We start from the raw sequence: 72089 nt of genomic DNA, 5'->3' as shown, positions 1-72089 counted from the left end.
ATAATAAAAAAAAAGCTATAAAAGAACCCCTTTTACATTTTCTCTCTCCCTTGTGATACAATAGAACCATTCTCCTCCTCCTCCTCCACTTCTTCTTCTACTTTTGCTCCTTCAATTCTTTCATTATCTACATCCTCAGCGAAACTCCTCTTCGTCGCCTGATCCTCGCGACGAGCTCTTCGAGCTCTCGCGACGACGGAGGCACCGACGGCGGCGGCGGCGGCGGCGAACACCAAAATCGCGACACCGACGCCGCAACAGCCGGTCATCGGAATACTCAATCCTCCTTTCCTCCTCCTCCCACCACCACTCACCTTTTCCATGCCTTGTTCTTGATCTCTCATGATCAACAAACTCAACTCTTCTGGCCTGGTTTCTCCTTTTATTTCTCTTTTTTTTTTTTTGTTTGCTTATTGGATTTTTGTCTAAAGGTGTTAGTACTTGTTGGTAGTTATGGTGTACACCAATCAAATTAAAAAAAAAAAACAAAAAAAGGCCAAACTATTCCTTTAGTCCTCCAACTATGAGATTATGACACTTTGGTGCTCAAACTTTAATTTGTTTGTTATAAGAATTTTATAAAGTGTTACGATTAAGTCCCACAATTCCATCGTCAATGATTTCGAATTGGCCGATTCGATCAATCCAACCGTGACCCAATCTATAGAGCGCGGTTTGGTTCAACTGACTAGATTTTTTTTTATCGAGTTGAATTAAAATCCAACGGCTTATAATCAATTTAACTGATTTTATTTTCTATTAGCACGGATTTATTTTATAAAAGTGAAGCTAAAAATCTTATATCTATTTAATTTGGTTTGTAAATCCACATTTTATTTTATATATTTAAGTATGGTGCCAGAATAATAATAATGATATATGTATACTTTTGTATATAATAAAATTAGATAATAATAATTAAATATTTATCTGTTATGCTTACGTCAGAATGATTCTCAGCCCAGTAACATTTTTGGATCACTATTTGATACAATTTTAAAAACATTGCTAATTGACTGAATATTGACGTGTCACTGATATAGAAATAATATGGCATCTTAATCATTGTCCTATTATCTACCACAATATTGCAACATCACTTCGACGTTACTAATAAATTAGTAACATATATAGCATTTCGTCGACTAAATTGAGTTATAAGACATAACCGTAATATTCAAACAAAAAATTATAATAAATGAAAGTTTGAAAACCAAAATATCACGCATATCGAGACCGCCACAATATTTTCAACTTATTTTGAAGTAGCTCCCTCAACTATTCTTTTTTTTTTTCCATTATTTTTCTCATTAACACTCTCTTATCAGTTAACTTTTTTTTTTATTCAAGTTATTCTTGTAAGTTAAGTTAAAATTTTGTATAATTTGACATTTTAATTAGCTAACAGCTATTTATTATATATACAAGTTATATTTATAAATACCTCCCTATTTTTAAAAGACTTATCACTTAACTCTGCATTATTAGAATTTCATAATTATTTCAATATATAATTTATATGATAAAGTCAAAAAGGTTACTGAGATATTACTTATATATTTTTTTTAAATGCTGAAAATGTATAAGAATTTTCTTTTTTTTTACCCTCATATTAGGCAACTTTGTCGAAGGGATCCCCAACTATTTACTAATGAACTTTTTTTTGTCGTTTCTAAAGATTCAATGAGTGTATTAGTAATTATCAAATTGTAATACACAATTTATGTACGAAATAATGACAAAATTGTACCCATGCTGAGTTATATAAGTATAGATTTTTGAAAGGCCGTAAATAGAGCAAAAAAGTAATTATTTATAATAAACTTTTCTGTATTTTAGTCTATATATATATATATATATATAATTTGATAATAAAATCACCAATTAAATTGTCCCTGTTTTGAAAATGAACTATAGTTGAGGGGTTCTTTATGTGCAAATTTTGGACCAAATCATAATTCGCGGGTTTTTGAGGGGGTGGGAGGTGAAATTTTGCGGGTAGATGAGAGACCGGTGGCGGGTTGGATCCGCTTACGAAATCGCGCCATTGGGGGGATGGTCGGACGAAGCCCCGTCCGACACGTGGACAACTCTCCAACCAATCAGCGTACAGCTCCGAAAGATGCTTCCAGAAATTTTGTGTAAATATTTTTTGGGTTAATTGCGTACTGGTACCTATAAAATTATAGTGAATTATAAATATATATTCTTAAAAAAATCAACCTTTATATATAATTACAGTAAAAATTCTAATTTTTTCAAATATGTCGCTGCTGTTGGAATCGATTAAAAAAATTTAGTTAACCATGGATTAAATACTTAACCCCAGTTAGTTAATGAGGTAAATTGACTTTTTTACCCTCTCTTATTGTTGGGATTTTTGGTGGGACATTTGTGATGGCAAAAATGTCATTTCACTTATAAAATAAATAGTATTTTAACGGTAATAAACCAGTGGGACATATTTGAAAATAGAGTTATTTGCATACACGTCCTTACAAACATAGCGAATTGCAGAAATATTCCGGCAAAACGAAAATTCCTCCAAAATATTATGACTTTTATAGAGACAACATATGAAAGTTGAACTTTGTAGAGATTTATTTACAATTTACTATATTTGTAGAGACCTGTAGGAAAATTAACCTGTATTTTTTTAATCATTTTTTTTTACTTTCAAAAAATTATATTTTAACTATTCAAAATTTCAAGTTGACGCATTTAGTCTCCATCCGTCAGGATTCCGTCACTATTCCGTCCATTTCTTATAATTTATACTAAAAATATTATTTAAAATGACAAAAATATATTAAAAAATATTTTTTTATACATTTTGTAAGAATAATTTGGTTATTCGTTCTTTTTATTAATGTCGTAATTTTTAAAAAACATATTTTTAAAATTTTAGGAAGGTAAAAATGTAGGATTTTAAAAGTCAGATATAGAAAGTGAAAAAAAGGGATATTTATTCTATATTTTATCCTCTATTTTATTTTATTTTGTTTTTTGCAATAGAGTCCATTATCAAAAATTCAAAATTCTGTGGTTTTTATTTGACATTTTAAGGGATATTGTATTATTGTAATTTGGTTTGTAGTTTTCTTTTTATTTGTTTAAATATATTGGTTTCTAAACTTGAACTTACCAAACAGTTAAAACTGTTTTTAGTTTTTGAACTACAAAATAAATTTTGAAGTTTTATTCAAACTAAATTGAAATAAATGGGTGCAAAAAAGGACTATGGTACAATATCTACAAATTGCACTGTTGTAATAGCAGAGGGACCATCATAAATTTTACCTAGAAATATGAGGACATGTGACATATTATTCACATTAATGCTTCGGTACAATTTCGCGCTCCGTTAGGTCACCGGAGTAACAACAACATTATGATGGCCATTACGGACCGAATGAACGGCAAGGATGCAAGAAATGTACCAAAACATCGCCAATTTATTCGTCATTAGAATCCATCCACACCTCTACGCTGAACTTAGAAGTCGCAGTTAAGATTCAGAAGCTCATTTCAGCTTTACGCCTGATCTAAAAGCTCTAGACCTTTGCACAACCAACGCAGTTTCGAGTTTCGACTACGTTGGATCTTTAAAATCACTAAAGCAGCTATTGATGTTTTAAACAAACAACGCACGGCAAAGAGAGAATAAGATTGTGTAGATTCTTAAATATGCTAAATATTTGAGGGCCTAAATCTACAATGTACACAAACTCGACGGCAAACGAACATTTGAGATCAACCGGTCCCTTAGGATCAGTAAAGCTAAACAATAGAATTAAACACCCTCACACAAATTTACTCCTAAATACTCTATTTTTACACACACAGTCAGAGTTCACGGCGTTCGAGTCGTACCTACGTTGTGGCGGAGGAATGAAGACCCTAGCCCTTGAAGACTAAAGGCTTGTCGACCCACCGGATGCGGCACCCGCGGGACTGCAGCATCTGGAGGAGCTCCGGCGAGAGCACTTCTTGAAGCCCGCTGAGTAGCTTCAGCTTCTTCAGACGGCCGCAAGAGGCGCGCAACGCGAGCTCGAACCCCTCGATTGACACCCACGAGAGGTGCACCAGCTTCACGTCTTGGAGGCACCGAAGAGTCCCGAGCAAATTGCACAGGCCCAGGCCGGTTACTGGGCAGTAAGATATTGTAAGCTACAAGAAAGCAAGCATTATTCAGGATAGGAATCCTCGATGTTCCTGCGACCTGGGCTTCTTAAGTGCTTCTCTACCCCAAAAACCAAGCATCTGGCAAACGAAATGTCAAATGCTTTTGCAATGGCAGAAGACCGGCATTTATTTTTAAAAGGCCAGTTTGGCTTGTAAGGGAGTGCTGCTTGATGAACTGCTATTTGACTAATTCTTTAGGAGTTTCTACTTCTCGATCTCAAGAAATCTCGTGCCAGCTACCCACCTCAGCAGATACTCTAGACTTCTCTATTTGGCCCTTATTCTTCCATCAGCCAAACACAAAATTACGGATTTTTGCTGTCACGGGAAGCTAAAACGAGGTTCTGAGCCTCAAAGCAGAAAACAAGTTGGAGCATCTGCTTATGCAGTAGAGAGAAGTCATTTATGGGATCTTAGAATAGCTTCTTTTCCTAATGATACTACTCAAATAACACTACGCCCCTAAAGCAGGGCCAAACAGGACCAAAGCCCCCAATCCAAAAGTTCTAGCTTAAAATTTCTGCTTCTGTAGCAGTAGGAAACTAGTGAGAATATTTCAACGATAAAACTGTTAGTGCTTCTTCAAACAGCTCTAATCAAACAATAATTCAATGGGCGCTCCAGTAAGATCAAAGAGGCCCTAAAGTTGGAGAGAGAGAGAGAGAGAGAGAGAGAGAGAGAGAGGGAAATGGGACGAGTATCTTACTTGTCTAAGGTTTTCTGAGTACCGTGCGAGGGCCCACAAACCAGCATCGTCAACTGAATAGCATCGCTTCAACTCCAACTTCACAAGGCTCTTGCACCCCATTGCAAGGGAGGTGATACCTGAGCTCGTGACACGAACAAGACCCCTTAGCTCGAGGTCAGTTAGCTCCTCTAAGCAACTAAGATGCTTCATCCCGGTATCACTGATCTGAGTGCAGTAACAAAGGTTTAATCTCTTTAGGCTCTTGCAGCCAGCGGCGATGGCGGCCAATCCATTATCCGTAACCGCAGTGCAGCTATTGACAATAATGAACAAAATTAAGCTACTTTTGTTGTTAATTCTCGTAGTCAATACTTAAAAGGATCATCTTCTCCACTCAAGAAGCAGAAGCCAGGCGTTTACAAACAAATTTATTAGAGCATCCGGCAGTGCAGGGAAGCCAAAATGGGCTTCTAGGTCCTACTTCAAAAGTAGAAGTCGTAGATTGAAGCTCGCATCTCGCTCTAGTCAGGAGCTCTGCTTAAACAACATTTCTCGCAAGAGCCCCAGCCGGGCCGACTAGGCCCTTATTGAGGGTAAAAGATTGAGCATTCCATCAACTTACCGATAGAGATCAAGTTCTTGGAGCTTTTCGCAGTTGGATCCAATATAAGCGAGGCCCTCATCAGAAATGCTTGCACAAAGCCCTAATTTCAGTGCTGTGAGCTCGGAACATCTAGACATGCACTTCAATCCTATAAGAAGAAAAGAAACTCTCAAGCAATTACCAAAACCCAATCGCGAAGAGCAGTAACAATCTACAAGATAACCGGCCTACCTGCATCATTGACATTACAATCAGTGAGGTCCAGTTCTTTCACACTGGAACAACAAATCGTAAGCTGGTCCAGGCCTTTTTCAGTTATTAAAGAGCAGGACTCCAATCCGAGACATTCGACCTTCTTGCAGTTATTGGCGATAGAAAATAGGGCATCGTCCGTGAGCAGATGACAACACACAAGATTAATTGTTCTCAATTCGGCACAGTTTGCTACGAGCTCAGAGATGCCTTCATCGGTCACGCCCTTACATTTACCCAGCCCAATTTCTACGAGGTTTTTGCAACTCATACCGATGATTTTCAGGGCGGAAACTGATAGTTGGAACCCGTCGAGTTTCAGTATATTCAATGTGTTACTAATAACGCTTAGCTTGGAAAGGAAGCATGATGTTAGCTCCTACGGAATGCGAATCAAAAGAACTATCAATAACAATAAAGAACAAACGCAAGGAAAAAAAAAAGAAAAAGGCAGGGTGTGGGAAAATGGGAGAAAATAAAAATGATGACTCACGGAAACACAGTCCCTAGCATTGATGCTTCGGAGAAGATGGTGTCCTTCGAGCAGCGAAGCTAAACCGCCTGAACTCACATTCTCACAACGTGAAACATCGATGCTCTGCAAACGAAGAAAATAAATCGATGAATTGAAAGATTGTTCTCCACAACGTCAACCAAAACTCCGAACGAGACAATCTCAAATTTTAATTTTTTTTCCCCTTCTAAATGAGAAGTAAATTTACTCGTCGTCAACACCACAGACATTTGCAGATTCTCAGATAATAAAATGTTGTTCCTAAACGCAGCAAATCAAGTAAAACTATTGTGATCCATTTGGCTCTTGTATTATAAGTCAAATTATCTTATTATAGAACATAAAGCGAATAAAATTTACCTGGAATGAGTTACAACCCCTGCTGAGAATTCGCATACCGTCGTCGTCGATAAAATAGCATCCGACCATTGCCAAATCCTCCAGCTTCCTGAGAGAGGAGATCGATCGAAGGGATTCGTTGGTTACCTGAAAAAAAAAAAAAAGAAGAGAAGAACAATGCCAACATCTAAGATCCTTCCCAAATTCTCCAAATCCTGTCACTAACCCACTAATCCCAGTTCCATATCAATTTCCACAGAACAAAACAGATCAAAAAGTTACCATAACAAGTGTATAGATTCTTTAACTAGCTCGCCAATCAATTTTTACAGTGTAGATTAGATTCGCAACTAGTAAAACAAAGATGGGGAATTCGAATCGAGGAGAGGGACCTTGATGTAGGAGATGTCGAGGGAGCGGAGATCGGGGCACTTCTTGGCGAGGAGGTCGATGCCGATGTCGGAGATCTCGAGGCACCACTTGACGGAGAGGCGGTCGAGGGCGGGGCAGCCGACGGCGACCTTGGCGAGGCCGACGTCGGTGACGCCGAGGCATTTGTCGAGGAGCAGCTCCCGGAGCCCGGCGGCATCGGCGACGGCGGCGGCCTCCAGCCCCCGCCACCCGACCCCGCTGGCGCGCGCCAGGCACACGGATCGGAGCCGCCTCCCCGCCCCTCCGAGCGCGGCGGCGGCGAGGGAGGCGTCGTCGAGGGCCGGGCACGCGGAGAGGTCGAGGAGCTCGAGCGCGGGGAAGCGGCGGAGGAGGCGGGGGAGCGCGTCGCGGCGGAGCGGCCGGAGCGCGCGCCGGTGGAGCGCCTCGGCGCGGAGGAACCCGCGGCTCACCAGCCGCCACGCCTTCCGGTCGCGCGCCGCCGCCACGCGGTCGAGGATCAGCGCCAGGAGGTCCGCCGACAGCGCCGCCGTCACCGGATCTCCGGCGATCCGCCGCCGCCGCCGCCCCCACTCCTCCTCCTCGTCGCCGCTCATCGGGACGACAACGACGGTTACCTTCTCACCGCTAGGGTTAGGGTTCGGGAGATCGCGATCGCGATCGCTCGCTCGCTCGCTCGCTCGAGAGAGAGAGAGGATTAGGTGGGGATGAAGAGGAAGGAGGGGACGGGGACGGAGGGTTGGAGGAGCGGGGAAACGAGAATCGCTGGTGTGCGGCGGCGGCGACGAAAGCGCGTTTCCCGACGCGAATGCATGCTCGCGTTTCCCCTCGCCACCTCCGCCGCTATTTTCCTCCTCTCTCGGATCTCGTGAAACGCCCCGGGCCAGAGCAGGGGAAACGAGACTTAGAGAGAGAGAGAGAGAGAGAGAGAGAGAGAGAGAGAAAATAGGAGAGAGAGAGAAGATTCCGGTCAGGTTACCGCCTCCACTGGGTGAGTGCTGAGCACGCGAAATTACTAAATTGCCCTTGACATTATTCAAACTTTTCCGTTCGTCCTTTGTCCGTAACTAACTCTCGTTATACGTTGAAAATTAGCTAAAATTTACGTAAAAAAATTAAAATACAAAAAATATATATTATATAAATTTTTATTTTTTTATTTTTTTTAATTTGCAAAAATTTTGAAATTATCTTTAATAAGAGTTACGCGAAAATGACTGAATTGACTTTGCTTATTTTGTAAAAAAAAAAAAATTAAAAATTCTTTTCGGTATAAATTACAAAAAAATAGACGAAATAGTGACGCAACCGTGATATAATTTTTTTTAAAAGTCGGAAAAAAAAAGTATTTATATGTGAATTTTTAGTATTTTGACCTTATGTAAAAGTTAGGGTAAATTACAAATTTGGCTCTCAAACTAAAATTTCCGTCCTTAAATTTTATTTTGTTTTAAATTTTAGTTTAAATTTTTAGAATTATTGCAATCAAGTTCTGCATCCCGTTTTAGTTGACTAAATATCGTTATATCACTAATGTGGAAGTAACGCAGTAATATTTTGATTGATTATACATAAATAATTAAGATGTCATATTACTTTTATATTAACAGTAAGTTAAAATTTATTCAGTTAAATTGGATTGTAGACGAGCCAGAAATCACAACTCTCATGAGGAGCTAGTCTCCTATGCTTTCGAAAGTACGGGGCCCTCCGTACTTCTAAGTTGTTTTCGATGATGGGACGTCTGATTCGGCGATTGGTTCCGTTAGACATGATCTACGCTATTGGAATTATTTAGAAACCAAATTTCATAATTTTTTGACTTCATTTGCCTAGTGAACAAGTAGCCTCAAAATGAACGGCTGAAAATAAAAATCTCATAAAAAATAATGATAAAAAACTCAAACTTCAAATCGGAAGTATTGATCTTGCTATTGACGTTAAGTAGAATTTTCTTTTAAATTTTCATGTAATTTGGATACACTGTTGAACTTAAAAACGTGCCGCATCGGCCGTTAAAATAGTCATTTTTGGGACCTTTTGATCACTTAGTAAATGATGTCCAAAAATTATAAAATTTGGTTTCTAGATAGTTCCAATAGGGTAGATTATACTTAACGGAACTGACCGTCGAATCAGATGTCCTATCATCGAAAATAACTTACAAGCACGTAGGTCCCAGTACTTTCGAAAGTACAGTAGACGGACTCCTCTCATGAGATACCGTAATATAAATTATTGATCCAAATTCTGAATTAGATATAGTAATGAAAATTTAGCATCCTATATTAGCATCCAAATTCTTTTTTTAATTTTTGCACCTTAATTATTATTTTTAATTTGTTCTCATTCTAAATTAGGGGAAAAAAAAATATAAAAGTAGTCCCTGTATTACCCTAATATTGCTATTTAGTGCCTATATATTCATTTTGTTTCAATATTTTTGTCACTGAACTTAAAAAAGCTCAACTTCTGCCACATAGTATAATAAGGGACGATTAGTTATATATATAATTATATATAATTAAAAATATAGCAGTTATAATTATATATATTTTGTTTAGTCACATGCAGTAAAAACTACTGTTGTTATAAATAATTTTTGTAATTATAATAAGTTAATTTTTTTTATTTTTGAATTTTAGGTAAAATTGTATAGAAGTTGTCTAAACTATGTATCGTTTTAAATCTGTTACAGTCAAAAATTGATAGTTATATATATATATGTATACTTTAGAAACTATAGTACTTGAATTAAAAGAGAGTATAGGGACCATCTTGCAAAATACCCTTCATTTTTTCATATATATATTTTCAAAACACATGGAATTTACGAAAAATTTATGTATAAGGTTTTGTCTCAGCGTGTGTTACTTGGGACGTAGGTATTTGAATTCCACGCACGTTTATTTTTGCTAAAAAATTGGGGAGTTTGACCATTTCTTTTCTTTCTTTTTTTTTTTTTCTTTTTTAATGTTTTGATGAGGATACTACTACTAGTAGTTTAACCCTCATGTGAAATTAAATGAATTTATTGGAGAAATTTAACTATATCCAAGATTTGGTTGAATATTTTTTTAATATTAAAATCTCCAAAAAAAAAAAAATTTTAAATCCCAAGAGATAGAGGCAAAGCCGGCAGATACAAGCGAATCGAGAGCTCCTCAACGAGGCTTTGCTGGAGAGCTCCCCACTGAAGTTTTTCTTTCCAAAACTAGGAGTCCGACGAGACTCAAACTAAGAACCTCAGCTTTGTATTACGTTAAATAATGTAAGATATTTTGATCTCTAAGAGTGGTCTTGTGTGACCGAATCGACGATCGGCTCCGTAAGACTTGATTTAACGTATTAGAATTAGCTAAAAAATAAATTTTGTAATTTTTCGATATTATTTACCTAGCGATTGAAAGAGTTCAAAATCAATAGCTGAAAATAAAAATCTCACAAAAAGTGGTGATATAGCATTAAAATTTTCGATCACAGATAATAATCTTGTAGTAGATTGTATAAAAAAATTTATGTCGAAATTTCATCCGATTTGAATATTTCTATACTGTTAAACTTGCAAATTAACAATACATATCAATCATTAAAAATTATTGATTTTGAACCCTTTCTATTGCTAGGTAAATAATATAAAAAAATTACAAGAATTATTTTCTATATACTTCAAATACGCTAGATCAAGTCTAACGGAACTGATCGTCGATTCGAAAACTCCATTATCGTAAAAAATGATTAGAAGCACGGAGATCTCCGTGCTCCTAATATTACGCAAGACCTACTCTCTCTCTAGTACTAACTTAAACTGTCAGAGAAAGTAAGGGGCTGCTTGGTTGTGCGTAATTGCAACTGCATGTAGATTCAAATCTCATGTTTAGTTCGATGTATTTGATTCAACTGCTGCAATTGAAACTGCACAAGGAGACTCAATTGCAGTAGCTAAAACTGCGCCCAAATTAGTTGCAGCTCCAACTACAGCAGTTGGAGAGAGTAATTTTAAATAAAATGTTTGTTTACCTTCTTAATAACTTTTTGTACAGAAATTTATGCAGAGGTCAAAGGACTGTGTGGTGTAAATAAATAGAAGTTGGGGGTTAAAGAGAAAAGGAGGAAACTTCTCAAATCCACACCTCCTAAATTAATAAATAAATGTTAAATATTAATTTAGTTAAATAAATAAATAAATAAATAAATAAATAAAGTGCTGTGTCGTTTTTTTTTTTTTTGTGAGGTCATTCCGTACCGCTTTTTCTCTCTTGTGGTGGTGCGGGCCCCACCCAACGTGGCGTCCGCATGCGCCCGTACCTATCTAAGGACGGGCGTACCTGGAGTGGGCGTAGTTCCCGCATAAATTTCACCCCTGCACCCGGTCCATCCGTACACTTCATGCACCGGACCTCACAATTTATAATAATAATTTAAATAAAAGTGTAATTTCACACATATCCCTGGTGACTCGATTAAATAATTAAAATAGTGTAAACATTCCATGGTTAGGTTCTTTAATTATCTATTAATTAATATTAATAACTTGTTAGGTTTAAACTGCCGACTCGATTAAATAGGCTCCTAGTCTGATTCGATCACACACATTCCAGCGGGACTATTGAGTATCGCAGACTTAATCATATATATAGTACACGATCTCTTTGTTAGGTGATCTGGAACTGATTATATATATAGCATGACATCATTGAGTTATATAAAATATTATTTAATTAATATTTGTTATTATGATACTAGATATAAATAATTCATACCAAATACTAATTTTGAGTCTGTATGGTGTAGAGCTATCAACGAGCCAAACATGAGCGGACTCATTAAAATACTAAGCTGAAAAATTTAGTTCTTGTTCAGCTTATTTATTAACGAGCCGAATATAACCTCGCTTGCGAAAAACAAATTAGATTGTCAATTTTATTACTGAGTGAAAATTTGAAAAAAAAAAAAGAAATTAGAATGTTAATCTAATAATTAAAATTCACAAAAAATAAATTTTTTTTTACATTTAGGTTGGCCTAAAAATTCAAATAGTGTAAACTTGTAATATATATTTATTTTCGAGCCATATAGAGCCCAACATGAGCTAGCGTTAAGATTTTAAGTTGAAAAACTTTATCTCGTATTTGGCTCGTTTAATATATAAACGATCGGTCGATCTCGAACTCATTCAGAGCCAAACACGAGCGGGCTCGCGAATCTGAGGCGCGTTCATGGTACACGCGGTTCAAGAAATAAATTCTTGTGGGCCCCACTGATAGGTGGACCCGCACCCCGAGTTTCCCGCCAGATACGCTCCCGCGGATGCTTTCCCCTCCTCCTCGGCGCGCTCCCCGAGATTCCTCGCACCGCAGAATCGGACCCGAAAATGTGACCAGCACGTGGAGAGTTCAAACAAGAGGTCCACGTGTGCAGGTTTACTTTGGGTGCGCGGTTTTACGTGCGTTTACGTTCGGTAGTGTCCGTACTAAAATTGATCTGTAGCTGTGCTATTCGTACACCGGGTATCGCTGGATCCATCCAACAAAATCGCGCCACGTGTCCCTAGGGTGTGAAAGATAAGTACAACCGCTTTTCTTGTATATAGTATATAGTATATATGAATCCTCAGTTTTGGAACAGATGGCCGCGAGCGCGGAGGCGCGGGCGAGGGCGAGTGCGAGCGCGCGGCGCGGGCAGGCGGGCGGGCGGGGCGCGGCGTGGCGCGCGCGTGCGGGGAGCGGGCATGCGGGGGGTGGAGGGCGAGCCGGAAGTGGGAAGCGGGAAGGAGAGAGGGCGTGGGCCCAGGCAGGTGGGGCCCACCCCTTTTTTTAATATTTTTTAAATTTTATTTTTAATTCTTTTTCTATTAATTTTGAAAAGTAAAATTTTTTAAAAAAATTAATATAATTTTTTTCAATTATTATAAAAATTTAAAATATATGCGTATTTTGAGATATTTAGATTGTATGTAAATCACAGAGTACTAAAGTGGAAAAGTGTGAAACTATAGGGGTGATATTTAAAGTTTTTTCATAAATAAATATAGAATTTTGCCACACTCCTGTAGGGATGCAAATGGATTCGAATTGGTGGAGCTTCCACCAGATCCATTCTGAATAGGGCGATAAGTGGAAATAAAAAATATAGAAAAATATAATTCATTCCGAATCTGTTTTGATCCGTCAAATAAATGAAGCGAGAGACAGGAGACTCTTTTCTTCTTTCAATCTATTCCGATTTGTAAGTGAGGCCAAAAATAAAATAAAAAATAATTCATCCTCAATTTGCTCTGCCCCAAAAAGAAATGGAGCGGGAGGTCGGAGAACCCTCCCGCCTCCGGTTCCCTACGCTTGCATAATAATAATACACGGGATTGTTAACGGGGAAGAATAATTCAAAATTTTATCAGAATCCGAATTCTGAATTTATTTAATATTATACGGATATAATTTCGGATAGTATCATACTAGTATAAAAAATAAAAATACAATGGATTTGAATTTATATGTGGATTTTGTCTTTATTCGACCCGAATCCGAATTCGAATTCGAGTTCGATTTAAGCTGGGATTGATTTTAATATAATATATACAAATATTTGCACTTGTGTTTTAAAATTTTAAATTTTAATATAATATATTTTAAAATATAATAAAGAGAAAAAATTACTTTCGGTTCGGATTTTAGTCCGATTAAATTTGATCTGTCAATAATAATAATAGTTAATGAATCTATTTATTAATATTAAAATTAGCTGTGTTATTGATATCGCATTGGTACTAATAGTAATATATAGAAAAAATTATTAATATGTCCCTACAAACTATTGAAATTATAGATTTATCCTTTCTCTCGCTACAACCGAATTAGGTTAAAGAAACACATTTTTATGATACTTTTATATAAGTGTTCCATTTATGCCAAATTTTTTTTAAAACATCTATTAAGATCTAAATATAAAGCCCAATCTAATAAAAACCAAAAAAATTTACTATGTCTACCAACCACACCCAGCCCACTCGGTCTGATTACAAATAAATAGAAAAAAAATATTGATCATCATCTCCTCTTCTCCTTCTCCGATGCCGTAGTTGACGAGATAGGATTCCGGCGGCTGAAGTTCGGCCATGAGGATCTTGCAGAGATCGTAGAGCGCTACAATCGCCACGTATCCCTCTGCCATAGGTCGCTGAAGGAGTGGGTGCCAAATATCAAAGTGGCCCTACCTATAGCTGCCCCATATATAACAACACTTGTAAAAGTGTCGGTAATTTAATCAGTAACACTTTTTTTTGACCTATACCGATATTTAAAGGTGTTGCTATACACTGCCTTTGTTGTAATGTCATCCCATTAATTGGTCATTGTGTTCTTGTATAAACATTTTTAAGTATTTTTATCATTGTTTTTATATGTGTAATGGTATCTCTTATTTCATTTGGCCTAAATTGCAAATTTTTAAAGTCTTATATATTACTATTATTATTATAAATCTTAAAATATCTTGAAAAATATAAAAGGTTAGTATTTTAAAAAGTGTGAATAAATTTTACATTCTATCCATATAAGGAATAGTATTTTCACAATAATTTATTTTTTTTCTATTAACAACTCAAAAGTGATAAAAGGGATATTTAAATTCTAGGATGAATGGGTGTAAAAATTACACCCTAGTTTTTTCTCTGTAAGTATTTTCACAATAATGTTATCATTTTTGGATGGTTGCAATTCATTTTAATACACTGCAAATTAATTTTATAAAAAATTTAAAATTTAATTGACTGCAACAATTCACATTAAAATAAATAAAATTTTTAAGAAATTATTAACAAAGTAAAGTTCGAATAACCCTTTTATAATATGTTTTACTGTTAAACGTCTTTAGATGCTTTCACACTTTCGAAAAAATGAATGTTTTATGTGCACATAAAATTAAGTTAATGCAAATAATTACAGTAACAAACCTTATACTTGAGCATGAGATAAAAAAGATTATGTAAACTTTCATACTCAGAAACTCAAAAAAAGAAAAATAAAACTATGCAGTAAGAAAGTGGTGTTACATCCAAAGCTAATAAAGTGGTGTCATATCCTATGAAAGAGTGTCTTAAGATAGAAACAAAAAAAGTTGCCATTGTTTTATCTCAATTCTCGAATTGTACTTAGATCTACGGTTCAAGAAGAGTATAATACTATTCAGTATTACACTTATATTATTTGTACTTGATATATATATAAGTATATTATATAACTTATATAATATATATATAGTATGATATATAATATATATATTATATAATCCCGGAGCGCTAATAAACTATTAATAGCCAGCGAACAACTGGTGCTAGCCAGATTTCTCCGTTAGATACCATTAATCCTTTTCACACCGTTAATTATACTATAAACAACCACCCACTCCACCTTAGAAGGTCCCACTCATTCCTTAATTATATATATATCATATAATATATATAATTATATACTATATATATATATACGTCGCGGCTACATAAACGCCTTATGATACGATCGCTCTCGTACTATAAGTTGTTTTCGATAATCTAAGAGCTCGACAACGACGATCCACACCGTTAAAACGTTATCTAGAAACATTTATAAACCTTCTAAGAAACAAATTTCATAATTTTGCAACATCATTTAAACACTTAACATAAAGCTCACATTTGGACAATTTTAACGGCCCGTATGCGGATCACTTCTAGTTTAAATGTGAAATAATCGAATAAAGGTTGAAACTTGAGTAGAAAATTCTATTCACTACCTAGATAAAGATCAAATAACTCCACTTCTTAAATTGAAGATCCGATACATTTCCCATTTTTTAGAATTCGTTCGATTTGACCCATTCATTTATGCCCGCGCTGATTGGATTTTATTACTGCTATTTCGAAAATTACGAAAATTTATTTGTAAAATGTTACAATACTTTATATCAATTAACGAGGGCATCGTTTTCTCGGAAGCTCTATCATCGAAAACAACTTATGAGTACGAGGACGATCGTACTCATAATAGTATAGTAGCCGGACCCTATATATATATATATATCAGTACCATTGAACATAATCTACACCACTTGAAGTATCTAAAAATTAAATTTCAAATCTTTTTGACATCATTAATCTAATGATCAAATGGTTTCAAAATTTATAATTTTAATAGTCGATATGAGGCGTTTTCTCGTTTAACACGGTGTAAAGATATACAAATGATTGAATTTTGGTTTGAAAATTTTTTAAACTATTTAGAATAAGATCTATACTCTTAATCTTGATTATAAGATTCCTATCATCACTTTTTAAAGAATATTTATTTTCAGCCATTCATTTTATGTCCACTTGATGAAGAGAACAATATCGAAAAAAGTATGAAATTTGGTTTCTAGATGTTTCAAGTGGTGTAGATCATGTTCAACAGTATCGATCGTCGATTTGGCGGCTTCATCATCGAAAACAAATAAGTGGAATCCTATCATCTTTCTCTCTCTCTCTCCTCTTTGTCCAGGATGGTGGCAGCGCTTATGGCGGTGAAGACGAGTTAGGTTAGTCACATGATCGACTGCTCAGATAAAAGGAGAGAGGAAGTAGATAGGTTTTTTGCAAGAATAAATTTATAAGGATAAAATAGTTAATTTTCAGAACACTCATTAAAAAAATAATAGTAGATCAAACAACAGAAATAAATATTAACATATCAGAAACTTATGAAAGGATATATTTACAAATCGTAAATTTTTTCAAAAAGTAAATTTTGTTACTTAAATTTTATAAAAAAGTATATACTATTATTCGATATTTTTATAGAGAGCAGTATGAAATTAATCATAGTAGAAGAAACCACCCTCATTTGGGAAGGACACATCTAGCTAATTAATATGTACACATGTCACATCATCAATTTATAAAACATGGTAGTACCAAATTTGTACAAGAGGAGTTGTACATTAATCTATTTATTATCACATTAGAAGAGAAAAAAGACATGTGAGCCCTAATTGAAACCACTCTTCATGGGCCAAAAAAGCCAAGGAGCATACCTAACAAATATTATGGGTGGAAGAAGTTTCTAGAAGAGGTGGGTGTATTTTCTATGTCCTTATCTTTTCTCCTTAATTATATGGACACCTACATCACCCACTTAGCAACTATAGTGTATTTTTTTTTATTATCATTATTTTTCGTATTTAATTAGGAGTACGTAGGCTGCTGTACTTTTGAAAGCATAAAAATTTTTATACTTTTAAGTTATTTTCGTTTATGGAATAGCTGATTCGGCTGTATATAATTTTTTTGATTTCGTCCATCTAGTAAACGAAAAGTCTCAAGATGAACGGTTTAAAAATAAAAATTTTATAAAAAATAATGATAAGAGACTCAAATTTCAGATGAAAAGTATTGATTTTACTCTTGATAGAAAGTGAAATTATTTTCTATTAAAATTTTAACTTACAAAAATTACCACATCAGCCATTAGAATAGTCATTTTTTAGGCACTTTAATCACTTGGTAAAAGATGTAAAAAAATTATAAAAAATTAATTTCTAATTAATAGCGCTAATCATGTTTAACGAAACCGATAGTCGAATCAGATATTTTATTACTGAAAATAATTTAAAAGCACAGGGACCTCCGAGCTTTGAAAAGTACAGAAGACGTACTCGAAACTTGATGCCTCTTTTGTCAAATATAATGCAAAATTGTATTAATTCTGGTCCTCAAACTAAAGGAAAAGTGAAGGATACATGCATGGGCTACTTGATTAAAATGAACACTGAATTACTAATATTTAATTGTATAATAGAAACAGAGTAAAAATGTATAGAACTTATTTGTACTATAGATCATTTTGTGTTGGCTGTCCAACCTTTCAAAATTTTAATTCTATTGCTTAATTTTTCAATTCGTTTGATTTGAATCAGTCGACGATATTTGATTTTAAAATTTGAATACATTTTATTTTTATAGGTTTAATCAGGTGTCACACCCCAATAGTTTCATTCCAATGAGAATAGAATTATAATTGGGAATATAAGAGACCATGAGTATCAATTGTAATAACTAAACTTAAACATATTGGGTCGGTGATTTGAGCCCAACGAGTTATTATTGTTAGCCGGTCGGGTCGTTACGTTCGGTACCAGAGCCAGTTTACCAGCCTGACGTGTGAGATGAGTCTCATATCATCTCGTAATATCGGGTTATCTGTGTCCGCCCCCCGCAGTGTAGATTCGAAACCCTTTAAGAATTTGTTTCCTCCTTTTACCCTAGAGCGATAGATTGATTGTACTCTAAAACCTTGTATTCCCTTTTTCGTTCGATAATGAAGCTCTCCTTTCTCCGCCGTAATTTTTTCCTGTAAAGAATTTTGTACGTAAATCTGTATTTTTCTTTATTTTCTGTTTGTGATTTGTCTATCTTGTGCTCGCTAATTTCGTTTCCGTTTGTGCGTTTGTCATAACATAACAGATAACAAGTCATATAGATTTTCAACTTTTTAGCTCATAATTTATGATTCAAGTGTTCAAAAGTCAAAACTCAAAAGTAGCTGCTTCCAAAAACATTCCAACCATCCCTAATTTTCCATAGATGGGGTGTTTAATAATAATAATATACATTATCACTCCAAGAAAAAGTTAGTTAATTTAAAAAGTGATGTTTAAAAATGAGAACTTTCTAAGGTTTTCATAAAGGAGTTGTTTCTATGTTACTTAATGACTTAAAAAGAGTACTAAATTAGTTGGCTAGCATAAATCCAAGATTAGATTTATTTGGGGTAAATATAAATGGATATGTATCCTTCTAGAAGATTTTAGGTCAAATAAAGAATAAATTCTGTGCTGGGCCATCAGTACTGGGCTGGCCCTTTTCTTTATTTCTTCCCCCTTTTTTTTTTAATACTTTTTTTTTTATGCTTTATTTATTCTTCAAAAATTAATTTAAACTATTTAAACCTTAAATATTTTTTAAAATCTTATTTATTTAATTAAAACACCAAATATATTTTATAAAATCAATTGAAAACATTTAAAAAATTAAAATTAAAATTAAAGTACAAACAAATAAAATATAATAAAATGGGCCTGCCCGTGGGGCCCAGCACGGCCCAGCTCGGTTCGGGCTGTGGGCTGTGTTGGGCCACAGTCTGACTAAAGGTGTAGAAGAGGGCTCGGATTGAAACTATTCTGTGTAGAAGAGGAGTCGGGTGTAACTCCTTTATTCGTTAGTGAATCTTATTTCACCGGTATTTATTTATTTATTTTTTCTTATATCTTTTGTGGTTGTCACAACATTTGCTGAGAAGACGGATTTATGAGAAAATTTTGATTTGACGTTTCCATTGTAAAATCCCAACAAACAGTGCCGGAGGGAGTACTGGTTTAATAGTAGTTGGTGTCAGAGCGAGCTGCGAATTCTCAAAATCTGGTATCAGAGTGAGCATCAGATTTCCAACACTTTTTATAATTTAACCATATCTTATCGTTACCACAATAACTCTCCATTATTTTGATTTGAGTTAAACATTTCAATCAATTAAATTGAAACTTTTGTCATCATTTTATTCACTAGTGCTGTCGTGCATGATCAACATCCATGAAATCAACATTCCAAGCAGCTGAAAAATCTGGTAAAGCTTTTGAACTTAAGAAAATCCATATTAAATTCACTAAAATATATAGTTTGTTTGATATATACTATTAAAGGATACGCCGACATTCTATACATGTTGGAAAAAGATCGAATTAGAAGAATCACAATCGATATTCGTAGGCGCTGCTGCATTTTTATGCTTTTAAGTGGATTGATTTCTCAATACAATAAGAAGAGTCAGAACTAGTCACGAGTTCGACTCCTCAATGCTGCAAGCGCGCGTGCAACTTGTATACGTACTGAAGGAGGATTATTAACAGGTAGCTTAACATAGGGGCGTCAACGAGCTGAATACGAGCTGGCTCGTTAAAGTATTAACTTGAAATATTCAGCTCGCATTCAACTTATTTATTAATCAACTGAACACGAGTTGACTCGCGAACATCAACCTAGCTTGTAACGCCTAATACTGAGTGAAGAGTTGACAGAAAAGTAAAAAAATTTAAAATCTTAATCTAATAATTGAAATTCACAAAATATAGATCTGTTTTTTACATTTGGGCTCATCTAAAATTCAAATACTAGAAATATATTTATCGAGCCGAACACGAGTGAACCCCAACTCGTATTTCGCTCGTTAAGATTTTGAGTTGAAAATTCAACCCGTGTCTTCTGTTCGTTTATTAAACGAGCGATTGATTTCGAGTTCATTTCGAGCCGAACATGATCTAGTTTGTGAGCACTAAGCTAGATTACCAGCCCTAGGCTAAACAATCTGCTTACATGGCGGAGGACTATTTTAGCTAAACCACAATTTAGAAGGATTATTTTAAAATGGCCTATAATTGATATGGTCTCTATGACTGACCGTCCAAGTGGCAAAGGACTAGGAGGTTGGTATTCGAGATCCCAAATTCAAATCCTAGTTGATTCACATTTCCAGCTAAGTTTATTTCTAAATAAAATAAACGATGGGGGTAGCATGTTACCTATCTCTTTAAAAACAAAAAAATACACACTTTATCTTTGGTTTTCGCTTTTTTTGGGACTTGTGTGGTGTGGACAACTCAAAATAAGTAGGTGGAATCTTTATATCATTTCAGTGTTCCTCACCTATTGCCTATATATATATATATATATATAGATATATATATATATGGCGAGCATCTCCATTGTTAGTAGGAGATTTAGGTTGATAGCTGATAATTAAAATCTCTATTCCTCTGAGGTCTTCTAATCTTTGAGATGGGTCTACAATGCTGGTACGGTGATGATGAACTTGCCATTTTGAATTCTTTACCGATATTTTACAAAATTTTCAGCATTTGCCGGTGATTATCTTTTTCGCCATTTCTATGTTTATGCAGCTCAATCTGAGAAACTTGGAATGCCATGCTCTCACTTTCTCGACCAACTTGGAGTGCTGAGTTTGAACGCAGCTTCCATTCGATCGGAGGTGACCGTCTACCGTCAACTACAAAACTAAGTGTATTGCTTATTTAGAAATGCTAGGCTTTCTTCATTCATGTTCTGGATATGAACTATTGTTCGAAAGTTCATAGAATGATTCCGCTTTTGCCGCCGCATCTTTTACCTCACTTGTATCGCAGCCGTAGTTTCTACCTCTGGAAAGATGTTTTTTTCGTATTCTATAATACAACCATATGATACTGAGCATGCTATATTGAGTGTATGATTGTGTCGAAGTTTGAGACTATGGAATGAGTTCATTTGATATTTTGAGCATACCTTTCTTTCCGTATTTTATCCGACGCAAAAGTGATNTAAAAAAATTCAACTACCAAATAAATAATCTAATATTATTATTATATTATTATATAAATTAATCCTTAAAAAATTGTATGGACCATAACCCTCCAAAATAAGGAGAGGTCTTCTTTAGTGTTGCTAATTCATATATGTTTTGGGGACGAAAGTAAAAAGTATGCAAAATTTAGGGATCAAAATTGGCATGCAAAAAAAGTCAAATAGGCGATGGTATGATAATTTCATTAATTCTATAATATTTTTTAACGGTTGCTATTTTATCGCGATGAAATTAAGAGGTTTGAAAAAATTTAGGAACAAAAAAAAAAAGGTGAAAAGTTTGAGAAGCACTATAAAATTAATCCTAAAAAAAATCCTAAAAAAATTTGTGGGCCACACAACTCTCTAAAATAAAAAAGGTCTTTTTTAGGTTCCCAATTAGATTAAATTTTAATTTTGTTATCTTAACTATTAAAAAATAGGATTTCTTTATGCGATAAAATTTTATACTTGATGTAGAAAAAAATAAAAAAAAAGATGTTGATATTTATTAGATGAAATTTTAATTTTGTTATATTGACTATTAAAAAATAGTGTTGATTCATACGATAAAATTTTATACTTGTTTTAAGCAAAAATAAAAAAAAATTATTGAGAAAAAAAAAGGAAAGAAAGTGAGAGAGAGTGACTGAGTGAGAGAGAGAGAGACAGAGAGAGTGAGAGGGAGGAAAAAAAAAAAAAGTGGGCCCCATCGGAAGACCCTCGAACCCGGGTAGGCTTCCTTTGGGTTCTCAAATAATAAGTACTAGTGAAGTCACCCGCGCATTGCGGCGGACTGATGCTATAGAAGATAAAAGATTAACAAAATAAAAATTTTAAATTTTTTTGAATTGCCATAAGCATTAATAAATAAAGATAATATATATTAATATATATACAAATAGAAGAGATGAAACAATAACAAAACTTACAATTTTAGCAAATAAATTATAAAACTAGTAATAAAAAAAGCAGCAATAAATAGAATTATTACTCTATATGCATCTTGATCGCACTGCCGACATCGAGAAAACGAATCTCCATCTCCACATCATCTTTGCTGCTATTGTTGACGTCGACCACCTTTTTGTTACAGCCACGTTGATCACGTACGTACGGATCTCTCCAAATCTACCATTTATTTCTCCTCTCATTGACTCCAAATCTATCTCCGCTTTTCCCCACGATGCTGCGCCGCAATCCACGGAACACTAATTTCAGTTCATATACAATTTAAAAATAGGAAGAGAAAAAACTTAAAAATATTACAAGCGACAAAAAAAAATAAAGAAAGAAGAGTACGAAGAAATCTTATTTACCATTTTTTTTTTTTTTTGAAAGCAATTTGTTTATATAAAATTGGATTGTGTGACTACATTAATTGGAAGGTAAGCGGGTGGGAAGATGAAGTATCGCGTAGAAATGGGGTGAGAAGACGGAGCATCAAAAAATAAGAAGAGCGAAAAAGGTAGGGATGAAAGAGGGACTGCCGCATGGCAACCTCATGGGAAATATTGTATAGGTACAGAGGTATAGGTATAAATATATAAATGCATGGCTAATGAAAAGCACCATTGGCCTTTATTTTTTTTTCCCTTTTTTTTGGTTAGAACTTTAGGCTTCAATATATTTGCTAAGTAATTAGCTTCATTTTATCTCCTTGCTAAGTAATTTGAGTGCATCACTATTTATTTATACAAGTTAAATTAATATATTTCATACAATTCTTACAATTATAAATTTATTAAAAAATAATTAATTTTAATTTTAAAGTCAAAATACAGTTAACTGACTCAAATAAAATAAATTAAGAAATTGAATGGTAAAATTAAAATTTTAAAGAGTAAATAACAAACTCAAAATGGTCTACAGTTTAGATAAATTTTGTAATTTTTTTGAAATAGGCTATAACTGAGGGATCGCCATACATTTTTACACACAAACATATCTATTTTAAACCACACAGTTGTATTGCAATGAGAGACACAAAATCACACCACTAAAGAGATCAAGGATCGATAGATACATGGAAGGGATTGTTCATCGGACGGTCGAGATCAACGGGATCGCCCTGCACGTGGCCGAGAAGGGTCCCGTGGATGGGGCGGGGACGGGGATACTACTCCTGCACGGGTTCCCGGAGCTCTGGTACTCGTGGCGGCACCAGATCATCGGGCTCGCCGCCCGCGGGTACCGGGCCATCGCGCCCGACCTCCGCGGGTACGGCGACACGTCGGCCCCGCCGTCGGTAAACTCCTACACCCTTTTCCACCTCGTCGGCGATGTCGTCGCCCTACTTGACGCCCTCGAACTCCCCCAGGTTTAATTTCTACCCTTATTCTTTCTCGTTCTCTCTCGATCAGATTATGAGCTGCACCTTACACTGCAAAAAAATCTCATTATAAGAACGCTCTTTAACGTTGTAAAATATGCCGTCACGTAATTTTCTCAAAAAGCATCAGAATATATCTTATCGATGCATGACATAACTAATAACATTGTTAAATTTAACTAAATTATTAGTAAAAATTTAAAAAAATTGATGTGATAAGTATAGAATTAATAATCCTTAAATTTAAGATATTTATTTTAAGAAAATAATATTTTGGATATATATATGGTAGGTGTTTGTGGTGGGGCACGATTGGGGTGCTCTAATTGCGTGGACCCTGTGCATGATTAGACCGGACCGAGTGAAGGCGCTGGTGAACACGAGCGTGGCGCACATGCCTCGCGACCCCTCCGTGAGCCTGGTCCACCATTTCAAGCGCCTCTACGGGGATAATTACTACATATGCCGATTCCAGGTTCAATTAATTATCTCACCCATGTGTATTTTTATGGCCAAATTATATACAATTCTTCTGTCAAAACTCGATTTTTTATTTTTTACTTCTGTCATTTAAAAACCTACCTTTTGCCCTTTTATAAAATAAAAAATGTTCACGTAAGGTACGATATGAACTGTGATGATAAAATAATTATTTTTCTCCTCACCATTTTCTTCTCCTCTCTCATTTTGCTCATCCGCCGTCTCGATCGGCTCCGTTCGCGCCTCGATCGGCCGCGGTTTCTTTCTGTTTCCTTCTCCACCTGCTCCCCTTCTTCTTCTGCACCCTCGTCACCCCTTCATTTTGGCGACAATAGGGAGGAAATCGAGATGGACGTGGATGGAGAAGTGGGCAAGGGTAACGAGGGCGAAGGCGAGGCGGCGGAGGAGGGTGAGGGGGTGTTTATTGGCACGGACGGAGATGTGGGCGAGGGCGAGGCAGTGGAGGAGGGCGAGGCGGCGAGGCGGAGGAGGGCGAAGCAACAGTAGATAGGGCGGAGGATATTTTTGTCATAAAAAAATATTTATAACGGAACCTTAACGTATCACTAACGGTAGAGGGTGAAGTAAATATTTTTCATTTTACAAGGGGCAAAGTATAGATTTTTAAATAACAGGAGAAAAAAAATGAAAAATCAAATTTTGATAAGAAGATTTTATGTAATTTAGCTTATTTTTATTTTCCCTTCTCATTAATTTGCTTATTATTTGTGTATGTCGCCACTGATAAAAAACAAAAAAAAATAGTCCACGTCAAATAATTAAGAATATGTGGAGTATATAAGACTGAGTAGTCTACATCAAATAATCGGGCTTAAATATTTGGAGCCAGCGAATGTCAATTCGAAATTTGGATTTTTTTTGGTTCAACATAAAACTATGCAAAATAATTTTCGCTAGAAAAGAGTTTTTGGTGGGAAAAAATTCTACCCTCTTTAATATTTAATTTGTAGGACTTTATTCTCTTAGCCATACTTGCTTGGTTATATATATAAAAAAATTGAAATTTATATCTATATTTATTAATTAAATATTACATAAAAAGTATATTAATATAAAGAGAAAGAGAGGGTACGTAATGATCAACTCTCCTCTAAAGAGTTTTCATTTCCAGCTGAAAAATAGCATAATATGAAAACTTCAATTTTTTTTTTTGCAAATCCGTAAAAATATTTTTACGAAAAAGTTATTTTACATCGAATCAAACGAGTAGAAAAGTATTTTTTTTTATATCCAAAATAATTTTTGACTTTGTTTTGCGCCAAATCAAACACCTCCTCGGTGAATTTCATTGTTATATCTAAGAAGCTATTTGGTTGTATGCAGTTGTAGTTTCAGTGACATCTAAATGTTGCATACTCGTGCAAATCTATTGTTTGATTTATTGTATCGACATCAAATGTAGCAGTAGTTGGAGTGAGTACGCAATTCTATCCACATAGTGGCAGCCTTATTTATCTTAATTATTTTTGAAATAAATAATAAAAAAAATTGGAGATAATCTCACCATCCTTACATTAAAAAGTATTAAAGGACCGCTTGGTAGATATAATTACAAATGCAGTGTAGTTGGAGTCTTTGAGATGTATGTAGTTGAAAATGCAACAATTGCAATTATATATATTTTGTTTGGTTGAATGTAGTGGAAAGCGCTGCATGCAGCTACAAATAATTTATTTGGTTGTATGCAGTTGAGAAATAATTTTTAAAATTTTATCATTTTATATATATATAATGGTGAGATTATCTCTAATGTAAAAAAGAAAAAATATTTTTTGTTTAAAAAATAATTAGGAAGGTAAACTTATCTTTTGCTTAAAGTTACTTTCTCCAATTGCAACAGTTGGAATTGCGGTCAATTTGAGCGTAGTTCCAACTGTCGCAATTGGACCTCCTCCTGCAGTTTCCACTACAATAATTGAAGTTAAATACATCAAATCAAGTACCAATTTATATTTGCATGTAGTTATAACTGTAGTGTAGTTGTAACTATATATATGCTACCAAACGGCTCCCAAATGTCACAAAAATAACATGAATAAACAGAGCATTTATTTAGTTAAGGGTAACTTCAAACACCATCCCTGAGGTTTCGCACATTCTCACTTTAATACCGTATGTTTTAAACTGTATCAATTTAGTATCCTTATATATGGACGCATCGTTCACGAATCGGTCTCGTTACTTAGTGCAATTCAACCTCCAGAAAATATAGAGCATTTTCAAATGTACCAGACCGATAAAACAAATGAACCCTTCAACAACAATACGTGTTATACATTTCTAAAGAGGCATTTCAATCACAATGTGAGGTGTTTGTGCAGGAGCCAGGAGTTGCAGAAGCCGAATTCGCAGAAGTCGGCACGAAGAATGTCCTGAGAAAGATCTTGACGATGCGCAATCCCCACCGATCTTCTCTAACCCACAAAGATTGGGGTTCGACCGGCGAAGAGATCACATTACCTTCTTGGCTCTCGGAAGAGGACCTCGACTACTATGCGAGCAAGTTCGAGAAAACCGGCTTTACCGGCGGGATGAACTATTATAGGTGCCTGAACCTGTAAGTTTGCTGTAACACTTAGCTACTCTTTGAGCATTGAGGAAAATTTAATCCTTTGTTCTATGATGCCTAGGTTTGGCAATCTATCTCGTTGTTTCAAGTTATCTGGTATTCTGCTCAAAATGAGGTCGAGATCGATCGCTCGAAAACGAGCGGAACGTGAGCAGAATTTTTTAGCTCGGAATCTTAATGAGCAAAACACAAGCTGAGATCAGCTCTCTCTCTCTCTCTCTCTCTCTCTCTCTCTCTCTCTCTATATATATATATATATATATATATATATATATAGTGTAAAGCTACTGTACTATTATGTTTCCGATTTTTTGACCTTTATATCAAGAATTATACGGTTGGGATGATTATGGTCCTCCTAGAATTGAGTAGTATCCATAGGATTGAGTGATCCCCACGTGATAATAGCATTAATCCAAATATTAGAAATAATTAAAGGGGCTAATCTAAAGGCGAAAAAGTCGGAAGCACAAGATCTTTTGTACTTCCGATACTCTCTCTCTCTCTCTCTATATATATATGTTTGTTAAATTATATATTGAATTGTATTTGACTTTTAAATATGCTCAAATTTAGCATAGTGTAAATGCAAATATATATAGTTTTTGCTTCAACTACAAGTGGTCAACTGAATAGATTTAAATATTTTTGAATTAAAACAATTTATTTGTTGAGTTGACCGTAAACAGTGCCAAAATTTCTGGGAGAAGTCGCATGCAATTGTCTTAATTATGACCATCTATTCTTTTCTTTTTTTTTTCCTCCTTTTGTGTTGCATTATATGTGGATTTGATGATTTAGAGATNATATATATAGAGTCCGATTACAAGCACCCAGCACTTGGTGTTTGTAAATTTTTACCATTAGATCTACGTCTTTGAACATTTTCACTCGTTAGATTATACTATTCAACCAACCACCCACTTAACCCTAGGGGGCCCACATCATCCTAACGGCACATCCCTTAATCCAAGGGCCAAAAACTTACAAGCACCAATGACTTGGTACTTTTAAAAGTATAGGAGCTCTATTATATATATATAAACTAGACTGGTATACTATCATAGTATAGAGGCCTCCGTGTTACCAAGTTGTTTTCAATGATGCGGTTTCCAAATCGACGATCGGCTTCGTTAGACTTGATCTATATTATTGAAAATATTTGAAAACTAAATTTTATAATTTTTCGACATTATTTGGTGGTGCAGGAACTGGGAGCTGACAGCACCATGGGCAGGGGCAAAAATACAAGTGCCAACAAAGTTCATTGTTGGAGACCTGGATCTCACATACCACTACCCAAATATACAAGATTACATACACAAGGGTGGGTTCAAGAATGATGTCCCCTTGCTTGAGGAAGTAGTTGTTTTGGAGGGAGTTGGGCACTTCATCCAGCAGGAGAGGCCAGAGGAAGTAACTGATCACATCTGCAGCTTCATCAAGAAGTTCCAGTAGTGCATAATTTAGTAGCCCTTTCAAAAGTGCTTCTCCATCGTGAATGGGTGAGACTAATTAGTTTGTGTTCTGCATAATCAAACAGCATTGATGTGAAGTACTGTTGTGTCTTTGAGAGTTCAATAAAGGCAACTTTGAGAGTTTTCCTGCCAAATTTTGACCTAATTTTTTGAATTATTGTGATCAACTTCCACCGTCACGCTTTGTTGTTTGGGTTAAAATCTCTGTACGGAATTCACAACATAGCATGTGGCACCCGAGTCAATACATCAAATATAAGATGGAACAGTAACTAAATGCAATTTACACATCGAAATTAGAAACTGATCCATTTTCTAGAGCCATTTTTGATACTTTTGGCTGCCCTTCTGCATATGATCTTTTTTTCTTAAAAAAGAAGTATTTGGGAGTTTAATTACTTGATTGACCTTGTAAACTAGATGAGGTAGTGATTAGCTTTTAGGTATGCTCGGGTTTTTGTTGAACCCACGCAATCTCCTCCAATATATATAAGCAAGGCGAGAATCTTTATTCAACGCGTCAAATCCGTGTAGAACAAGATAAGCCTAAGATTATACAGGTAAGGATTAGGATTAGGATTAAGATAAAACCGAAAAAATAAAAATAAAATAAAATAAAACGGGTGTATGGACCGCCGCCGTCCGCCTCGGCTCGTGCTTGTGCGTGTCTTTAAATGAGAGTATAACTCTCATTTTCTGCCAAACAACTAGCTTGAGAATAAATGAATATATATATACCAACAACAATTTTTTAGTTTTCAACGTGGGACTAAACCTTACACATAAAAACTTTAGTTGGCTCCCAAGCAAGGCCCATTAATTATTGGGCTGCCCAAGAGGCCTAACAAATTTTAAATCACAAAAATCCAATAAAATCCAACAGCATCTCCAAAATATGATCGCGAATTGAGCAATTTTCGGTGTACTTTATAGAAGATAGTTTATTCATTAGGGTGCTTGTCAAAGTTTTATTGAAGCTTGTAAATTGTTGCTCCATAACATTTAAGAAATCGCAAGCTGTCTCACATTTTGGAATTGAATTTCGAATATTAATTTTTACTGACATGCGCCTTCATCAACATTAAACAAGCGGATTAGAGCGTTCCTATTTTTCTGAAAATACTATTTGGATTTGCGTACTTTTATATGTAAGAGGAGTAGGTTTATCGTCTTTTAGAGTCAAATCAAAATTCATTCACCTTAATGTAGCTATGATCTGTTCTTTCTATTCAGAGTAAATTAAGCATAAGAATATAATCACCAATAGAAACAAAGATGAACTCATAACTGAAATATAAAATAAAATGCATGTTTTATTAATAAAATATCACATCTAAATATTACTATACTAAAATTAGAAAAATATACTTTATATGACATCAAAACAACTCCTTTGGGAACAGAGTTATGAGTATAAGTATTTTCCATTCTTTATGCATACATTTTATACGACATCATAACCCTTTCTTTGGGAGCAAAATTATAAGTATAAATATACAATCTCTTTATCAGATATTAATTAAAATTTCTGCAGGTCGTGATAATTTCAAGTTTTCCAATGAAAAAATTATCTGCTTTGGTCAGTCAAATTCCTTCAGACGAGTTATAAGAAAATTACCATCTTACACCACCTATATACCTTTATATCTAGATCTTCTTTGGGAGCAGACTGAATATAATATTAGGATGCAATTTTTACATATACTTTTTTAATACGATTAATTTATTCTTTTTTCCGATGAGGCTGTTTTGACTTGTACCCGAACAGTTGAAGCAGTAAATTAATCTGACTTAGTATTGTATAATTAATATAAAATTATCCAGAAACGCTTCTTTAAAGAAAATTAAGTCATTATTTTTTTTAATTATAGCCGCTTTGGCTTGCACTAACTAGTCAAAATAATAAATTAATTCAACAACTTAGTGCCAAATTTTAATAATCTAAAATAATTATGATTATTTAATTTTTATGTTATGTCCGATCAAAATAAGAGTATAGATACAATAAATTAAAACATGATATTGCAATCATAATTGAAACTTTATATTGTAATACCCTTGGTTGAGTTGGTGGGGGTATTACTGTAATTTTGTTGTTAATGGTTATTCACCCCACCAACTCAACCTATATATATATAGGTAGCCATTGTAGAGAGATAATTAATTATCTTGTATTCATCTCAGACATTGAGCGTGGCTTTGTGGAGATCGCAGATCGAGTTCGGATCGACGCCGACGTCGCGCCGGGGAGCCGTTCGAGCACACGAGCGTCGTAGTTGATGCGTGGGGAGGCCGGGCGAGGGTCCGATTCTGCCGTTTTTGATGTCGCACCGGATTGTGATTAGCGTTTGAGGTGGGTTACATCGGTTTATTCCTAAGTATTATAGTAGTCGACATGTATGATTTTCTGTTTTTGTAAATCATGTGGTAGCTCAATTTCGTCGATTGTATAATGAATGAAATTAGCTTGAGGGCATGACTTGTAACCATAAATATACATGTTGGACTTGAAATTAAACTTAGGAGAAAACCAGCGTTTGGGACTTGGCATATGTTAAACTACCTGATTTAGCCATAGGGGCCGTTGTATTATTTTATACTATTGTAGTATCCTCATAGTGAGTATTTCAGGTAATTTAGTTTTCAGTTACGCTCGTGCTGGGATGCCGAGTATAATTTTTACAGTAGCGTTCAGGCTGTTCCGGACTGTTGAGTGCCGTCGGAGTTGACGGTGGACTCGTATCGCCTTTTTGGCGTCAGGTTGTACTGAGGGCACGTTACTTGTTGGTTGTTAGACCAGTTAGAGTCGATTTCTTGACTTTGGCTTTTCAGAGCCTGTTTGAGCTCGACAGAGATACGCTGCATACTCGGTTGGGTAGCGCCCACGAGTGCCACTCCGGAGTCAGGCTTGTGCTTTCGCGTTGGTGTCGCTCATGCCAGTTGGACTTGCTCTCCACGGACCAGTTAGTGTGGATAGAGCCTGATAGTCGCAACGGGGCAGGGACGGGTGTATTCACAGTCCCGGGGACGGGTATGCTTACAGTCCCGATTGGATTGGGTCAGATTTGACATTTCCTACAGTTGGTTAGTGTAGAGCATGATAGTGTAGTGGATGATAGCGGTAGAGTATGCTTCCTGCTTTCCTTCTATCCTTGCTCCCTTCTGTAGACTTAGTGGGTGACCGATGTTGTTTTGGGCGGTACCCACTGAGGACTACTTGTTTTTACAGTAGTTCTCACGCCCAGTTGTTACCTATGTTTTTGCAGAGCCACAGGTTCCGGCTGCTGCACCGTCTGCGGACCAGGATCGAGGCAAGGGCGTCGCGAGTTAGAGCCCTACCCGACGTGCTGAGCTAGAGGTGCCCTACTGCAGGTAGATGTTTTGTTTCGAGTTTATGTACATAGTTGACTTAACTCGCCAGTGCGAGTAGCTCTGTATTTTGGATCTGAACTATGTATATGAAACTCTGTTTTATTTAGCTTCTGTTTTCTCTAGCAGCTCTCTACTACTGTTCGTAGTAGTGTTTGATTTACAGGTACAGCTATCGCTTCGTATACAGGGAAAATTTCTTTGTATACGGCGGATCTGTCGGCGTGCCCGGGGAACGTGTAATCCGGGGCGTGACAGATTAAGTTGGTATCAGAGCTTTGCTGTAGGTCGTTGGGACCTAGGAAACCTAAGTTTGGCAAACCTTAGGGAAGCAAGACGTGAGAGGCGTAATTTTATTGCGAAAGTCAATGATTATTTGTTTTAACTCCTCTTAGAGTAGAGTGAGTGACTGAAGGAGTTTCTGTTTTGGCCTGAGAAATTATGTTGGCTGCAGACGACATAATTTTGGAGGAAAACAGGGACCGCCTTCTAGACTTTCGTTGATTGGGTCGAGAGTGTTGCGTTGTATCTGACCCCGATTTGTTCCTTTCAGCTATGTATCGTCGCCGAGGTCGACCGTCGTTGCGAGAGCGTGCCCAGTTGGCGCGGGATCGTGCGGGATCCCCTGAGAGACCTGAGCAGATGGAGCAGAGTGCTCGGCAGGAGCAGAGTGACAGACCGGAGGCGAGTGCACCCCCTGTTGTAGAGCCGAGTGCGCGACCTGAGGCTGGCGCATCCCCTGATCTGAGTGCACAGTTGGCTGCCCTGACTGAGGTGACGAGGCAGCAGGGGGAGTTATTGCAGAGGTTGTGTGAGAGGATAGCTCAGCCACCGAGTTCAGCACCGAGAGTACCAGAGTCGCCAGTGCCACCCCCGACTACTCCAGTGACCGCACCAGCTGCAGCAGTTCCTCCGTCGGCAGCAGTTCCAGTAGCGCCAGTTGCGCCTGCTAGGGGGCCAGTACCGTTGACTGAGGCCGAGCAGGAGCGGTGGACGGAGAGGTTAGCTCGTTTTCGGCGATTTGACCCACCGATCTTCGATGGCAGCGGCACTGAGGCCTGGGTTGTTGAGGGATGGGTCAGTGCGATGGAGAGGTTATTTGAGGATCTGTTCGTTCCAGAGGGGGAGCAGGTATCACTGGGAGTACACTGTTTGTCAGGTGATGCACGTGATTAGTGGCGGAGAGCGAGGTGAGACCAGGGACTGGTGGCGGCGCAGCTGAGGTGGGATGAGTTCTGTGGAATCCTGTATGGGATGTATTTTTCCAACAGCATGAAACAAAAAATTGAGGATGACTTGAAGAGGATCCAGCAGGGCGAGCGGACAGTTCAGGAGTATGTTCGGGAGTTTACTAGACTCCTGAACTGTGTTCCGTTCGTGGCCAGAGATGAGGCACATAGGGTCTATTTGTTCGAGCAGGGTTTGAGACCCGACCTATTCAGGTTCGTTAGGGCGCAGAGGTCGAGGACTTTGGATGCGTCCATTGAGCAGGCATTATGGGAGGAGAGAGGAGAGGTGTCGCTGCGGGAGAGGGCTCAGGGGCCTGGACAGAGTCAGGACAGGAAGCGCCCAGCTCCAGACGACGGAGGTCAGTCGAGTAGCAGGCGTCCGCAGAGGCCTCTACGATCGCGTTCACAAGGTCGTGGGTTCTCGGGGCGTCAGCGATCTAGGGACTCTCGTCAGAGGGGACAGCCTGAGAGGACGCAGGAGTGTGTGATCTACGGAGGACCACACTGGCCCAGACAGTGTGAGCAGAGGGAGGGCCGGTGCTACGGGTGTGGTCAGCCGGGACACATGAGGGCAGCTTGTCCCCGAGCAGCATTGCCAGCACCATCATCAGCTTCAGCTCCACCAGCACCTCAGCAGACTTACAGAGCAGCACCGAGTTACCGCCAGGAGGATAGGTCGTCCATGCCGCGACAGGGTGAGCGGCGACAGCAGGCTCCGAGTGGCAGAGTCTATGCAGTTAAAATTAGAAGGATAATAAACATGTAGTTAAAACAAGGGTCGATTTCATATAGGTCCCTGCAAACATAGTGGCTTGCGAATATATCCGGCCCTACAAAGTTCAACTTTTATATATTGTCCCTATAAAAAGGCCAATTTATCTCATTAACTAATTAGGATTAAATATTTAAACTATGGTTAACTAATTTTTTCTAACGGATTTTAGCGGCAGGGATATATTTGAAAATATTATGATTTTTACAGAAACAATATATAAAAGTTGAACTTTATAGAAATATATTTGAAATTCACTGTATTTGTAGAAACCTGTATGCAATTAATCTACCAACTTATGATTGGCTTGTTTTTTAAATAAAGTTCTAAATATGGACCAAGATTCTAGTTAATCAATGCATACATGAATTACTACCGGATTCACGCGGACTATTACTAATCATCTTCTTCGTCCTTTCCGAAGTTAGGTTTCGAAACAACAACAACAACAACAACAACAACAACAACAACATTATTTATTTCCAACAAATTATATCTCTTCTTTTTAGAGCACAATAAAAATATATATTTTTTAAAAATAATTGTTTATATATCTCTCAAAATTTTGAAAATATCTTATTTATTCTTTTTTTTTTTCCCAATAGACTCCTCGTATGTTTTTCCGTTATTTCAAAATATCCCTTCAGTTATCATTCGTTGAGTTAATTTGAGTTATATGTGAGTTAACTATCTATCAGAGTTAAAAAATTAAAATAACGCTTTTGTCCTTAAACTTAAGGGCAAATAAGAAATATTGGTTATGATAGTAGGCTATTTTTTAATAGATCAAAAATCAAAATATTTTTTTGTGCCTCTAACTTAAGGGCAAATAAGAAAAGTCGGTGATGGCAGAAAGGTATATTTGAAAGGGCAAAATAGTAATTTCATAGAGATAACAAGTATTGCTAACCGTTTATTAACAGAATTTAATTCTAGAAGTATATTTGAACTAAGTTGGAATGAAAAAAGAGTATTTTTTAATACTAGCCTTCTAGAAAGGATAAATCAGAAAGTCGGAAACTTTTCTTAAGTATATACATAGGGGTGTAAAACAGGCCGAGCGGCACGTGGGCCGCCTGGCGCCTCGGGCCGGGCTATAGCATGGCACAGGTACTGTAACACCTGTGACAGGCCGCCCCGGCCCGAGCCTCTAGGCTATGCTGGGCTGCTTCTTTCACGGCACAGCTCGAAACGGGCTTGGGCCGTACGTGCCGGGTCGAGGGGAGGCGGGCGGCCCTGCAAGGCACGGCCCATTTTGGGCCGCGCCAGCCGGGCCAGCACAGCCTGAATCCCCAAGGCCCAAGGCAGGGCCTATGCTCCTCGGGAGGAGGGAAGCCCTCTTCCTCCCCACGAGAGCTCCCGGCAAGAGCTTTCCCCGCCAAAGGCTTTAACCTTGGGAGGAGAGGCGCCCATTGCGCCTCCAGCGCGGCGCCTCTGCCCACGGTCCCGGCGCCGGTCCCGAGGCCGCCCCATCGCCCCTCGTGGCCCTGCACCAGACCCAAGGTCCTCGGCCTCGGCCCCAAAACCTAGCGGCTCCACCCGTCGCCATCCCCCTCCACTCCTGCCGACTCCTCCCCCCCCCTCCTTCCCGGCGTCTCCTTCGAGAACCCTCCTCCCCGAAAACCTACCTCCCCGAAAAACCCGGGCCGCCCCGCCTCCGTTAAATACAAATATATTATTTTTAAAAATTAAATATTTATTATTTAATTTATTTTTTATAAATTTTACATAATTAATCAATTTAAACTAATTTTTTAAATTTTTTTTAAAAAATAAATATTTTAAGAAGGCGGGCCCCAAGGCATGGCTCGTGCTTTCGCGCCGAAAGGGCTATGCCGGGGAGGGGCTAGGCAACTCGGGCCTTGCCCGGCACAGCCCGAAATTGAAACCGGGCCGGGCCTGGCCGACCGCTACTCCGTTTCGGTCCGGAAAATGTATCCCTATATATGCGCAATTGCCCTTTTTTTTAATAACTATGATAGGATGGGTGAATCCAAAGGGATGGATCTGATTGGTTGAAAGCGCTACTTCAGTAATATAACTGTTGTATTCTAGACTTTTTCCGCAATGAGACTGCAGCCTACAGGGACAAGCAGATCTAACCTCCATGTCAAAAGAAGAAGATGACTACTTATTTATTTATTAATTAATTAGTCGTAATCCATAAATGCTGGGTTCAATAGGGAGACCATGATCAGACAAGCATATCCAAAATTGTAACACCCTTTTATTACGAAAATCTAAAAATCATTATAATATCATCCAGTTACTTCGTATATATCCAAATCAAAATGGTCCATAGTTTAGATAAATTTTATAGTTTTTATTTAACAATAATTAATAGGGCTGGGTCCATTTCAAAATAGGCTATAGTGGAGGGGTCACTATACATTTTTACACCCAAAAAAAGTAAAGGTGTCTATGGACTGGATGGGGTTTGAGTAATTGATATACTGTATCCATATCCTAAAAAGAAATGGGTAAAAATAATATATATATATTTACCCATTTAATTTTGGATTGGGCCTGAATCTGGATATTTAAATTAGTAATATACCTATCGGGCCGGTCTATTTGAGTGGGTTTGGATACTGACTACCCATATACTATCTGCTTAAGATCGGACATAGACAGGGTATGAATCAGGTTTAGATCGGATATGAATACCCATATGCATATAAAAATAGTCTATAAAAATAAGGGGTAAAATAAAAATATAAAAGACGTGTAAACAGAATAACTAAAATTTTCACTAGCATGAAAATATACAGAGACTCTTCATCTATAAATTCTATTCAAATTGTTCCCTCAACTTTAAACTTTTTTTATTTACTATCGGGTATTTCATCATATCCGGATCCGGATTTGAAAACTCTTTCATACCCTATCCATTAAAAGGTTCGGTTCAGGTCGGATGCAAGTCGGATGTGAATATAAAGTATCTGGACCCATATTCGAAATTTTAATAGGTATTTTTTTTTACTTGTATAGTATCCATCTTTTATTAGGCTCGGTTCGGGTTCAAATAGGGTTCGAATTGTGTATGAAATATCGGATATTTTGGACGACTTTTACTAATAAATGCGCGCACAGACGCTATATAAAGCCACACAGAGTTGTATTGTATTGAGAGGTACACAAAATTACACTACTATAGAGAGAGAGTGAGAGAGATCAAAGAGATCAAGGATCTATAGATACATGGAAGGGATTGTTCATCGGACGGTCGAGATCAACGGGATCGCCGTGCACGTCGCCGAGAAGGGCGGCGACGATGCGGCGGCGGCGGTGCTGCTCCTGCATGGCTTTCCGGAGCTCTGGTACTCGTGGCGGCACCAGATCGTCGGGCTCGCCGCCCGCGGCTTCCGGGCCATCGCGCCGGACCTCCGCGGGTACGGCGACACGTCGGCCCCGCCGTCGGTAAACTCCTACACCCTTTTCCACCTCGTCGGCGATGTCGTCGCCCTACTCGACGCCCTCGAACTCCCCCAGGTTCCTATCCTTTTCTTATTGCTTACCTACATATCTCGCAATTTATAAGCTGCATCTTACACTACAATAAAATTTCATTATAAGAACGCTTTTTAATAATACTTTATAATAGTTACATAGCAAATATTGACGCACTAAAAAGCGTTGTCATGTGATCTTTTCAGCGCTCGGCTTATTATTTTTATTTTTGCGACCTTTTAAAGCGTTTATTTTAAAAAATTTATAATCATGCACGACATAAGCGTCGGTACATACACGATGGCTTTTCATTTATCGACGTTTTGTAATTTGATGGTAGATAAATTTGAAACACTTTTAAGTATTGTTAATCACTGAAAAATATACTAAAATAATATTAATTTTTAATGAAATAGAGGTTAAATAGAAATTACTATACTATGATCATGTTGAGTTTTCACAAGATTTTTTATTTCTTTTCACTCTCTATGTCACTACCCCCCACTTGATACGCTTTAAACCATAGGGTACTAACTTGATACGCTTTAAACCACAGCGTATTAAAATGAAAAAGAGTGAAATCACATAAAGTATTTGAAGTTTTTTCTATTATTTTTATTTGCTTTATTCGATAAGATGTAAAGTAAATTTAGAAACTACTACAATAGAAAAGAAAAAAAAGAAAACCGCGACTTTTAGTTCTCTCGCATCCAAATCTGATGGGAGCCGTCTAACTCCTCCCCTGTCGTTACCACTTCGTCAAAGCTTATCTTTGACAACTTCTCCGTGACGTAGACGGTGGGAGCTGATTGCTCTCGTAAAAGTAAGAATTTAGTCTATTGGAGTGTCCGAACGAACGACCCGTATTCATTGTGTCGTATCGTGTCAACAAGATACCGACACGATACAATTCACGTACTGATGGCATAACTCAAAACAATCTATTTCTTATTTTATATCATTATGTGTCGGCATATATATATTTTTTGTGATCGGCACGCATCGGCAGGACCCGGCACGTAGCTTGTCGGTAAATTTTCAGCACAATTCCGTGCCACGATATTTAAATCCTTAGGTAAAAGACATCTCCGACCAAAATATCGGAGATCGGCTTCGGCGAGGAATTGTCAACAAAGAAAGGTCATCAAACGAAAAGTCTTGGGTTAATAGACGCGCCAACTTATGCGAAGTTGCCGTTTTTGAGGCCTACGTCACCTTGGAGTTGTTGGAGATCGCCTTCGGCGAAATGGTAACGGCAGGAAGAAAGTCTATTATGTCACACTTACACCACATCGATAATCAATAACAAACTTATCACATTTCTCTTTTTGAGAAAAAGATATAATAAAAATATTTTTTTCCTAACAATCATGATGGAATGGATGAACGCAAGAAAAATAATTTGATTGGTTGGAGACGCTAAATCAGTAATATAACTTATACATTTTAGACCTTTTTATGTATAATTTCTCCTTAAATGTATTATTATTATTATTATTATTATTATTTTTATGGTCAATATTAAACTTAATAATTAACTAATCAAGGGGATATTATTATAGAAAGTTATACTACATGACAATTGAGAGGCCATTTTCATCCATTTACATACATGTTCCCATCAAGCACCTTTTTTTTAATAATATATTTTTCTTATTCTTTTATTTTTATTCAATAATTTAATCTTATTCCATTGTGGCGGCCCTACTTTTTTTTGACTTAACTTCACTTAAATAAATGTTTTTTTGAATGATGTTAATTGGAATCAACGTTTATATCAGCTATAAAAGACTAATAACATCGTTAAGTTTAACTAAATTATTATTAATTTTAGTAAAAACAAAGAAGATTGATGTGGTAAGTAGGGTGTCAACAAGTTGAATACAAGCTGGCTCGTTAAAGTATCGAGCTAAAAAATTCAATTCGTGTCTGGCTCGTTTATGAAATAAGTTGAATACAAACTCATATGAACAACAAGTTAAAAAAATTATAAAGAATACGTATCGAAAATAAATTTATCAGATCTAACCTATTTGACTTTGATCTAATAGCTGTTTTCGATGATAATACTTTCGAATCGACGATCCACACCGTTTAACATTATCTAGAGCATTTAAAACATCTAGAAATCAAATATTATAATTTTTCGACATCATTTATCTTACGATCAAAAGGTCACAACATTGACAATTTTTAAATAATTTTTAACGTCCGGTATGGGATATTTGCTAGTTTAATGGTGTAAAAAAATCATAATCGATTAAATTTTTGATAAAAAATTCTATTCACTACCTAGATAAAGATCAATAACTCCGATCTTAAATTGAAGGATCCGATCATCTATTTTTAGGACGTCATTCGATTTCAACCGTTTATTTTATGCTGGCTTGAGGGACTTTATTATCATTTCGAAAAATTACGAAATTTATTTTCTAGAAGTTTAAAATACTCCGGATCATTTTTAACGGAGTGGATCGTCGATTCGGAAGCTCCATCATCGAAAACAACTTATGAGTATGAAGGGTACAATACTCATAAGAGTATAGTAGCCCTACACCGGCCGTTAAAAAATTCAACCGATTCCGATTCTTTTACACTGTTAAACTACCAAGTACCCCACACCGGCTGTTAAAAATTGTCAATTTTGTGACCTTTTGATCGTAAGGTAAATGATGTCAAAAAATTATAAAATTTGATTTCTAGAAGTTTTAAATGCTCTAAATAACGTTTAACGATATAGATCGTTGATTCGGAAGCTCTATCATTAAAAATAACTTATGAGTACGAGGGCGACCGTACTCATAAGAGTATAGTAGCCGGACTCACTCTCTCTCTCTCTCTCTCTATATATATATCTATATATATAGACCTAGGTTGGAATACTATCACTAGCACCAAGTAGTTGGTGCTTCTGGTATGCTTCTGGAAGCACGGAGTGCTCCGCGCTTTCAAGTCGTTTTCGATGTTGGAACTTTTGAATCGACGATCAGCTCCGTTAGACTTGATCTAGAGTATTTTAACTATCTAGAAAATAAATTTTGCAATTTTTTGATATCATTTGCCTAGTGATCGAAATGGCTCAAAATCAACGGCTGAAAATAAAAATCTTACAAAATATGATGATATGACATTAAAATTTTAGATAAAAAATATTGATCTTGTTTTATATAGTATAAAAAATTTTTTATCAAAATTTCACGTGATTTGAATATTTCTACACCGTTAAACTTGTAAACGGCTCACCACGATAATTAAAATTATTGATTTTAAGCCCCTTCGATCACTAGGCAAATGATATCAAAAAATCACAAAATTTATTTTCTTGCTACTTCAAATACTCTAGATTAAGTTTAACGGAGCCGATCGTCGATTCGAAAGTACCAACATCGAAAACGACTTGTAAGCACGGAAGGCTCCGTGCTTTCAGAAGCATACCAACTCTCTCTCTCTCTCTCTCTCTCTCTCTCTCTCTCTCTCTCTCTCTCTCTCTCTCTATATATATATATAGAATCCAGCTACTATCCTATTGATAGGATAGAGACCATCGTCCTATCAAGTCGTTCTTGATGATAGAGATGCCGAATCGATGATCGGAACCATTAAAGTTGATCCACAGTATTTGAAATATCTAAAAACTAAATTTCAGAAATTTTAAAAATCATTTACATGGTGATCAAAGGATCGTAAAATCGACAATTTTTGACGGCCTATATGAGCCGTTTGCTTGTTTAACGGTGTAGAGTAATCGAAACTGCTTGAATTTTTGATAGAAAATTTTTTATACTATTTAGATAATATTTGATAAATCTGGTCATGATTTGAGAAAGTCGAATCTCTATTTTAAGAAGATTATTCATTTATGACCGTTCATTTTTTCGACTCTTTGATAAACTTGATAATGATTTTCAAAAATTACAAAATTCAGTTTTTAAATATTTCTTATAGTGTAGATCAATTTCAACGGTGCCGATTATCAATTTGGAGTGTCGATCATTCAAAACGACTTGATAGGACAATGGTCCCAATCCTATTAATAGGATAGTACGCGGGACTCGTATAATATAAAAAAGGCCGTGTGATTCCGGTTGCAAGTTTAACGTTTGTGTAGAATATCCAAATCACAATAATTTTGATATAAAATTTTTTATACCATATAAAACAAGATCAATAACTTTGATTCTAAATATTTAATGTCATATCATCATATTTGTGAGAGAGATTTTATTTTCGACGTTGATTTTGAGCCATTCGATCCATAGGCCAATATAGTATCGAAAATCGCAAAATTTATTTTCTAGAATACTTTAAATTTTCTAGATCAAGTCTACGCGAGCGATCACGATTCGAAAGTCCGAACATCGAAAACAAAGTGGAAGCCACGGGAGCGCTCCGTGCTCCGTAAGCACCCTGCCGCACTGTGTGTATATATATATATATATTATATATATATATATATATAATTATATATATAATATATATTATATATATAGAGCTAGGCTACTAATACTATCGGTAGCACGGAGCGCTCCGTGCTACCAAGTGTTTTCGATGATGCGGCTTCCAAATCGACGATCGGCTCCATTAGACTTGATCCTATACTATTAAAGTATTTAGAAACTAAATTTCATTAATTTTTCGGGTACCATTTACCTATCAAACAAGATAGTCTAAATTGAATGGCTGAAAATAAAAATCTTATAAAAATGATGATAAAAAATTTAATTCAAAGATCAGAATATATAATTAACTCTAAATAGTTAAAAATTTTCTATAAAATTATTCATCGGATTTAGAGTGTTTTACACCGTTAAACTCTCAAACACACCACATCGGCCATTAAAATTGTCAATTTTGAGATCTTTTGATCACTAGTCAAATAATGTCGAAAAAATCTGAAATTTAGTTTCAAAATACTTTCAATAGTGTAGATCAAGTCTAACAGAGCCGATCGTCGATTTGGAAGCTGCATCATCGAAAACAACTTGGTAGCACGGAGCGTTCCGCGCTAACCGATAGTATAGTAGCCGGACTCTATATATATATATATATAGGCTGGGGCTACTATCCTATTAATAGGATAGTAGCACTTGTCCTATCAAATTGTTCTTGATGATAGAGATTTCGAATCGATGATCGGAGCCGTTGAAATTGATCTAGAGTATTTGAAATATCTAGAATCTAAATTTCATAAATTTTAAAAACTATTTACATGGTGATCAAAATGTCGTAAAATTGATAATTTTTGACGGCCTATATGAGCCGTTTGTTTGTTTAACGATGCAGAGTAATCCAAATTGCTTGAATTTTTATATAGAAATTTTTTATACTATTTAGATAATATTTGATAACTCTAATTAAGAATTGAGAAAGTCTAACCTCTATTTTAAGAAGGTTATTCATTTATGACTAAAGATGTCCGTGGACCGGGTCGGGTCTGGGTAATTAATATACTGTACCCATACCCTAAAAAGAAACGGTTACAAAAAAATATATATACCCTACCCATTTAATTTCGGGTCGGGTTCGGGTCTGGGTACTAAAGTTTCTAATATACCCATCTGGTCTATTTGAGCGGGTCTGGGTAGTGACTATCTGTATACTACCCGTTCAAAATCGGATATGGATCAGGTCTAAATCGGGTACGGATATCCGTATAAATATTTTTTTTATAAACTTTATTAAATAGTCAATAAACAAACTATATTGTTGACAATGAAATATTGTTGGCGGAAATGAAATGAAGAAAAAGAGTAGAAAACAAAGAGTAAAAAAATTAGAAAAAAGTAATGAGTAAAAGAGACGGCTAGGGTTTCATTAGGATGAAAATATATAGTGACTCATCATCTATAAGTCATATTAAAATTGATCCTTCAACTNTAATATTATTAACATTTTGTAAATATAAATCAACAAAATTTTTAATATTAATTGATAATATTATCAAGTTATATATAAATAACAATATCAACTATAAGAGCTAATATAATTGGGTGTTTTGTAAGTATATTATTTTTTAAGGGTACCCGAATCTGCTCCGCCAAATAGTATTTGTTTTACAATTATAATATTATTAACATTTTGTAAATATAAATCAACAAAATTTTTAATATTAATTGATAATATTATCAAGTTATATATAAATAACAATATCAACTATAAGAGCTAATATAATTGGGTGTTTTGTAAGTATATTATTTTTTAAGGGTACCCGAATCTGCTCCGCCAAATAGTATTTGTTTTACAATTATAATATTATTAACATTTTGTAAATATAAATCAACAAAATTTTTAATATTAATTGATAATATTATCAAGTTATATATAAATAACAATATCAACTATAAGAGCTAATATAGTTGGGTGTTTTGTAAGTATATTATTTTTTAAGGGTATTTTAAAGAAATATATAAATGGTTTTCGGGGCGGATCAAAAATTTTTCCGTTTCCTGCCCCGAATGCGCCTCGGATCATAAAAGTTGGCCCGTTTCCTGCCCCGAATCCGTTTATTTCCTCCCGTTTATTGCCCCGTTCGCGGCGGGAGCTCCACCAACCCGAATCTGTTTGCATCCCTAAGTGTAGTGCTATTATGCTATCGGAAGCATAAAGTAGTTGGTGCTTCCGATTTTTTAGCCCTTGGATAAAAAATTCTATGGTTGGGATGATAACGGTCCCTTTAGGGTTGAGTGGTCCCTATTTGTTAATAATATTAATCCAATGTTTAGAAATGATCAATGTGGTTGATCTAAGGGCTAAAAAATCGGAAGCACCAACTACTTTATGCTTTCAATAGCATAGTAGCTCTACTCATATATATATATATATATAGAGAGAGAGAGAGAGAGTTTGATTGGGCTACTATCGGTAGTAAACTGTTCGGTTTACTACCGATTTGTTTTTGATAATAGGGACTTCCAAAATCTGACGATACGGGAATCGCTTGAAGCATACTAGACATTTAAATTTACTAAAATCAATTCATATTTTTTGGCATCACCTAATGAAACGTATAAAGGAAGTTCACAAAACTATAATATGTTAATGGTCGATATGGTGCGCCTCCTTTGCATCGTTTAACTCGATATAGAGAGTTCAATCAACTAAATTTGTTAAAAGAATTCCTTTAAAACTATTTAAAATAAGATCTAATTCTAGATCTCAAATATAAAAATTTATCATCCTCTTTTAAGGATATTCTTTCAGCCATTTATTTTTCTGTTCACTTATGGAACAAGAGACAAATATCGAAATGTGTGAAATTTGATTTTCCAGATTCGTTAGTTTCGCTCTTAATATGTTTAATGTGCGATCATCATTTGGGACAAGCTATTATCGAAATAAATCCGTGAGTAATCGAGCGTTTGCTACCTGATAGAATTCTAGCAAACTTCTAGTTATATATAAACTATATAGAATAGGCTACTATAATATCTATAGTACCGGAGCTCGCGTACTATAGTCTTGTTTTCGATTTTAGGGTATTCAATAACGATCCACCACCGTTAAATATGATATAGGGTATTATGAATTCTTAGAAATAAAATTTTTGTTTTTTTCGACATCGTTTACTTAGTAATAAATTAATGTCAAAATGGACGGTGGAAATTGAATAATTTTTAAAATTTGAGTATAGGACTTTTAAATTCAAGATCAAGATGTTAACTTAATCTAGATAGTTTAAAGTATTTTTATCAAAATTGAAGAAAATTTAAATTCTTCTACACCGTTAAACTCCAAACACCTAATAGTAGCCATTGAAAATTAACAATTTTGAAATGGTTTGATCATAAAGTAAACTATATCGAAAAAATATAAAATTTTATTTCTAAAAACTTTAAATACCGTAGATCAGTTTTAACGGTGTGGATCGTTGATTTGAACACCCTAAGATCGAAAACGAGACTATAGTACCGGAGCCCCGGTACTATAGATAGTATAGGAGACTAGCTCTCTCTGTATATATATATATAGATATCTCTCTCTCTCTCTCTCTCTTTCTCTCTCTCTCTCTCTTTTGTTTTTTTTCCCTTTCTGTTGTTATACTTTGGAAATATAAATAACATATATATTATTTTATGATATCAAAACATAACTTATTATTTAAAACATTGCAACATACAATAGATAATAAATGCGAGTACCCATGGGTACTTGCAGGTTGCCCAAAATACCTATATTTTAACTGGTACCCGCCCATTTTGTTAGCTTAAATGAGCCAGTATCCTGCATCCCTATAATCTGTGGATACAATAACTCATCTGCTGGTTGTCCAATCCATTTGTCTGCCAGATGTAGGGACTAGCTAGTATGCACAATTAGGAGTTATTTGAGTGACCAAAATGATTAAGTCAAATTAAAGAGACAAAAGTACAAAAGAAAAGCAGGTAAAATTTGGTTATTCCTCCAACCCCAATTCACTTAAATTATATAGACACCATCCACGAACCGGTCACGTTACTTAGCCCAATTCAGCCTCCAGAAAATATAGAGCTAGCATTGTCAAATGTAACAGATCGATAAAACGAACGAACCCTTCAATAACAATATATGTTATACATTTCTAAAGAGGCATTTCAATCACAATGTGAGGTGTTTGTGCAGGAGCCAGGAGTTGCAGAAGCCGAATTCGCAGAAGTTGGCACGAAGAATGTCCTCAGAAAGATCTTGACGATGCGCGATCCCCGGCCATCTTCTCTAACCCACAAAGATTGGGGTTCAACCGGCGAAGAGATCGCGTTACCTTCTTGGCTCTCGGAAGAGGACCTCGACTACTACGCGAGCAAGTTCGAGAAAACCGGCTTTACCGGCGGGATGAACTATTATAGGTGCATGAACCTGTAAGTTTGCGGAAACACTTAGCTACGCTTTGAAGTATTGTGAAAAATTTAATCCTTTATTGTTCTATGATGCCTAGGGCTAGCAATCTAGCTAGCTCGCTGTTTGCGAGTTAGCTCGTGTTCGGCTCGAAATGAGGTCGAGATCGATCACTTATTTAAAAACCGAGCTGAACATGACCAGAATTTTTTAGCTCGGAGTCTTAGCAAGCAAAATACGAGTTGAGATCAGATGAAAAATTGAAAAGACAGAACTTTTTTCTTGAATTTTTTTTTCACACCTTTTCAAGAAATCAAACAGCTTCTAAGTGAATTACTTGTATTTTTCTAACTACTCGAGCTTTTAGACTTAATGGTTAACGCAAACGATCCGACACCTGTACATCCGATGCTGCAGGCAATAATTTGGTATCATTTTGGGTCAATCTACAACATTTCAACTTCTAAATTGCTGCAATATATATTTTTTTTGGGGGTGGTGCAGGAACTGGGAGCTGACAGCACCATGGGCAGGGGCAAAAATACAAGTGCCAACAAAGTTCATTGTTGGAGACCTGGATCTCACATACCACTACCCAAACATACAAGATTACATACACAAGGGTGGGTTCAAGAATGAAGTCCCCTTGCTTGAGGAAGTAGTTGTTTTGGAGGGTGTTGGGCACTTCATCCAGCAGGAGAGGGCAGAGGAAGTTACTGATCACATCTACAACTTCATCAAGAAGTTCTAGTAGTGCATAATTTAGTAGTAGTCCATTCAAAAGTGCTTCTCCATCATGAATGGGTGAGACTAATTAGTTTGTGTTCTGCATAATCAAACAGCATTGATGTGAAGTATCTGCTGTGTCTTTGAGAGTTCAATAAAGGCAACTTTGAGAGTTTTACTGTCAATTTTTTGACTTAATTTTTTGAATTATTGTGATCAAGTTCCACCGTCATGCTTTGTTGTGTTGGGTTAAAATCTCTGCACGGAATTCGCAATATAGCATGTGGCACCCAAGTCAATCCATCAAATATTAGATGGAACAATAACTAAATGCAACTCATACATGAAAATAAAAAAATTGATCCTTTTTCTGGAGCCATTTTAGATACTTTTGGCTGTCCTTCTGCATATGATCTTTTTTTTACGAAAAAAACGCTTGGAAGTTCAATTACTTGAGTGGCCTTGTGAATTAGATGAGACTTCATTCTTTTTTTGCACGCTTTATTTATTTTTTTTGAGAAACAAAGTCAATTGTATTTTTTTCTCTTGCATTAGTCTGCCTTCCTCTTACACACACATAGTTAATAATTTATTTATTGACCGTTTACCTTTATGTGTGTTATAAAAGATCTGAATATGGTCCATATTTAGATGGTAAAAAGTTTAAAATAAACTGCACTAAGAATAAATCAGAGATGGTTACTTCAAGTGTAGTGAGCTGTGCTATAATATCTTGCATCTTCATAATATAATCGCGAATCAAGCCATTTCTGGAGTACTTTACAGAAGATAGTTTATTCATTAAGATGTTTGTCAAAACTTTACTGGAGTTTGCAAACTGTTGTTCCACATCATTCAAGAAATTGCGGGTTGTCTCATATTCTGAAATTGAATTTCGAATATTTGTACCGACATGCGCTTTCAACATTAAATAAGCTGATTAGAGTACTCCTACTTTTTTGCAAATACTGTTTGGGTTGGCATACTTTTACCTATAAGAGGAGTATATTTATCCTCTCTTAGAGTCAAATCTAAATCCATACACCCTAATGTAAGTATGATTTGTTCTTTCCACTCAGAGTAATTAGGACATTTAAGCATAAGAATAAAATCATCAATAGGAATAAAGGATGAACTCATAACTGAAATAGAAAATAAAATATAAGTTTTATCAATAAAATACCACATCTAAATATTACCACACTAAAATTAGAAAAATACACTTTATATGACATCACAACAACTCCTTTGGGAATAGAGTTATGAGTATAAGTTTTTCTCATTTTTTATACATATATTTTATACGACATCACAACCCCTCCTTTGGAAGTAGAGTTATGAGTATAAATATGTAATCTTTTTATAAGATATTAATTTAAACTTTCTACAGGTCATGCTAATTTTAAGTTTTCCATATGAAAAAATTGTCAGTTTTGGTCAGCCAATTTCTTCAGACGAGTTATAAGAAAATTATCATCTTACACCACCCATAAACTTTCATGTTTGGATCTCCTTTGGGAGCAAACTAAATATAATATTAGGATGGAATTTCTATATGTACTTCTTTAATACGATTAATTTATCCTTTCTTCTGACGAGGCCATTTTGGCTTGTACCTGAATAGTTGAAACAATAAATTAATCTGATTTAGTGCTGTATAATTAACATAAAAATTATCCGAAAGCGCTTCTTTAAAAAAAATTAAGTCATTATTATTTTTTAACTAGAGTCGCTTTGGCTTGCACCTAACTAGTCAAAATAATAAATTAATTCATCAACTTAGCACCAAATTTTAATTAATCTAAAATAATTATGATTATTTAATTTTTTTGTTATGTCCCATCAAAATAAAAGTATAGATACAATAAATTAAAACATGATATTGCAATCATAATTGAAACTTTATATACTACTAGTTAAGGGACTCGCGCGATGCTGCGGGTAGTTATTTTAAAATTTAATTTTAAAAATTAGTTATAAAAATTAATTTCAGAATTTAAATGGTACAATAAGTACATCAAAAAATTTTAGTAGGCATAGTAGTCCTCCATTAGTTAGTGAAATAATTTTAGTAGGTATCGTAGTCCCTCAGTAGTTAGTGAATGAGAAGAGAAATCATTGTTTGTGATTTTTGCAATTAATTTTCGTCAAATATAAAATTAACTTAAGCTGCATCAATTTTTTTTTTATTTTTTAATGTACAATATATATGTGAATGCTCAATATTATAAAATTAATATTTATATCTAATACCAGTAGTCTAAATTATTTAAATTTATTTATATACTTTACATTTATAAAAATAAATAGTAAATTATATATAAATTATTATATAATATAATTATATACAAATAAATACTATAATAATAATAAGATATATATAATAATAAACATACTACTTTCTAAATAAAATTTTATATATATATATATATATTATATGAGTAGGGCTACTATACATCTTATCGAGTAGTGGACCCTTTACTACTACAATAAAGTTGTTTTCGATGGTAGAGCTTTCCGAATCGACGATCCACTCCGTTAACATATGATCTGAGTATTTGAAACTTCTAGAAATAAAATTTCGGTAATTTTTCGAATCATATAAAGTCCATCAGCGGGCATAAATGAAACGGTCAAAATCGAACGCGTCTACAAACTGGATGATCGGATCCCTCAATTTAAGATCGGAGTATTGATCTTTATCTAGGTGTGTTAACGGAATTTTCTATCAAAATTAACGCCTATTCCGATTCTTTTCACCGTTAATACTAGCAAGGTTATCTCATACGCGGCCGTTAAAAATTATCAATTTTGTGAGGGCTTTTGATCATATTAGGTAATTGAGTCGAAAAATTAATAAAATTTAATTTCTAGAAGTTTTTAAATGCTCTAGTCATATTTAACGGAGTGGATCGTCAATTCGGAAGCTCGCATCATCGAAACAACTTAATGAGTAGTAAGGGTGCCCACTACTCATAAGAGTATAGTAGCCCTACTCTATATATATTATATATATAATATATATATATATATATAATATATAATTATAGAAGTCCGGCTACTATAGTCTTATGAGTGGATCGCCCATCGTACTCATAAGCCCCTTCCGCTTCTCACTCATAGAGCTTCCGAATTGACGCATCCACACCGTTAAACGTGATTATCAGCATTAAAACTTCTAGAAATCAATTTCATAATTTTTTCCCGACATCATTTACTTTACGATCAAAAAGGCTCAAACATTGACAAATTTTAACGCAGTATGGGATATCTTGCTAGTTTAAGTGCAAAAGAATCGAATACATTGAATTATTGATAGATAAATTCTATGGCACTACGCTAGATAAAAGATCAATAACTCGATCATTAAATTGAAGCGATCTGAATCATCCATTTTTAAGGACGTCGTTCGATTTGACCGTTCCATTTATGCCCACTTGATCGGACTTTATTATGAATTTCGAAAAATTATGAAATTTATTTTCTAGAAGTTCAAATATCTAGATCATGTTAACGGAGTGGATGCGTCGATTCGGAAGCTCCATCATCGAAAACAAGCTTATGGTACTAGGCGCACTACCATAAGACGTATAGTCAGCCCCTACTCATGTTATATATATCATGAGAGAGAGAGAGAGAGAGAAAATAGAGGGAGTCTCCACGTGGACCCTCTCTGTGGTCCAGTGGCCACTTCGTCCTCGATGGACACCGTGTACCGACTACTATGAGCCTCGATTTTTTTCCTGCGCCCCGCGCCGCGCTTGAGCCCGAGCAGGTGTTGGTGCCGGCCCCCGCTTCAGCGCTGGAGCCCGCACACGATCGAATCGTGCGGCCCGCTCGTGCCTGCGCTAGTCCCCGCGCTGCAGCGCCACCCGACGTGTTTCTCTGTAGCGTGCTGGTGTGCCGGGGCCACACACCGTGGCTCTAGCCGCGCCGCGCACGCTCTCGCCTCCGCCGGCCTGGCCGCGCATGGCCTGCGGCCACGCGGCCCCGGCCCCGCGCCGTCGGCCAGGCGCCGCGGCTAACTAGCAGACACGTTGTGTAGTTATGAGGAATTTATATAGTTATACGATTATTTGACCACAAACATAAGATAAATAAATTTATGATAAATTAATATTGTATGCAAGAATAAAATCTTAATTACATGAATGGATTCTTTATGTTCACAACACTTAATAAATACGAGGATCAAATTCTGATGAATAAAATTAGAAGGATAATAAGCATGTAGTTAAAACAAGGATCAATTTCAGACAGGTTCCTACAAACGTAGTAAATTACAAATATATCTCTATAAAGTTTAATTTTTATATATTATCACTATAAAAATTCTAATATTTTTAAATATGTCCATTCTGATTTATTACCATTAAAATACCGTTTATTTTATAAGTGAAATGATCTTTTTTTTCATCACAAATATGTCCCTAAAATAATCCCAATGTTAATTGAAGAGGGAATAAAAAGGTCAATTCATCTCAATTTTTTTCTAACAAATCCTAATGGCAGATACATATTTGAAAATACTATGATTTTTGCAGAAATAACATATGAAAGTTGAACTTTATAGCGATATATTTGCAATTCACTATATTTATAGGGACCTATATGCAATTAACCCTTAAGCTAGTAATAATAATTTGCAAAAAGCCACAACGGAATCAACTTATGATTGGCCTGTTTTTTAAATAAAGTTCTAAATATGGACTGCACACATGCACTACAACCAGATTCATGGCGACTATTACTAATCATCTTCTTCGTCCTTTCCGAAGTTAGGTTTCGAAACAACAACAACAACATGTTCTTGGTTCCCCCGCCTTTGTAGGCTACAAAACAAAGGCAATATACATCCCCGTAACACTTACTGTTAAATATAAAAATATTTAAAACACCGTTCTCTAACAGCTTAAGCTTTTATAGTACAACGGTTGTTTCACATGGTATCAGAGCAGGAGGTCCTGAGTTCGAGTCACGCCAGGCTCCTAGCATATTAATTTCCTCCCATTTAATTTAAGCCAAAGTCTCGAGTCCAGACGTGAGGGGGAGTGTTAAATATAAAAATGTTTAAAACACCATTCTCTAACAGCTTAAGCTTTTAGAGTACAACGGTTGTTTCACATGAGCTTTTAGAGTACAACGGTTGTTTCACATGGTATCAAAATAGGAGGTTCTGAGTTCGAGTCACGCCAGGCTCCTAGCATATTAATTTCCTCCCATTTAATTTAAGCCCACGTCATGGGCCGATTAAAAAAGTCTCGAGTCCAGACGTGAGGGGGAGTGTTAAATATAAAAATGTTTAAAACACAGTTTAAGCTTTTAGAGTACAACGGTTGTTTCACACTTACACTATATTATTTATTTACAGCTAATCGTATCTCTTCTTTTGAAAGCAAAGTACAATAAAATTTTTCTTTTAATAGTCATGATAGGATGGGTGAATTCAAAGAAATAAATATGTTACTTTAGCAATATAATTGGTGTATTCTAGACTTTTTCCATAATGAGGCTGCAGCCTACAGGAACAAGCCCATATAACCTCCATGTCCAAAAGGAGAAGATGACCACTTGTTTATTTATTAATTAATTAATTAATTAATTAATCGTAGTCCATAAATATTGGGTTCAATTCAGAGATCATGATCAGACAAGCAGATTCAAAATTATAAAACCCTTTTATTACGAAAATCTAAAAATTATCATAATTTGATCTGATTACTTAATATATACAATATTTAATTTATCAATCATGACTCTGATACAAATTGATAGATCTTTATAGGTATGTAAAACAACAATATTAATAAATATATATATACCAAAATTTAGAATTATAAACAAAATAAAATAACTCATAGAGCGCCATAGAGAAGAAATTCTCGATCAATTTGCTGAAGAGAAAAGTATGATAATAATTTGGACGTTACCAACCGAACTCGGGTAATTTGGTTTCTCCTCCCATCTCAGACACTTTCTTTTATGATGTGAAACCGATGATAATTCTTCACTAGAATACACATGAGAAAGTGGCAGGACCAATACCCCTTTATATAGATCGAGTTTAGATCGACTTTTCATTAAAGTCTGATTAGAATTTTTTTTATTTTAAATAGATAAGAAAGAGATAAGATATTATATATCATCAAATAGTTCTATAATTATTAAGATAAATTTTCATCTATAGTAAATTCGAATTAAAATATGATTAATGAGGCTATAATTATGAAAATTCTAACATTTTTATCACATTTCGGTGTTCCTCCCTCATTGCCTAATATGACTAATAGAAAGCTCCATTGGCCTCTCTCTCTCTCTCTCTCTCTCTCTCTCTCTCTGTCTCTCTGCTCTCATCTTCTCTCTCTATATAGTATAGGTATAATATTAAAATTAATTGTAGAGCCCTTATCATTGGAGTTATAGGGATTGATACTTCCGATTTATTGACCATTGTATTAAAAATTTACGGTGTGAAATTAATTGTACGTCCATTCTACGGATTAGAGTGTCCAACGTACCCACTAGAGCTTGCAGTTGTCCCCACAGAGCATAGTATTAATTCAAATGACGTAGAAGATGAGCAAAGACTGATCTAAGGTCAAAAAGTCCACGGAGCGAGCACCGCCGATCTTTTATGATTCTGAATAGGGCAGAGTATCTTGTACTACTCTGTATACCTATATTATATATATATTATATATACTATATATAGCTCCTCAGATATATGATAATTATAGGTTGGGCTATACTACATCAATATGCAGGTATACTTAGCCCCTTGTACTCGATAAGCTTCTTCAGCCGTTGGTGAAAAAATGTGCGGTGTAGGATGAGAGTTGGTTAATGCTGTTAATTTCGATAAGTGGGCTCTCTCAGGTGAGTGGGTGGGGCGTTGATTGCAATAGTATAATTTTAGCGGGTTGCCGGGGTGAAAGCTAAAGTAATTTAAAGGGGTAGATCAATATGGCAAGAAACAACAGTTCCGTTGCCACCTATTTGTTTTCGATGATAAAGCCTCCAAATCGACGATCGGCACCGTTGAATATGATCGGCACCATTGAACATGATCTATACCACTTAAAGTGTTTAGAAATCAAATTTCAAATCTTTTCGACATCATTTGCCTAATGATCAAAGAGTTTCAAAATTTGTAATTTTAATGGTTGATATGACGCGTTTTCTCGTTTAACGGCGTAAAGATATCCAAATCAATTGAATTTTTGTTAGAAAATTCTTTAAATTATTTAAAACAAGATCTATACTCTTGACCTTGACTACAAGACTTCTATCATCATTTTTTAAAGAATATTCATTTTCAGTCGTTCATTTTTGTGTCCACTCGATGGATAAGAAAACAATATCGAAAAAATATGAAATTTGATTTCTAGATACTTCAAGTGGTATAGATCATGTTCAACGGTGCCGATCATCGATTTGGAGGCTCCATCATCGAAAACAAATGGGTGGTAACGGAGGCCGTTTGCTACCCATTTAATTTTGGATCTGGGTGGGTCTGGATACTTAACTTAATAATATACTTTTCGATCGACTCTATTTGAGTAGATCTGGATAGTGACGACTTATATACTATCTGCTTTATGACCGGGTATATATCGGTTATGGATCAGGTTGAAATTAGATATGGGTACCCGTTTGTATATTTTTTTTATAAATTTTATTAAACAGTTTATAAAAAAATAAGGAGTAAAATAAAAAAAAAAAGAAAAAAGTAGTAAACAGAGTGACTATAATTTTCACTAGCATGAAAATATACGGAGACTCTTCATCTATAAGTCGTATTCAAATTGATTCCTCAATTTTAATTTTATTTACTCTAGAGTATTTCACTAGGATCGGGTCCGAGTCCGGATATGAAAATTTTTCTAGACCCTACTCATTAAAAGGTCGGGTTCAGGTCGGATCCAAGTCGAGTATGGATATAAAGTATCTGAACACATATCCGAAATTTTAATAGATAATTTTTTTTATCTGTGTTGTATTTATTTCTTATCGGGTTTCCATTCAAGTCTGAATAGGATCCAAATGGAATATGGAATATGGGATACTTCGGCCGGCTACTAATAAACGCGCGCGCGCACACGATATAAAACCACACAGAGTTGTATCGTATTGAGAGGTACACAAAATTACACTACTAGAGAGGAGAGAGATCAAGGATCGATAGATACATGGAAGGGATTGTTCATCGGACGGTCGAGATCAACGGGATCGCCATGCACGTGGCCGAGAAGGGTCCCGTGGACGGGGCGGGGACGGGGATACTACTCCTGCACGGGTTTCCGGAGCTCTGGTACTCGTGGCGGCACCAGATCGTCGGCCTCGCCGCCCGTGGGTACCGCGCCATCGCGCCCGACCTCCGCGGGTACGGCGACACATCGGCCCCGCCGTCGGTAAACTCCTACACCGTTTTCCACATCATCGGCGACGTCATCGCCCTCCTCGACGCCCTCGAACTCCCTCAGGTTCCGATCCTTTTCTTATTACTGATGTATCTCTCAATTTATAAGCAGTATCTTATACCACTATAAGAAAATTTTAATATAAGAACGCTTTTAGTTGACGCTCGGAAAAAACGTCTCTATAATATAGCAAATACGTACTGACGCTTTAAAAAATATTATCATATAAATCTTTTATTGTATCAAACCAATTTATTAAATGATAAATTTTAATATCATTTTAAATTTTGACGATTTATAGCGCGCGTCAGAATTTCAAAAAATTATGATGCTTTAAACCGTAAGAATATATTTTACTGATACTTGGCGTAAGCATCAGTATATACGTCGCGAGTTTTTATTTGCCGACACTTTCAAATGTGACGCTATATTATAATGGAACGCTTTTAAGTATCATTAAATATTAAAAAAAACGTGTTCTTAAATATTCCTTTTTTAAAAAAAATAATATTTTGGATATACGTTGGGTGTTTAGTAGATAATTAATGATTCTTAAATTTAAGATATTTATTTTTAAAAAATAATATTGTGGATAAATATGTAGTAGGTGTTTGTGGTGGGGCACGATTGGGGCGCTCAAATTGCGTGGACCCTGTGCATGATTAGACCGGACCGAGTGAAGGCGCTGGTGAACACGAGCGTGGCGCACATCCCTCGCGACCCCTCCGTGAGCCTGGTCCACCATTTCAAGCACCTCTACGGGGATAACTACTACGTGTGCCGATTCCAGGTTCAATTAATTATCTCAACCATGTGTATTTTTATTCCCTCTTCCTATTAATTTGCTTATTATTTGTGTATGACACCACTAATAAAGAAAAAAGAGGCTAAATTACACAAACTTGAATGTCAATATTTGTTTTTTTCACTTTTTTCTCCGGTCATTTAAAACCTATACTTTATCCTCCTGAAAAATAAAAATATTCACGGGAGGATACGATATAACAAAATGACCAAATCTTCTTCATTTCCTCCCCCATCCTCCCCCAATTCTTGCTCATCCCGGTAGCGGAGGAGGGCGAGGGCGTATCTCTAGACATGGACAGAGGGGTGGGCGAGGGTGAGTCGGCGGAGGGCGAGGCGGCGACCGAGGGCATGGGTGAGGGTTTCAGGGGTATTTTAGGTATAAAAAATAAGATATAAACGGAACCCTAACGGAACACTGATGGCGAGGGCCGAAATAAATATTTTTTATTTTTCAATGGGGTAAAGTGTATGTTTTTGAATGACAGGAGAAAAAAGTGAAAAAATAGGTAATGACAGAGAAATTTTCTATAATTTAGCAAAAAAAAAAGAGTTAATTTCATACAGATCCCTACAAATATAGTGAATGACAAATATATCTCTACAAAGTTCAACCTTTATATGTTGTCCCTACAAAAGTTTTAATATTTATTTAATCTTTGGATTTGGTGCATAATAAAATATTTCTATTATTCATAAAAAATCATTTGTTAGTACCTTTTTAAGTCATCTCAGGTTAAATTTAGATTAAAATTCTATCAAAGTTAAAATGAAGTTAAATGTCTCTTTTGCCTCTAATTTAACGACAAATAAGAAAAATTGATGACGATAGAAGAGTATATTTGAAAAGATAAAAAATTAAAATACTTATTTTGCTCCTAATTTAAGAACAAATATAAGAAAAGTTTGTGGCTGTAGAAGGTAGGGTGGCAACCCAGCTCGCTGTTCGTGAGCCAGCTCATTTTCGGCTCGAAATAAACTCGAGATCGAATCGCTTATTTAGTAAACGAGTCGAACACGAAATAAGATCAGCTTGTTCGTGTTTAGCTTAAGTTGTAAGTCGAATACATATATATATATATATATATATATATATATATATATATTAAACAGAGTGTGCCCAAAGGGCATACAGACTCTGCAAATATAGTTTACACCTCTTGTAGAAGAATATATTTGAAATGACGTAATATAAATTTCATAGAAATAACGACGGTTAATTTTCAACAATTCACTAGTAAAATTTAACTCTGTAAAGGGTATATTTGAAATAGTTTGGAAAGTTTAAAGAATANGAACACAAGCCGGCCCCAGCTCACTTGTGTTCGGGTTGTTGACACCTCTTGTAGAAGAATATATTTGAAATGACGTAATATAAATTTCATAGAAATAACGACGGTTAATTTTCAACAATTCACTAGTAAAATTTAACTCTGTAAAGGGTATATTTGAAATAGTTTGGAAAGTTTAAAGAATATTTTTAATATTAACCTTATAAGAGAATTAAATAAAAAAGTCAAAATTTTTTTAGGTATATATAAGCAATTATCCCAATTATAATTATATCAGCCCAATTGACGACCAAATAATGAAAATATTTATTTATTTTATAAAATTCCTAATTCGCCTGGAAAATTATTTTAAATCAAAATGGAGGATAATTGATCGTAAGCAACTACAATAAGAAAAAAAAGAAAAAAGAAAAAAAAACAAGGCCCATTTCAAATAGGCAACACAGTTGAGAGGGTCTAAAAGTATTTACAGTTTACAAAATAAGTATTTCAATAATAACTCTGTACTTAGATGTTGGTTTAGTATTAAAAAACTAATATACTTAGATGTTGGTTTACTATATCTGCCGTAAACTGAGACCAGTAGACCTGACAAACTCAATTCGTACTCTCGCATATCTGCGAGCTATTCGTAAATTTACGGGCATGGATATTAATTTTTCTATCCAAAAAGTTACAAATAAAATGAATGGATATATATTAAATTATGAATATTTTGGACAACCTGAGTATCCATAGGTACCCACAAGTACTTGCATAGATAATATTTTTTTTAAAAAAATAAAATAAATAAAAAGGTGACTTTTTTTTTATTTTACCCTCTTTAGAATTTTATCACTAATTTCTTCTATTATCAATTTTTTTTATTATCTGTTCTATATTGTGATATTTTGATCTTTTAAAATTATATATGTATCATTTGTATTTAGAAATTATAACAAGCAAAAGAAAAACAATAAAAAAAGTATATTATGAGTAATTCGTATACCCATCTTCCTACGGGTGGATATGGATAAAGATGATGGCTATTTAGAAATTTTTAGATAAATTTTACTCGCATCTGCATAATTCACGGGTAAAAAGATTTGCTCGCGTGTTGCCTAATATGTTTGTTTACCAAGTCTAGGTACTAGCAAGTATGCACAATTAGGAGTTATTTGAGAGACCAGAATGATTAACTGAAATTAGAAAATAAAAAAGAAAAACAGTTAAAATTTGGTTATTCCTCCAATTAATTCACTTAAATTATACAGACGCACTGTCCACGGGCCAGTCTCGTTACTTAGCCTAATTCAACTTTTAAAAAATATAGAGCATTTTCAAATGTAACGGATAAAACGAACGAGCCCTTCAACAACAACATGTGTTAGACATTTCTAGAGAGGCATTTCACAATGTGAGGTGTTTGTGCAGGAGCCAGGAGTTGCAGAAGCTGAATTCGCAAAAGTTGGCACGAAGAATGCCCTCAGAATGATGGTGACGTTGCGCGATCCGCAGCAATCTTTTGTAACCCACAAAGATTGGCATTCAACCGGCGAAGAGATCGCGTTACCGTCTTGGCTCTCGGAGGAGGACCTCGACTACTATGCGAGCAAGTTCGAGAAAACCGGTTTTACTGGCGGGATAAACTATTATAGATGCCTGGACCTGTAAGTTTGCTGTAACCTTTGTTCTATGATGCCTAGGGTTGGCAATCTCACTTGCTGTTTGTGAGTTAGCTCGTATTCGGATCGAAATGAACTCGAGATCGATCGCTTGTTTAAAAAATGAGCCAAATATAAGCTGAATTTTTAGCTTGAAATCTTAACAAGCAAAACACGAGCTGGGATCAGTTCTCTCTCTCTCTCTATATATATATGTGTGTGTGTGTGTGTGTGTGGGGGGGGGGTTTTAAAAATGCCAGAATATTTGTTCTGTTAAGTCTCTTTTACTACCGTTGCATTGATCTTGAAACAATACGACGGCCAAAAAGCACATTGACTTTCTATGCTTTTAAAAGCACATGAGCTCAACTGTATGTATATATACTGATATACATATAGAGTTGAGCTGGAATGCTATTGATAGCAAACGAGCTTCGTTGCCATTCATTTTTTTCGATGATGAAACTTCTAAATTGACGATCGACACCATTGAACATGATCTATACTATGTGAAGCATCTAAAACCCAAATTTTATATTTTTTCGATATTATTCTCTTATTTATTAAGTGGATACAAAAATGAACGGTTGAAAATGATTATTCTTTAAAAAGTGATGATTATTTATTGTTCGAATTATTTTTTAGGAAAAGGAAATCACTAGTTTTTCATAAAATATGAAAAAAAAAAAAAGGTTTTCCATAAAAACCTATTTTCCTTACAACTAAAAAGACGAAAATTTGAAAAGAAAAAACAACTTTTTTCTTGAATTTTTTTTTTTCACACTTTGTGAGGAATCAAACAGCTCCTAAGTGAATTATTTGCATTTTTTTTCTAACTGTTCGAGTTTTTGGAAGTAATGGTTAGCGTCAACAATCCGACACCTGTACACATCCGATGCTGCAGGCAATAATTTGGTCTCATTTTGGGTCAACCTACAACATTTCAACTTCTAACATGCTGCATTTTTTTTTTTTTTTTTTTTGGGTGGTGCAGGAACTGGGAGCTGACAGCACCATGGGCAGGGGCAAAAATACAAGTGCCAACAAAGTTCATTGTTGGAGACCTGGATCTCACATACCACTACCCAAACATACAAGATTACATACACAAGGGTGGGTTCAAGAATGAAGTCCCCTTGCTTGAGGAAGTAGTTGTTTTGGAGGGAGTTGGGCACTTCATCCAGCAGGAGAGGGCAGAGGAAGTCACTGATCACATCTACAACTTCATCAAGAAGTTCCAGTAGTGCATAATTTAGTAGTAGCCCTTTCAAAAGTGCTTCTCCATCATGAATGGGTGAGACTAATTAGTTTGTGTTCTGCATAATCAAACAGCATTGCTGTGAAGTATCTGCTGTGTCTTTGTTCTCTGCATGTGAGAGTTCAAATAAAAGCAACTTTGAGAGTTTTCTGTCTTATTTTTGACTAATATTTTTTGAATTATTGTGACCAAGTTCCACCGTCACGGTTTGTTGTGTTGTTTAAAGGAGAGCCAGCATTTCCCGTGTGCGAGAGGTCAGGTTAGGTGAGTTATATTCGAATGATGAGACTGGCTTAATTGAATCACAATTGAGATCTATGGGTGCTGTGTTCTGTACGCTTTAAATAAATATGATGTAATCATAATTTTAATTATTTAAATTATTTTAATAAGCTAAGTATAATATTAAGAATAGAGGTGTTTGGTTCATAAACAAAGGGAATAAGCTCTTGGTCCTCGCCTTGTTCCGAACGTTGTGTTTGTATTTTCTCGGATCTCGGAATAAATTGGTAAAATCTGGTATAAGGCTGAATTATTTATTCCACCTTTTTTTTTTTTTTTTTTTTCTAGAACAAGTTTGTTTCAAGTGGAAACAATGTTAATTAAAATCTAAATTTAATTTTAACTATAACATTAAATTATTAATTAATCTAATTAATATATTTAAATCATTATCCATTACTTAAATAATAAAATAATTAATTAATTTATTATTTATAATTAATTATTAATAATTTAATGTGTTTATCTATAAACTAAATATTATATTGATCAACCATTAATATTTTTATTAATCTAATTAAATATTTTTACTAGTTAATTATTTAACTAAAATAATTTACTAACTAATTTAAAAGTTAAATTATACTTTATATTTAATTAATTAACTGATATATTTTTATTGTCTTATATAATATTCACAGCTAATAAATTTATTAATTTATTAAATTTATTTTAATTAATATTTTGATGTTATTTCAGTAATAATCTAATTTTTATTCAAATATAAAATTAATCTAATTTCTGCTTATATCCAAACTTATTTACTTCCGAACCAAACACAACCTTAAAAAGATAAAGGAGTGGTTGTTTGAATATTGGAGCGCTAAATAGAATAGTCCGTTTCATCTGATTAATTATTATTATTATTTTTTAAGAGATACTGCTTTATTTATTTCATTTTTGAAATAAACTTAGCTGGAAATGTGAATCAACTAGGTTTCGAACTTGGGTCTCGGGTACCAACCACCAAATCTTTGTCACCTGCTCTAGGAACGATCGGTATTTAATTAATTATTATTATTTGTTTTTGACGTGGAGCCAAAGATTCCTCTTCGGCGCCGAGGATCATTTGCGCCGCAAGGAGACGAGAGGAGCAAAACACGGCATCAAATGGGAATGGAATCGGGGGAATGGAATAAGACCACCGTACAAAAAAATCTTAATTATTTTTGTTTTGGTCATTGCTATTTAGGTTGGAGCTTAGGATTTATCTATGTATCACGGGTATTTCTGTAAGTCTCGCAAGATCGTGTCAGATACGGACGTGTCTGTGTCAGACACGTATTCGATGTAAATACTTGTTGGACGCCCATTTAATGCCGCGCATACAACTATATATATATATATATATATATATATATATATATATATATATATNATATATATATATATATATATATATATATATGGTCCGGCTACTATACTATTATGAGTACGATCGCCCTCGTACTCATAAGTTGTCTTCGATGATAGAGCTTCCGAATCGACGATCCACACCATTAAACGTTATTTACAACATTTAAAATTTCTAGAAATCAAATTTTATAATTTTTCGACATCATTTACTTTATGATCAAGAGGTCACAAATTTGACATTTTTTAACGGCCGGTATGGAATACTTGCTAGTTTAACGGTGTAAAAAAATCGAAATTTGTTGAGTTTTTGATAGAAAATTTTATTCACTATATAGATAAAGATCAATAACTCCGATCTTGAATTGAAGGATCCGATCATCCTTTTTTAGGACGTCGTTCGATTTTGACTGTTCATTTTATGCCCACTTGATGGATTTTATTATGATTTCGAAAATTTACGAAATTTATTTTCTAGAAGTTTCAAATACTCTAGATCATATTTAACGGGGTGGATCGTCAATTCGAAAACTCCATCATTGAAAACAACTTATGAGTACGAGGGCTTCAATACTCATAATAGTATAGTAGTCATGGCCTATATATAGGGTCCGGCTACTATACTATTTTAGTGTCCGGCTACTTTACTATGTAAGATGATAATGATAAATATTTTAGTTTTTTTATGAATGTGTACAAAATTTTTTAACAATATAAATAAATTATGTATGGTGGAGAATTTTTTTCTTAAAATATATAAACCGTTAATGAAAATTTTATTAACTTCCACTCGTACGAGAAATATAATAATATTTTATCAAAATTAATATTTTATACATAATAAAAATATATTATTATATTAATAATATTATATTTTATTAGCAGCATTCATGTCGTGCCTGTGTCCTAATTTATTAAAAGTTGTCGAGTCGCGGTATCCAAGTCGTGTCGTGTCTCGTGTCCCGTATTAGTGTCCGTGAAGCCTAGGGATTAACAAATATTTTTCTTTAAAAAATAATTTCGTGCGTCAAATTGGAATATAATAAATCTTTTCAAAATCAATTAATAAGTAAAGGTTAAAATTTTAGAAATTTTTTTATAAATATTTGCCATTTCGCTTTCTTTCCTAATTTTCAGAAATTTACATTTATCCTCTCAAAATTTTAAATTGATGCATTTATTTCCCCTCCACCCAGGGTTCTGTTACTAATTTGTCTACTTATTATAATTTATCCTGACAATCCCTTTGCAAATAATAGAAATACATTAAAATATCTTTTTTCTTATAAAATAAATATAAATACATTAAAATATTTTTCTCTCATAAAATAAGGACGAAAAGGAATTCGAAGGCCAACCTATTGTCGGTCCCTCCGTTAACTTTTCGTTAAATCATATATAAAAAATTTCAGATATCCAAACTATAGTTTATCGAATATTCACTTTAGTACCTTTTAGTTTTAACTTTATCACTGATTTAATGAAAAAATTTAGAGGGGGATAACAAAATGAAAAAAATGGAACCATAGGGTATAAACGTGATACACTTTATGCCATAAGGTACTAAAGTGAAAAAGTACGAAAATACAGAGGTGGTATTTGAAATTTTTCTAAAAAAAAATAAAGTTTTTTGCTACTTGCTGTAAGGTAATTAAGGCACATCACATTATATATAAGTTCCCAGAAAACGAAAATTAAGTGGAATCTGCAACAATCAGTGGACAAACAAGCTGAGCCTGCAGCTGCACAGATCACAGATGGAAGGGATCGTTCATCGGACGGTCGAGATCAACGGCATCGCCATGCACGTCGCCGAGAAGGGCGGCAACGATGCGGCGGCGGCGGCGGCAGTGCTGCTCCTGCATGGCTTTCCGGAGCTCTGGTACTCGTGGCGGCACCAGATCGTCGGCCTCGCCGCCCGCGGGTATCGGGCCGTCGCCCCCGACCTCCGTGGATACGGCTGCTCCGCCGCTCCGCCCTCGATCAGCTCCTACTCGGTCTTCCACGCGGTCGGCGACCTCCTCGGCCTCCTCGACGCCCTCGGCCTTCCCCAGGTACCCCCCGTGCCTAGAGATGTCGATGGATATGAATATCTAAAATTTTATCTGAACTCGAATCCGAACGAAGCATGTTTATCCAATGCTAAATAGGTACAGTTTCGAATACAGATATAAAAGAAGCAAAATTTGACGGGTTTGGATTCTGATATAGATTTTGTCTGTTCCCGATCCGAATCCCTCGAATTAATTTTATAATATATATATATATATATATTAATAAATGTTACCTAATTTTGCTTTTTTAAATTTTAACTGCATGATTAAATTAAATTAATTCTGAAATTAGGTGTTTGTGGTGGGCCATGGATGGGGAGCTTTGGTTGCGTGGAACATGTGCATGTTTAGGCCGGAGAGGGTGAAGGCGTTGGTGAACATGAGCGTGGCGTTTAGTCCACGGGACCCCGCCGTGAACCCGGTCCAGCATTTCAGAAACCTGTACGGAGATAGCTACTACATCTGCCGATTCCAGGTTAATTTATTTTAGGGTAAACTTCAAATATCACTTCTGTAGTTTTGTATTTTCTCACTTTAATACCCTATAGTTTAAATTGTATCAATTTAGTATCCTGTGATTTTATTTTTCTCTTTTCGTCGGTCCCTCCGTTAACTTTTCGTTAAATCATATACAAAATACTTCAGATACCTCACCTATAGTTTATCAAATATTCACTTTAATACCTTTTTGTTTTAACTTTGTTACTGATTTCACGAAAAAAAATTAGTGGAGGGGCTAATAAAAAGAGAAAAATAAAACCACAGGATACGAAAGTAATACACTTTAAACCACATGATATTAAAGTGAGAAAGTACGAAACCACGTGGGTGGTATTTGAAGTTTTTCCTTTATTTTACGAATATACATATTTTAGTGCTTCAAATGTATAATATAGGGTTAATTGTATACAGCTCTTTATAAATATATCGAATAGATATATTTCTTCAAAATTTAACTTTTTATATTTATTCCTGCTAAAATTCTCACGTTTTCAAATATACCCCCGTTGTTAGGATCCGTTAGAAATATATAGTTAATTATAGCTAAAATACTTAATTCTGATTAGTGAATGAAATAAATTAGCATTTTTTTGTTTCTGTATAATTCTAATAGGTGGGGTTTTCGAAGTGACATATTTGTGATAGTAAAAATATTACTTTATTTATTTTTTATTAAAAAAATAGATAGTACTCTAACGGTAGCAAACCAAAGGGGCAAATATGAATATTACTAAATTTTTGTATAAATATATATAAAATGTTAAAATTTGTGGGAATATATTTGCTATTCGATATGTGTACAGAGAGCTGTATGATCATTTTTAGTTTTATAATATTGTTGCGTTTTTTCTTTTCAATTTCTTATTGTAAAAGGGGCGACTCGGACATGTACATAAACTAATCAATTTTTTCTAAAAATTTAAGCCGCTAAGGAACAATTAACTCATTAGAATGGAGATGCTGTGTGTGCTAGGGAAATTTGAGTGTTTTTTTTTTTTTTTTTTGAGAGATAGGTAGCACGCTATCCGTTTCGTCTATTTCATTTAGAAATAAACTTAGTTGAAAATGTGAATCAACTAGGATTCGATCATGGATCTCGGGTACCAACCATCAAGCCATTTGCCACTTGTTCTAGGGACGGTCGGTGAAATTTGAGTGTGTTGAAAGCATAATTTGGGTGTACTATAGCTTGTTAGCTATTTATTATTGGCTAAAATAAGTTTTACTTATTATCCCGTGACAAAAAGCCAAGAGCCTAATAAGTTGGATTGGATGAGCTCAATAAGTTAAGTTGGGTTTCCGTCCACAATAGACCTAACAGTAATAGATCCAACAGTAAACCTAACTTCTAAGTAGGTTGAGTCAGATCGAAGTCCGTAAACGTTATGGTTGAGCTCTTAAATATGATGCGCGCACCCTTCCTATTAGAAAGTAGTTTTGAGATAGTTGGTTAGCGCTTACAATTCACAAAGATTCTTCTGATCAATATTAATAGAGTCATTTAAAATTTATATAAATAATTTCATTCAAAATGTAGTTACAATTCATCTTTTTGGCTTTCGAGAATCCTTAAAATTCAATCAAAATTTGTTAGTGGTACGGCAAAACTCCATCCATAGTTTGTCAAGAACGAAACGTAAGCGGGAGTTCTCGGCTCAGAATAGTTCTATATGAGCCTAAGAATGTGACATATCTAATAAAATCATTCAATTTATAAGCTTAAACCTTTTAGGTCTGAAACCCACTAGTATATATCACTTATTTATTATCTTATTAATTATCCGATGCGAAACTATTTACATGTGAACCTTCAACACAAAATGCTAAGAAACTACTATGTATATTAACATATAAGCTTTTGTAAATGTGTTCTCAGGAACCTGGAAAAGCTGAAGCCGAATTCGCGGCCATCGGCACCAGGAACATCCTCAAGAGGCTGTTCATGACTCCCAAGCCTTCTTCTCTATCCGAAGAAGGGTTCGGTTCGACCGATAACGAGATTTCGTTACCTTCTTGGCTCTCAGAAGACGACTTCGACTACTACGCGAGCAAGTTCGAGGAGACCGGCTTTACGGGGGGTTTGAACTACTATCGCTGCTTGAACCTGTAAGTTCAATTCTCAGATATGAAAGTCTCATAAATACAATTTAAAGAACACCATTAATTATTACTTATTTGTACCCAAAATATCGATCTAATAGGATTTAGCTCATTAAATGGTAGATGTAGGACTCGAATATATAAATTCATGTAACGGAGGGGTCATGGAATTTGCTTTGCTATCATGTTACCTAAAATATCAACCGTAAGAGAACCGCTTTAATTATAACCATATATATATACATATGTATATATAGTTTTTAATTTTATAGCCGTAGCATTTGAATTAATTGTTTGAGTTCCTATAATTTTACCTTCGGTCAAAACTCAAACTCTCCAAAATAGCATATATATCATTGACTTTGACCCATCCAAGGTCGAAGTCAATAACGGAGAAAAAAGAAAGGAATAAAAATAAAATATTAACCTAGAAAAAAAATAAAATATTAACCTATCTCTCCTTCCTCTAGCTTTATGCAATTACTTCTGCCAAACAAATAATAGAATTGGAGGAACTTCAGTTTCATATCTATATATACAGACAAACAACATAAGTAAAGTAATTAATATGGATCATAAGCGCTAACAACTATCCCAAAAGTACGTTCCAATAGAAAGAATGTATCCATCGCACTTAAGGACTCAACCACAATGTTTACGAGCTTCGATTTGGTTCAATCCATATGAACGTTAAGTCTATTATTGGGTCTCTTGCTATTAGATTTGTTGTGGACCGCAGCCTCGTTCAACTAATTGGGCTCGACCCCAACTTATTAGTCTTCTGAATTCATTGTCATGACAAATTATTAGACTTATTTTATTCAATAATAAATAGCGAACAGTTAATTGTTACGTGAATTCTAATTTCACTACTACAAAGTCTATTTTAACTTGAACTTCATCTTCGACAGAACAAAAGGCCCCTTAGGGCATGTTTATCCCCGCTTTTTTGCTTATGGGCTACGAAAGTAGAGGCCTTTGTGGCTTGCATTTGCAAGCCTATGTAGGCCGCAAATTTCATGGTCTGCTCAACCGCGTGGTAGCATGCAAGGGCCGCGATCCAACGGACCGGATTCGCAGCAATCGTAACCTATGTTAGTTAATTCGCGAATTTTTGAAAAAACGAATTAAACGGTCGAATTCGTATTTTTGCGAAAAATTCGGAAAAAAAATGGATTTTTTTGATTAAAAAAACGTGTACGCGTATAATACGCGTAGCCGAATTATTCGGCCCAAAAAACCGGATGCGCCCACGCCTGCCCTCACCGCCCGCGCCTGCCCGCGCCTGCCTGCGCCTGCCTGCCCGCGCACTCCCGCACGCGCTCCCGCGCGCTCCTGCTGTCCTACACGCGCGCGGGGGCCGGCTGGCCCAAAAGGCCAAAACAGTTAAATACAAAAAAAAAACAAAAAAAACCTTTCCAAACACCTCGCCTAAGACCAAAAAAAAAAAAAAAAAAAAACTCTTTCCCAATTTTTACTTAATTAGCTTAATTTTATAGTTATTTATTCTTATATTTTTTAAAAATATGAATATTTATGCTAATAGCATAAATTTTGAGAAAAAAAAATTTAATTTAATAGCCGAATTTTTTTGTCCCGAATTTTTAATTGGTAAACGTATAATATCCGTATAAATCACGTATCCGAATAATTGATGAATCCGTTTTTTAGCCGTATTTTTGAACGAATTTAAAAATTAGAAGACGAATTTTATCCGAATTATACCCGTACCGAATTTTTGCCGAATCTGAATTAACTAACTATTATTCGTAACACAAAACAAGCATTTTTCTAAGCTTTGGATCAAACACAACTACTTCGAGTTGCTTGTTTGTCAGAAGTTCTTTTCAGGTAGAGCTATTCAAAAAGTTCTAGCACTTTTTCTTATTCTCCAACCGGATCGAATTTTTTGGTTTGAAAAGATCCACAACCGATCCAAATCAAACTGAATTAATGCAGTTTGGTTTAGTCTCACAACTAGTTTTTAGAGCTTCTACTTTTCTTATGAATTAATTGCAAAATCGAATCGTTGCGAAAGTTACGCACAAAAAATATTTGATCATAAACATAGAATTTTGAAAAGTGTGTTGATATGTAATCAAGATTTGATCATAAATATAGAATTTCAATATATGCTTTTAGATAAAAAGTGCAAGTAAAATTACTATTCAATTTTCGGTTCGAGTCGATTCAGTTAAGAGAAGTGCTAAAACTGATCCGAAACCGAAATTGAATTGTAGCTATTTTTATAACCAAACCGAACTGAAAATCATATAAATCGAGCCAAATTGTTTTATTTAGTTAGCATCAGTTGTGTTTTCCAATAGAAGTCTGGTGGGATTTGAATTCAAAATATTCTGACTCTAATGCTACGTTAAATTAACGACCGTCCCTAGAGTAAGTGATAAAGGGCTTGGTGGTTGGTACCCGAGACCCAAGTTCGAATCCTAGTTGATTCACATTTTCAGCTAAGTTTATTTCTAAATGAAATAAACAAAGCGGGTAGCGTGCTATCTATCTCTCAAAAAAATACTACATTAAATTAAATGAAACAACCATTTATTTCAAAAGCTTAAGCTGTCAGAGAATGGTGTTTTTGATAATTTATATTTGATCAGCAACCGTTTAGTACCAAAGTGCGAACATCTGGACATATTTGTTACTTTGATGTGCATGCAGGAACTGGGAACTCACAGCCCCATGGACTGGGGCAAAAATACAAGTGCCAACCAAGTTCATTGTTGGAGACCTTGATCCAACATACCACTACCCAGGCATACAAGATTACCTACACAATGGTGGGTTCAAAAGTGATGTTCCCTCACTTGAGGAAGTAGTTGTTCTGGAGGGAGTTGGGCACTTCATCCAGCAGGAGAGGGCACAACAAGTTACTGATCATATCCATAACTTCATCCAGAAGTTCCTGAGCTAAACTATTTATGGCGATGGGATTAACAAATCCTGTTTTAATATTGACAGCTAGATTCATTAAATCTAGTCAGATATGTCCCTGTTAAAAGAGGGTTTGTTCCTTAATGCGTGCAAGTTTGAAAATTCTGTTCGATTTGTATACTATTTTTCTCGGGAAGTGTCATTTGTATGACGTTACATCTATTCTCTCTTGGCGGGTGAAATGTCCTTTCACATACATTCTATGTTCTTCTCGTTCATTTGAAGTTGCCATAATTTTTGATATAAGTGAAAACGTAAACAACGCAAACAAGAAGTACGTAAAACAAAGATCGAATGATGTTCTTATGCCAAATGTTACGACTGTACTCACACAGTATTACTGCTTCTTGTCGTATTTTTTTCCAATTAGAAAAAACCTACTACATATATATTACTCGCTAAATTAAGTATATGTCTTAAATCTTAACATTCGGTATTGTATTAACCTGATTTATTTTGTAAAATAGCTGAAACACTGTTAGCTACCTAAGTTAATTAGGGCTTCAATTTTTGCGATTTTTCCTATTTTAGTGATGTAAGTGATCAATGCTTTGATTGATTATAATCTGGTGCTCGATAACATGCTTTTACGTCAGACTAACAAAGACATGTTAGCTAAGCTTTACCAACTCGAGAAAATTCGTGACAATTTAATCTTTCTTTGGCTTTTTATGTTGGATGTGGCTCACGTGGTTTATTAAAGACAATCCATAAAGATACATTCGACCTAATGGAAAAGATGTATTTGGGCGCATTTTTGATGGACGGATCTGATTGAACATCCTTAAATTAGATTATATATATATATATATATATATATATATATATATATATATATATATATATATAACGGGTGTCCCCGGGACGGAGCTATTGAGGGGCCCACAGTGACCATGCCCCTCCTAAATTTTTTAAAATTATATAAAAATCCTTTATAATAAAAATTAAAATATTATAAATTTTAAGTTTAGGGGGCCAAATTAGTTTTTTTAACAAAATTTGTGTCTCAAATTTGTGTCGAATTTTTCGGTCCTTTCCCTTCAACTCTTACGGTCTTGCTTTTTTTTTAGCATATTGTCGTTATCAGTGAATCTGACAAATTTTTTTCTTCCTATCCGAGATCGAATTTTTTTCCTATCAAATCTAAATTTTGGTCCCCCCGAATTTTAATTTCTGGCTTTGTCCCTGGGTGTCCCCGCCAAACACTAACCCTAATTTTCTATAACAGCTCGATCTCCGAAGGAAAGAAAATGAATTGGAAACATTCCACTCTTTTACAGATCGTGAATAAGGAGTAATCACAAGGAAGAACCACCGTCTATAATCCATTTTTTGAAAATCGAAAATCATAACAAAAGGTACGATTTAATATTAATATGGTATAACATTGCAATCTTATTTTTCTCTGCCAGTGTTTGGTTTCGGCCTTATGGTACCTCCAAAGAAGGACAAGCAAATTGTTAGTTCATGCACAAGGAAGGACAATCAGTGGCATTGCTTCTCTTTATGTGCTTGTAAGAGTACCGGAAAGGATCGATCGATCTTGTCGCAGAAGTGAAATTGCTTTTATTTTAACAAACATCAATCCAAGCTTTTATTGTGTAAGTGTAGCTTTAATTTCGACAAAAACCCTAAATACTTTTATCTTGCTTTTTAAAAAAAAATTATTTTCAAGTTTAAATGTTAGATTCGCGATTGTTGAGTCGTAGAGAAGTTCTTCACTAATTAGCACCAGGCAAAGAGGGTGCTATGCACATGCAAGCCATGTTTGGCTCCATTTCTGTGCTGGCTATTTATTATTAGCTAAAATAGGTCTAATTTTCTGCTTCGTGAGAATATATCCAGGAGAGTAATAAGTTTAGTTGGGTTGAGTCCAGTAAGTTGAGTGGGGCCCTAGTCCACAATAGATCAACAACAAGAAGCTCAACAATAGACTCAACGTGCACATGAGTTGAGTCAGGTCGAAGCCCGTAAACGCTGTGATTGAGTTCTGAAGTACAATAAGTACATCCTTCCTATCATTATATATTTTTGAGATAGTTGGTTAACACTTACGATCCACATTTTGCTGTTGTTGTCAACGGGGCATTTGGTGTAGAAACACATAAGAAAAAAAAAAGAAAAAAGAAAAATGAAGCATCTACTCGAAAGTGCATGCTTTTGATTCTGCAACAACAGAAAAAGCTATATACATTGATCTAGACATTCGGTATAATACAGTGTTCGCTTTACAGCTTGGTCAAATAGGCTCATAATCTCTGCGATAAAGGCCACGTGCAATATCGTGACCTATTAATTCCTTGTATCTCATTATTTGCTTTTTTACACAATATTAGGTACCTTTCTTTTGAAGAGGTAACCACATTGCTTTCTATGATGAAAGAGTAGTTCCTTGTTACCAAATTTGATCTCCTCCTTAATAGAGCAAAAGAAACAAATGTTATAACCCTAGAAAGTAAATGAATAAAAGGAGAGGTCACCATGAAGAGGGGGGAACTTGTGGCTATCCATATTCCCACATTTACCACTCTCATCACATGTTTCATCAAATTCATGGGATGTACATGTATGCTTGGCTCTCATTATCAGTCTATTCTTTCTCTATTTTTGTACTTTTTTTAGGTGAAGTTGTTAAGAGACCCTCTCAACTATAGGTCAGTTTGAAATAGACCTTTGAAATAGACTTTTATACTTTGAAATCAATTAGTACTTCATCAAATTTCATGACTCCCTATTTTAGCTGGAAAGGTGAGCAATTAATACTGAGGAGGACTTGATGTTACAAAATCTTTGATTCAACAAAGTAAAATACCTCAAACA

At 35.3% G+C, this 72089-nt stretch overlaps 5 protein-coding genes across 7 annotated transcripts in view; 3 read left to right on the top strand and 2 right to left on the bottom strand.

The window, feature by feature from the left end:
* LOC109719132 (neurofilament medium polypeptide-like) overlaps positions 1–410 on the bottom strand; it is a 1803-nt gene extending 1393 nt beyond the window's left edge. The window contains exon 1 of the mRNA XM_020245664.1: positions 37–410. Coding sequence (XP_020101253.1) covers positions 37–344 — 308 coding nt within the window. The 5' untranslated portion in view covers positions 345–410. The remainder of the gene's footprint in view (positions 1–36) is intronic.
* LOC109719462 (F-box/LRR-repeat protein 3-like) lies at positions 3656–7905 on the bottom strand. 2 transcript variants are annotated; one of them, XM_020246165.1, is made up of 7 exons: positions 6975–7905; positions 6604–6729; positions 6223–6327; positions 5709–6108; positions 5496–5625; positions 4892–5186; positions 3656–4170 (listed from the first exon to the last, which is right to left on the bottom strand). In XM_020246165.1, exons 1-7 carry the CDS (start codon positions 7566–7568, stop codon positions 3901–3903), a joined length of 1920 nt encoding a protein of 639 aa, XP_020101754.1. In that variant the 5' UTR covers positions 7569–7905; the 3' UTR covers positions 3656–3900. The 2 variants fall into 2 exon arrangements, with proteins under 2 accessions (XP_020101754.1, XP_020101755.1); XM_020246166.1 differs by having other exon boundaries at positions 4015–4148.
* On the top strand, positions 23349–46842 carry LOC109719292 (the record flags this gene model as incomplete). Its single annotated transcript, XM_020245865.1, is given in 9 exon segments — positions 23349–23693; positions 23998–24180; positions 26528–26763; positions 27984–28232; positions 32894–32956; positions 33008–33064; positions 36797–37115; positions 45672–45907; positions 46389–46842. Coding segments are annotated over 9 exon segments (1884 nt in total), but the record flags the coding sequence as incomplete, so codon positions are not given.
* On the top strand, positions 54774–60130 carry LOC109719578 (epoxide hydrolase A-like). 2 transcript variants are annotated; one of them, XM_020246342.1, is made up of 4 exons: positions 54774–55093; positions 55638–55820; positions 58540–58775; positions 59764–60130. In XM_020246342.1, the coding sequence occupies exons 1-4, from the start codon at positions 54800–54802 to the stop codon at positions 60011–60013; spliced, it is 963 nt and encodes a 320-aa protein (XP_020101931.1). In that variant the 5' UTR covers positions 54774–54799; the 3' UTR covers positions 60014–60130. The 2 variants fall into 2 exon arrangements, with proteins under 2 accessions (XP_020101931.1, XP_020101932.1); XM_020246343.1 differs by having other exon boundaries at positions 55638–55870; positions 58659–58775; positions 59764–60128.
* LOC109719291 (epoxide hydrolase A-like) lies at positions 63420–69249 on the top strand. Its single transcript, XM_020245864.1, has 4 exons — positions 63420–63716; positions 64009–64191; positions 66094–66323; positions 68997–69249. Exons 1-4 carry the CDS (start codon positions 63420–63422, stop codon positions 69247–69249), a joined length of 963 nt encoding a protein of 320 aa, XP_020101453.1.

This window comes from Ananas comosus, linkage group 13 (assembly GCF_001540865.1).
Source record: "Ananas comosus cultivar F153 linkage group 13, ASM154086v1, whole genome shotgun sequence".
In the NCBI taxonomy this organism is placed as follows: domain Eukaryota; kingdom Viridiplantae; phylum Streptophyta; class Magnoliopsida; order Poales; family Bromeliaceae; genus Ananas; species Ananas comosus.
The sequence above is the reverse complement of the archived record's forward strand: the minus strand, read 5'-3'. Positions and strand labels throughout refer to the sequence as shown.

Excerpts from the sequence above, each read along its gene's own strand:
- LOC109719462 (XM_020246165.1), bottom strand. The coding sequence starts at position 7,568 with ATGAGCGGCGACGAGGAGGAGGAGTGGGGGCGGCGGCGGCGGCGGATC. Across the intron at positions 5,626-5,708 it reads TTGTAATGTCAATGATGCAG|GATTGAAGTGCATGTCTAGA; the intron begins GTAGGCCGGTTA and ends TTCTTCTTATAG. Across the intron at positions 5,187-5,495 it reads CAAGAACTTGATCTCTATCG|CTGCACTGCGGTTACGGATA; the intron begins GTAAGTTGATGG and ends TATTGTCAATAG.
- LOC109719578 (XM_020246342.1), top strand. The coding sequence starts at position 54,800 with ATGGAAGGGATTGTTCATCGGACGGTCGAGATCAACGGGATCGCCATG. Across the intron at positions 55,094-55,637 it reads ACGCCCTCGAACTCCCTCAG|GTGTTTGTGGTGGGGCACGA; the intron begins GTTCCGATCCTT and ends AATATGTAGTAG. Across the intron at positions 55,821-58,539 it reads ACTACGTGTGCCGATTCCAG|GAGCCAGGAGTTGCAGAAGC; the intron begins GTTCAATTAATT and ends GTGTTTGTGCAG.
- LOC109719291 (XM_020245864.1), top strand. The coding sequence starts at position 63,420 with ATGGAAGGGATCGTTCATCGGACGGTCGAGATCAACGGCATCGCCATG. Across the intron at positions 63,717-64,008 it reads ACGCCCTCGGCCTTCCCCAG|GTGTTTGTGGTGGGCCATGG; the intron begins GTACCCCCCGTG and ends TTCTGAAATTAG. Across the intron at positions 64,192-66,093 it reads ACTACATCTGCCGATTCCAG|GAACCTGGAAAAGCTGAAGC; the intron begins GTTAATTTATTT and ends ATGTGTTCTCAG.